The 57,755-nt window shown below is 38.8% G+C and overlaps 2 protein-coding genes and 1 pseudogene across 2 annotated transcripts; all 3 read left to right on the forward strand.

Annotated features, from left to right (window-relative positions):
- The first annotated feature begins 9,429 nt into the window (after positions 1 to 9,429).
- LOC121742410 (60S ribosomal protein L12-like) lies at positions 9,430 to 10,164 on the forward strand. The gene has a single exon (XM_042135538.1). The coding sequence runs from the start codon at positions 9,504 to 9,506 to the stop codon at positions 10,002 to 10,004; it is 501 nt and encodes a 166-aa protein (XP_041991472.1). The 5' UTR covers positions 9,430 to 9,503; the 3' UTR covers positions 10,005 to 10,164.
- Positions 10,165 to 34,715: 24,551 nt separating this feature from the next.
- On the forward strand, positions 34,716 to 38,891 carry LOC121810981 (annotated as a pseudogene).
- A 9,227-nt stretch (positions 38,892 to 48,118) lies between these two features.
- On the forward strand, positions 48,119 to 51,913 carry LOC121741443 (protein disulfide isomerase-like 1-4). Its single transcript, XM_042134201.1, has 12 exons — positions 48,119 to 48,719; positions 49,304 to 49,433; positions 49,785 to 49,950; positions 50,037 to 50,155; positions 50,287 to 50,367; positions 50,453 to 50,539; positions 50,631 to 50,705; positions 50,840 to 50,908; positions 50,991 to 51,071; positions 51,159 to 51,293; positions 51,380 to 51,436; positions 51,518 to 51,913. Exons 1-12 carry the CDS (start codon positions 48,163 to 48,165, stop codon positions 51,689 to 51,691), a joined length of 1,731 nt encoding a protein of 576 aa, XP_041990135.1. The 5' UTR covers positions 48,119 to 48,162; the 3' UTR covers positions 51,692 to 51,913.
- Positions 51,914 to 57,755: the final 5,842 nt, after the last annotated feature.

Consider the following 57,755-nt stretch of genomic DNA (forward strand, 5'->3'; position numbering starts at 1 on the left):
CCTATTATTTTAAAAATTTCTATTTCTGGGGACCAAGTATTTTCTGATTGTTCTTAATAAAGTGTTATTAAATCGCTCTCATTGATTTTTTCATGAAGAAGTTAAGGATAGAAAGAATAAAAATACAATCAACTTTCTTGTTCAATGATTTATTAAGTTCCCAATAAGGCTAGTCCGAAAACTTTGATATCAAGGATAAAAATATCAATTTTTTTTCTTTTTTTTTTCTTTTAAGAGCCTCTATAATGGGGCGAATGATAGCACACCGATGCATCCTCCGTCATTGCAGGGGCAGAGGATGCTCCCCAATCCTCAGTGCTCTGTGCATCCTCTACGAACGATGAACCATTTTTAGCATCCTCCGCCCTATCCTCCGTCCCAATGCAGGGGTCTAGACGATAGGTCGGACGATTCAACATATTTTCATTTTTAAAAATTTATTCTATATATATCATCACATTTTTACTTCATTTCACACCTTTCAATCCATTCTCTTCGTTATCTCTATTTCCACTCCTCCATTCTTCCTATCATTGTAACTTTTTTTTAATTAAGTAAATGTAGGGTTTGCCTTTAATTTGTGGTGTTTTTATAGTATTTATTTTGCTAATAATTGACATATTTGCAAACAAGAAATTTAAAAAATTAATACAAAATAGTACTAGTTAACACTATAGGGCTGGCTAAAGGGTGCCCCATTGCAGATGGATGGAGCTGTGGATAAAATGCTGATGTGGCGGAGTATAGGTCGCCCCATTGTGGATGCTCTAATTACCTAGGGTATCCACCGGCAGGTCCAATGATTATTCCCCGCGCTGATTTGTAGCCATTTGTAGGCACCTCAAAGGGTGAGGCAGCTGACCCAATGATTTAAAGTTGTTTTGTACCCAAAGATAAGGACCAATCCCCTGACCATTTAATTAAGGATGGACGAGCCCCTACCTACCAACCCTCCGTAGCGGCAGCGTCGCGCTCCGTCCAACACCGCTAGTCACCCTGCCTGGGGCAACTATATGTTCCCTCCCCCACACATCACCCTGCCCGACGACCCTTTTTCCACCCTTCAATAGTGTTGCACTATTGCTAATGACAATCTATAAATATCTAAAAAAAAGTCTTTAAATATTTCTAAAATTTTGCTTTTTAAATTAAAATTTATATAACTTTCTCAATTTAATTATTTTTTCACATGCCATGGATTAAATTAAATGTTTTACTTTATTTTATAAGAATTCTTATGAAATCTCAGTTGCTTATGTTCAGAAGTAGAAATCTACACGAAAATGTTAATACTATTATATTATGGGTTGTGATCAATTGCTAACTCATCTCTTAATTGCTAACTACAACGAATTTAAGTCCATAGGATTTCCAGAGATCTAGCGGTCTGTAAATTGCCATGTGTAATTTTCTTTTATTATTATTTAAATTTAAATAAATTAGAAGAATGATCAAATTAGGGTTTTGGATAAAATGTCAATATAGTATATAAAAAATATCAACGTGATTACTTGAATATGTCAACACAATTTTGTATTGACATTGTATATATAGTATATTGACATATTTTTATACCTACATTTACATTTATATGATACGTAAAAATACAAAAAATTCAAAAAAAAAATCAAATTTTGGCATCGGAACATATGCAAGTGAGATTTCGTTAGAATCCTTATAAAATTATCTTTAATTTGATATATTTTGTGTGAAAAAATAATATAAATTGAGATAGTTATAATCATTTAAAGTTTTAGGATATTTTTTTAAAGTTGGTTATAACTAAATTTACATTAATACCTTTAATTGACATTTTTTGTGAATCGTATTGATATTCATGGATAAATGATCTTGTACCTTGATTTAATGATCTAATGTATATCATTTATTTATAGTTAGAAATTTAAGAGAGAGTTAGCAATATAAAACACCCCATTATACGTCTAGTTTTATGAGGATAAATTGTACGTATAATACTAGTATTTTTAATGGATTACTCTATACATAAGGTGAAAAAATATTAATACAATTATTACGTCATAATCTACCTAAGTCTAGAGCTTTCAAAAAGTTAGTCTACAGGCAACCTGAGAAGTCAAATCTTATACTACAAACCAACTATGTTTTGAAAAAAAAAAAAAAAAAAAAACCAACTATGTTTTGATTGTACTTTAATTTAATATTTCATTTTGCTATTTATAATATATGAAAATATAAAAAAAAATATAATACTAGTCTTCCTACTAGGGCGGATATTGGGGCGCAACCACTACTAAAAGAATGGCCAAACTAAAAAATGCTGATGTGGCAACCACTAGTCGCCTCACTAGGGTGGACACTAGGACGACCATTGTGGATGCTCTAAAAGTTCTTATTGATTTCTTAGTGCATGTTCATCTATGTTTGTAGTTCCAAACATAGATGAATTTAATTGGTCACATAGTTTCAAATATAGATGAGTTATTTTTTTCCTACCAAATATGTCTTAAAGAATAAAAAAATTATATAATTATTGCTCATAAAAATGCGTGGTATAGGTTAGGAATTAATTTATACTACTTTATTTGATGATATGTGAAAATGTAGTAATAATAACAATAATAATAATAATAATAGCCAATATTGTAGTATATTACTGTTATAATGCATGGTACAACTGCAATATATTCTAGAATTGCAATTGTTGATGCTGCTTTAGAGAAACAATTAATTGAATATATTAAACTTTAGTGATTCTACTTAATAATTTAAGTTAATAATCGAGGTGTATCTTATTAAGGGGGACAATGTGGGATTTAGGGGTCCTATTTAAGATTGTGAAGTGTGAACCAAAGGCACTATGATATATCTACATAATATTCCTACATAATTACAAATAAAGTGATTCTTAAAGTCCCAATAGCAAGGTAGTACTCATAATAGTTATAGTGGAGTATTTATATTCTTTACTAGTTAGGTCATATATTTGAAAATAATACAGTATGTACTTTTGATGGGTATTTGTTATAAATTTTGTAAAACATAATTTTGTTCTGAATACAAAAGTTCAGCCCCTCTGATATAGATACATGCTTATGGACAAGCTAGGTCACATATATTTAATTCGTATAGATTTAGTTTCCAAATTTTTGACTCTCTTAGTGTCATGCTACTCACACTTTTCATTTCAGGCCGTTAATTTGAGATTGATTTTTTGTGTAGTTAAATTTGTATATTTTAAGTGTAAAAAGAGAACACTTATTTAACACTAATATATTTGTTAAATACCCTAATTCTTACTTAAAGTATAAATAGTATAAGTAGTTTGGGACGAGTCGAAATAATAAAGTGCGAGTAACATGAGACATATGAAGTTTGTATTAATAACATGACATTTATATATAAGTCACAAGAATTAAAAAAATTATAGGGACCAATGTACATACGAATACATCGTTCTTAGAGAAAAAAATACGTGCAAATCTATCTGGGGACAATAAAAAAATTATTTATGTATATGTCAATTGAGTTAGAAATTTATGAATTTTGTAAATATGGACTGAAGCAATTGCACTATTTGTGCCCATAAACCAAATACAGAAACCTAAATTATTAGATTAAACTTAGATTTGTTGTTGAAATATTGTTTCATAATAGATTGAGAAGTTCAGATATATTGTTGCAACATTGTCCCTTTATTATAGATAAAAAACACCCACATCCATCGGTCACTATTCATTCATTACTCCCTCTCTATATTTGTTACGTCTCTTATTTATTCTTGAATTGATTTTTCTTTCGTTTGGCAAGTGACACGCTCCTTAGAGCATCCGCAGCGGTGAGTTTGGCTCGTCTGTCCGTCCGTGCCAGCGGCACGACACCCGTTGTCCGCCGCTGCGCTCTCGCCTCTGGCACGGCTCTGCTCGATACATAGAGCACGTCCGTGCCGCTGAGCAGGGCGACGCGGCACGTTTCTATTAGCCGTTGGCATTTTCTTTTTTTTTTTTTTAAATAAAAATAATACCAAAAATTAAAAAAATATTTTCGGATTCCCAAAAATATACAGATTTTATTACCATTTTTTGAAAACTTTTTTGGAATTTTTTAAAAAAAAATTAATTCTTAAATTATCTATAAATACACACATTCATCATCTATTTGGGCGAAATACGACCACGAGTAGTGAGTTTTTTTAATTTAATGAATTTAATTATGTAATTTTTAATTTTTAGGATTTAAATTATGTAATTATTAATTTTTAAGATTTTAATTATGAAAATTTTAATTTTTAGGAGTTTAATTATGCAATTTTTAATTTTTTAGTACTTTGTAATATTATTCCGGTTATTTTTAATGCATTTTAATATTGTGGAAATGTTTTTATTTAAATTGAATAATAGAATGGTGAGACCCTTGAGCTTGTCCTTGCGGAAGAGCACGGATGTGAGTGTTGTGCTCTTGCCTAAGAGGAGGGAGTAAAAGTGGTTCCGAGCCCACATCCATGCTCGTTGGCAAGAGTACGGATGTGAATGCTCTTAGTCCTTACATTTGTAGTAGAAAACGAATACAACATATTTGTCATTTCTGTTAAATACAAATAAAATTTAACAAAATTTTAGAACTTATAACAATTCATCGTTTACAATAGAAAATAACCATGATCTTGCTTTATAGTAGTATTCCCTCTGTCTCACTAATCCACTTTCCTTTTTAATTTGTCTCAACCAAAATAACACATTACCAAAAATTGAAAATACTTTTATTTCTATTTTATTACTTATCTCTTACTTTCCTCTTTCCACTAAACACACAAAATAAAGATGCAAAAAATCTCGTGACGCCCATGGAAGGAGTCATCTTCCTTGGGACAGAAGGAGTAATAATATATGTATTTTACGTCACTTATTATTATTTTTCCATTAAATTTGGATTATATTGGGAACCGTATATATTGTTTCCATGTGCTATGATAGGTAACACGAAGATCAGAAGAGGGATTAGCTGTAAATGCTATAATTATGCCAAAATGGCATTTTTATTTCTGTCGCAATTAATGATTCCTTCAAAGCACTAAATGCAAAAGGAAGAAGAGATATCTCCTTTAACACTTTTTAATAATTTCGTGTGATTAATTTAAATACATTAAAACCTTTTATAGTTTCACGTGATTAATTTAAACAGATAGCGTAGGCTAGTACTACTGTACTAGTTGGCTGTAATAGATAAATTGAAATGTTTCAGGACTTTTTAATAATTTCATAATTTGAGTCAATATAAGTTTTTTCATATCATTAAAATTGCGAGATTGAAGCAATTTTGTTGGTACAAATAAAAATAGTATGCTAGTAGTATTTTTTAGGGATATTGGTCTCTAAAATCATGAATTTTAGCCAAAATTTGGTATTTCCCACGAACTTTAAAATTGGTCTAGAATATCACAAACTTTGCATTTTGTTTGATAATTTCCCAAACCGACCCAAATAAGATATTTTCATCGTCAAAATCTTATTATACATGGGTAACCGTGATACGTTTTATGATATTTTAAACTATTTTTTAAGTTCATAAAAAGTATGATAAAAGTCGTGTAGAAAAACACATTGATTTAATTATGTGAAGTATGATAAAAAAACCTCGTAAGTTAGTCAAATAAGGTGATAGACATGCAGTGTGAAATACAGAATAAAATGCAAAGTTTGTGATATTCTAGACTAATTTTAAAGTTCGTGGGAAATAACAAATTTTGGCAAATGTTCATGGTTTTAGGGACCAGTATCCCATTTTTTTGACAAATAAGTGTAGAATTTTAAAGTGTCACGGTGGATTCGTACTTGAGACTATTTGCCTCAAATATTATGTATTCTCATTATGGAAAGTAAATGTCCCCTTATTATATGAGTTAGAAGATCGATATATTGAGCACCATTCATGGACCTCACTATGATTCTTCCGTGCTATTACTATTATTTTATTATTTTTGAATTTTTATCATAAAATAAGATCCATTATAAATATAATTTATATGATATAAGAGAAAGGCATGAAAAAAGAAAAGAAAATTAATCACAATAAATACTCAAAAATGATGTAAAAATTTGATCATCTATTTTGTGATATTTTTTTATCATAAATTTGATCCTCAATTTTGTGATATTTATAGCATAAATAGACGATCTCCGCTTCCATAAAAAATGTGCCATTTTTAATTATCTATATTCCGTTTATTATTTAACCAAGTAAAATAAATATAAGAAATGGAAACTATTTCATTAAATATCTGAAATAAGTCCAAATCGTACAAAAACAAAACACTTTCATAATTGCATTGAAAAATATGTAACAAGCTTTGCGGTTCACAAAAATTGTCACTTTCCACAAAAAGTAGTCCTCAACTCGAGACTAATCTTAATTGGCCTTACAAAAAAATTCAAAATTATTGCAATGAAACCTCAATGAAGTGAAGATTATAAACTTTAATCAAGTGTAATGTCTATGTTTGAGGAACATTAACGCTAATTGTTCATGGAAAGTGGCAAGTCATGCCATGATGTATCGCATAGAGTTTATTCAAGTTGCATATTTTTTAGGGATTTTCATTTTTTATATTTGTTAATATACAATTATTATTATTTTATATCTTAAAGCCAAAAGCATGTTTTCCTTTAATTAAATAATCAATTATGAAGTCAAGAGCCTTTGTTGTAGCGTCAAAGAGCTCAGACATTATTGTATTGTATGAGGTGCCGAGTTCGAGCCCTATTGCCATCAATTGTAATAATTTTCTACATTCTACGGGAGTTTATTTAAAATAAATAAATAGTCAATTATGAAATGAAACAATTAATGCACCTATTTTTTCTGATATTAATAAGAGGGGCTATTATGCTTTTCCATACGTATTTATTTTGTTATATGCATTTAGTAGTGTACTTTTATATTTTTTTATATTTTAAAAATATAACCAATAATGTCTTATCAATTAAATACCATTTGATCATACATGTATCATATCTGCATATAGTAGTAGTACATATATTTTGTGATGGGTTACTCAATGAGTATTATCAATGTTACAATATAAACTATTAATTATGAAATAAATACGAATATTATCATGTCATTTTCGAGTCATTGGGCAATGGAGAATAAGAAAGCACCTTGTTTATTACAGACAAAAATTGTAGTATTATTGTCAGCAAGCTGCTATCTTCTAAACTTCTACTAAAACACTCATTCATTCTTATTGGCTAAATATGAATTAGTATAACTTCTACACACCAAGTACACGATATTATTTTAAGAGCAATTTATTGGAAAAATCATAAAACTTTGGCAAATTCAGGTAAATTTTGGAACTTTTTAAATGTAGATAAAAGTTTTTTATGCATTAATTATTCTTAACTCCGTATTCACTTTAACTATTTATTATCATTATTTCAAAACGAGTGCAGAAAATGAAATGATTCTACTACTATGTACTAGATGGAGTATATCACTTACAAAAATCACTGATTTTATTAGTATAAAACATAATATTATAAGTTTAGACTAAACTAGTTTTTCTTCCAAAAATCATACTACTACATAATTTTTCCCTAAATCTAGATTAATGAGACAATTAAGAAAAAAATCAATATTATAATACAATTAATTATTTTCAAAATTGTGAGATTGATCTAAATTTAACCAAAAATTATGATTTTTTGGTAATTTGCTTTTAATTTTATTCATGTACTTATATAACATTTCTATTTCACTAGGGTTGCTTTATTTCCTCCGATTTTATTTGTACAAGTGGCGCATTTCAAGTTTTCAACCTTGATTCGTGTTCAATTTGTTAGGCTTTCTTCGTATATTTTAGATATGATGAGTATGTGATTCTAGAGATGTCAATTGGTCAATCCATTAAATTTTGGACTATTTATGTATAGATTGCAGGATTAATTGGGTGTGTGCTAATCGGACTAAAATTACCAAGTTAAATTAGGGCTGGGGAAAAATACCGAAAATACCGAATTTTCGGTATACCGTGATTTTCGGTACGGTATGATACCTTACCGAAATATTTCGGTAAGGTAAAGGTATGAATATATACCGCGGTATACCGAAATTCGGTATATACCGTAATTTAAGATATATACCGTAAAATATGAATATAATAATATATAAAGTATTTTATCAATTTTAAATTATAAATTTTATTGTGAAATATAATATAATATGAATAAAATACTAGTATTTAATACCCGTATATTATTTAAATTATTATAAACTATAAATAGTATTATAAAAACTCAAATATTCAATTTTCATTGATATTGAAAGTAAGGTATACCGCAAAAGTATGGTATACCGAACTTTGGTACGGCATACCAAAAATGAGGTACGATATCGGTATGAAAATTCTCCATACCGAAAATAAAGTATACCGAAGTTCGGTATACCGAAAATTTTGGTAAGATAAATGTATGATTTTTTCGCATACCGAATTTAAGGTAAGGTATACAGTATGATGGTTTCGGTAAGGTTTACCGTGCCTACCCACCCCTATTTAAATACTTATAATCATAACCGTAAATGTTTGAATTTTGGTTTAGCTAATGAGTTACTATTAATTAAAATTATATTATTCATTTATTAATATAAAAATTCTATATTTATAAATAATAAATACACATTTAGATCATTAACAAAATAAACTATAAATAAAAATATACTCCGTATTACATAGCACAAATTAAAATTAAAAAAATAAAATATAAAGTAGTTACAATAGAAAGATTCAAATTCATAATAAAATAAGAAAATATAATAATTTCTTAAGCACTTTTTATATATAAAATATAAAGTAGATATAGTAATTTTTTTTACAGCCCAGCGGGCCAGCCCACCAACCTGTCAGACTGACAAGCTTAACCCAGCAGCCCGTATGGGCTAGCCCGATTTCTATTTAGTATAATTATCAGTTCTAACCATTTTTAGGGGCTAATTGGGCCAACCATTGAATTCGGGCTAATGACAATAATTGCATTTGCATTACATTACTCAAATGATGAATTGATTGGGCCCAAACTATAAATATACAGGACTCAAATTCCGATATCGGATAAGGAATAATAGATAGTACTTCGTATTTTAATTCTAATTTACCAATAAATGAGTGGACCAACATATATGTTGAAATTCAAAGTTTAAAAATTGGTAAAATATGATCAATTTAACTTGTCCTCTTATTTGGAAAATAAATATTTTCAGTATATTCGACCTAATAAAGTCAATATTACGTTGTATCGCAATTTAAGTCAAACGACGTCGGTTGTGTATATTGCTTAAGGCAATTTAAAATAATAAATTGCAGAATCCAAAACTGAAGGCTGAGCCCTGTAAAGAGCCCAGAGTTAAATACTGGGCTTTTCAGCCTTTCAACAGCTCTATAAAACAGTAAAACCCTACATCACTTCCTTTGCCCTCTCCACATCTCCTCTCTCTCAAACCCTAGCAGCAGCAGCCACCACCAACCAAAAATGGCGCCCAAGATGGATCCAACGCAGATCGTCGACGTTTACGTCCGCGTCACTGGAGGAGAGGTCGGTGCCGCCAGTTCTCTCGCCCCTAAGATCGGTCCTCTCGGTCTTTCCCCGAAGAAAATCGGTGAGGACATCGCCAAGGAAACTGCCAAGGACTGGAAGGGCCTCCGCGTCACCGTCAAACTCACGGTCCAGAATCGTCAGGCGAAGGTCACGGTTGTCCCCTCCGCCGCTGCCTTGGTCATCAAGGCGCTCAAGGAGCCCGAGCGAGACAGGAAGAAGACGAAGAACATCAAGCACAACGGCAATATTTCCCTCGATGACGTCTTCGAGATCGCGAAGGTGATGAGCCCGCGCTCCATGGCCAAGGATTTCGCTGGCACCGTGAAGGAAATCCTAGGTACTTGTGTTTCAGTCGGTTGTACCGTCGATGGGAAGGATCCCAAGGATTTGCAGCAGGAGATTACCGATGGCGATGTGGAAGTCCCTCTGGATTGAGCTCAAGGTTTTACTTGGAATATGAATTCCTGTTATATTTTATTTTAGCTACTTATTTTCCTTTGGTTTGACGATGGATTTATTTATCCGACTTTATCTTGTGATGCAAAACAGCGACGTTTAGATGAAATATGCTGATGCTATTGTTTTTGCTATATTACCATAACGTGTTTTGCATCTGTATTATGTTTTTTGATTTGTTGCTTAAGCCTCTGTTTTAAAATTGTTTATTTGTATTAGTTAATTGCTGTTAGTTGCGATTACTCATGTGAGTATTGGAATATTGATAATTCTTGTTTATGTGCAATCTTAATTTCGAAATGAGTCCAGGATTGTACGTTCTATAAAATGCTTGCTTTGTGGTATAACTATTTAGTAGTCTGCATCATATTAAACTATATAGGTTGCTTAATATGTGCTCAAAGCTTGATGGAGTTGGTTTGTAATATGAAAAAACTGATCATCTGATGAACGCACATTTTTTGCAATCAATGCTATGTTTCTCTTGATTTATGTTTAGTTTGTGTAAGATAATGTGGTATTAGTCTAGTTTTGCCATTTCTTCCTGATACCTGTTGTTGTTACTAGAGATAATGGGTACCTGTATGAAATCTCCTTGTTATTCACAAGCCCTTATTTTTAGGTCAAAAAATTCTATTTGTGCTTTGCATACTTAGCAAACACTGCACCTTTGCATTACTAGAATTTGTTTGCCTATGTTCCAGACTTCCTGTTTAATCACTGTGATCACTGATCTATGTGCCATTGATGCATCTCTGTTTTGATATTATTGTTGACATTCTATTTATGTTTATCTCTTTCATATTACCTCAGCACGTTTGTCGTTGTGAATGCAAATAGGTTTGTTTGTATATTGTTCAGACACCTCTTAGTTCCCCCCTCATTACTCCCTTGACCCTGGGAATATTGTTCAGACACCTCTTATATTGTTTTGTGAGATTATAGTTGTGATGATACTTGTTTCTGTGCATGGTTATATTTTGTTTTGGTACATTTAAGATTATACTTTTGATGCATTTACGCCTTGCATAGAAATGGTAGATATTTAACTATTCACCAGTTTTTTTATCCTTTTTTTGGTTTTTACTAATAAATACTCTATTTTTCGGTTTATACCACAACATACCCAAATCACCTTTTGAGGTTTTACGACTATGAAAATTGAGTTGTTCGAAAATACTGTATTACTTAAAGTTTGAGTTTAATTTAAGATTAAATTACCCTATTAGTCTCTGATTTTATTGAAAAAAGCATTAATGGTCTCTAGAAAATTTTTATATCTTTTTTAGTATGCTAAGACTAATGTAACCCTAGGCATCAATAATTTGAATGTAATGTTTGATTTTTGAGGTCATTTTGAACCTTTGGTTTAAAAAATACTACTGCAATTTATTTTGAATTGTAGAAAATCTTAGTAGTCTTAGGATTCCTTCTCTCCTACCATCACTGAAACTCCATAGATTTATTATATGTTTCTTTCTTTGTTTTGAGATGTTCAAAGAAAATGGTGAACCCAACTCTAGGACTCACGGTTCATTATGTGGAGGATATGAACAAGGTGAATTTAATTTTGTAAATGGATGTGTACGTCGTCGTTTCCAAGACTAAAACACCATTTGATCACGGCGGCGACGCCAACCCCACCTGGACTTTTCCGATGAAGTTCGCCGGCCATCGAGGAGGCGGCGCTGCTGCAAAACCGCCTCGTGCTGGTCTTCAATACCAAGTGCTGTCGCGCCTTAGGCAACAAACTCATCGGCTAAGTTCACGTCCCCGTTAAGGAGCTTCTTGATTTTTCGGCTAAGGCCAGCGCCGCCGCCGGCAAGAATTTCGTCAATCAAATGAGTTTTTATCAATCAAATATTCTCCCCATCATTGGGTGCTTCACCAAAAGTATTCCTACAAACTTGTTGAATTACATGAACACTAACAAGGTTGACATTGGGGAGACAGAGCGGTGATGGAAGAGAGGGAGTCAGGGAAATACTATACAAAAAACTAAATAAAATGCCCAAAAAATTGCACAACTGAAGAGGTACAAAACAAAATGTTATTTTCAGAGACCGAAATACCCTCCATGGCATTTAGGAGATTTTTCGAATGCAGAGAGGCATAAAAGAACGACAGGTACAAAAAATGTGATTTTTAGGGATAAAAAAGGCTATAAAATATTTTAGGAACCTTTGGTGTAGTTTTCGACAAAATCAGAGAATATTATGTTAGTTCAGTCTTAATTTAAATTTTTGAGTAAAATTTACTAGATCATTTTTTATTTGGCAGGGAATTTTTTATAGTGTTGTTTAGAGAGTATAGTTGAGAGAAGAAATTAGGGATAAAGTAGAAAAAATAATAGTTCTATATTTAGATATATATTGTTCGGTGCATGTTTAGTAGGATATATAACTCATTTATAATAGAATTCTATTAACAACCGCTCTCAATAAAGCGGAGGTTTCTGTAAAGATGGATATTATTCTGAACCGTCAGAATTTAAGAATTTTCCGTTGAACTTGTTTATATTGTTTCCAATTTCACACGTCAGAATTTCCTTTTGACACGTGTATATTGGCCGACGCGTGCTGCTTTAGTTGGCACATCAATAGCACCGTGTTTCACAATTTAGACATTCATTTTAAATTTCAATTTTATATTTACAGTTTTAACAGATAATTATAAACAACACTAGTATTTCTTTTCTTTTCTATTTTGGATATCATAGATCCCTCACGTTTTTACAACATCTTATTTTAATGACCAATAATTATGCTTCTTGAACAATTGTGGTACATTTCAAAGAAGTATTACTCCCTCCGTCTCAAGATAAACTAGTCATATTCAATTTTTTTTGATGTCCTACTATAAATTAGTTATTTTCCTATTTAGCAAAAAAATTTCCCTCTTACTTTGTTCTCCAACTACTTTATTCTCTCTTTACTTTTCTACTTTTCTCTTTCTCATACTATAATCTATCTCCTTTGACTTTTTAAATATAAATTCCTTAAATCTCTGTGCCCAATAGAAATGTTTCACTTATATTGGGACAAATAGAGTATTATAAATTCAAAGATAGTTAGTAAATGCATTAAATATTTTGCTAGTATTAAAGATTAAAGATAGACACATTTTTTTTGAAAAAGATGATCTTATTTTTGTCTTTAAAATGATCAAAGATTAACCTATGTTGCTAAAAATATCTCTGAAACCACACAAATACTAATTGAACATCCATTAAATAATGGTCAAAATAACCATCTATTAGAATAATTCATAGAGACTTCTAGAGCCATCCAAGACCATTTTTTCGAAGAGTTTAAGGTTAGTCAGGCCAATAACCCTCGGTCTGATTGAAGCTAAACTAGCTGTCATAATAATCTTCACTAGAAGCCAAAAACTTCACATTCATTGGGTGGCATCATTTCTTCCAATTGCAATTTAGCAACGACGCGTGTAGCTTGTGATTACCGTTGGTCACTCTAATGATTTTTTCATTGTCCGTTGCAGATATTTTTTCGTCTTTCCATATCGCCTATTTAAGGCCCTCCAACATGTAATGATTTCAATAAAGTAGAAGGAAATGAACAAAGATATGGGTCGGGTCGGGCAATGCATGGAGACAGCGCCGGAGCTGCTTGTGTCGCCGCAGAAACCTAGCCATCCCCCGAAGCTTGAGACGATACGAGAAGACGAAGAAGAGGAAGAAGAAGAGAAGAGAGAGGTGAATGTGGAGAGATTCCGCCGTTTCTTGTGTATGTTGCTAAACAGTTCACCGACGAAAGAGATATGTAGTGTAATGCAGCTTGCCAAACTCTCCCCCTCTTTTTTGCCAGCTTCTTTGTGTACTAATTAGGAGAAGAGGCCGAGGCCGAGGCTTAGGCTGAGTTCGTATATCTGTTTGTGTTTGTGTTTCTGTTTGTAGCCATAGTTTTATTAGGCTGGCAGATGTACGTAACAAGGTTTCTCGGATCTAGTTAATTAGTTAGCGTAGTATGGAATTGGTGGAAATGGTTTGAAATATTAATGGAATTTCGTTTATAAGAGTACTTAAATGTGGTAAGAGTGCAGCATCTACAATCAGCTGACAAATCATAACACACAGGCATATGAGTATTTACCAGAAAAAGTGGGTTTATTTCCATGCCTACGAAAATACTACTAATACTCAAAGAATATGGTATATACAAATTAAATTTTGCATATAAGTATGGTAAAACAACTTTTTAGAAGCTATTAAAACCTTGAATACGTTTGATTACTATTCTACTTACTGTATAAAGGAGATAGTGAACATTAGTTTGCTTTTTTATAGAAGCTGAATAATTATCCCACATTTACTCTCATAGTGAACTGAATCTCTTGGGTGTAGGAGATGCGTCTAATTAATTAAGTTGCGCTTCATAAAGAACATTTAGTTTAACAGTAGATTGTATATACACATGCACTATATTATACTTTTATGCTTGCATTTATATAAGAATACATATGATCTTTACGGATCTAGCCATAAGTATTTCACAGAATAAATCAAGATCTGCAAAAGAAACACACATCACATAAGACAAATGTATCAAATGTTGTGGTTCAGTGTCACACACGCGGTACATACGACCATGCGAAGCCCACACCAAAACCTAGATCCTCCAAATACCACCTAACCATCGTCGCTACAATACACGAACGGAACCACAAAGGAAACTCTTACATAACACTCAGAGACGTTCTGATTCCAATTTCCAAATAGAAACGCTAGAATCTTCTTTGACTTAATAAACCAGAACTGATGATTCCTATCCAGTGATGTGTTGGTTTCTGGGATTACAAGATAACAAAACCGGGCGTAATACAACCCAAAAGAAGGAATACAAAAAAGAACTGAAGTTACAACGAAAATGAAACAACTAAACCAGTATGCTATGACAGCCGAGTCGAGGAGGCCTCTTCCCGCAAGACGAGATACGCCCCGGTAGTGCTCTCGGTTTGGCGTGTCGTCCCCAAAGGTAAAACGGCTACGTCTCTTCTGATGCAGCACCGCAATCAGCAGAGCTCCGGCGAACGGGATGGAGGAGAGGGCAGAGCTTCGACAGAAAGACAATGCAGGGAGAGGGAGAGAGCTTATGCAGAGAATGCTTGTAGGTGTGTGTCCTAATGCAGTGGTATGGCTAGCCTATTTATAGGCCAACCACCATGCGGGGTCAACCAGCCATTGAAGGCTCATCATGGCAAAAACGTAACCGACGTCGGTTACAGGCGTGTGGCTGTAATGTGCCACCCGTGTGTGGAGCGTGTGGATTTCTCACGTGGCAACCGTGACTGTGCCTCGCTTGACGACGTGTCAAGCCACTTGGATTGCTGACTCGGCGGTGGTCCAAAAAGAATAGTTTGGGCCAAGCACCAAGCCCAAAGACCACCCAAAGACCAATTGCCAAGATCCAAGTCCAAGTCCGCGAGCGCGAGCGCGAGCACGAGCACGAGCACGAGCACGAGCACGTGCACGGGCACGGGCTCGGGCTCGGGCGGGCGGGCGGCGGCGGCGGCGCGCGCGTGTGGGCTCTTTCACCCATCTTGGTCCACTATAATTATTAAGTAACATAAAGTCACTTAATTTATACACATTAAAGATGTGTTAATCCTCCAATGTGGGATAATTAACACTAGTTAATTATTCCCTAAGCTCCATCTCCAAGCTTTAATTAAAAGCTAATTATGCCCAACTTTAATCCACTATTTCTCACTCACCGGAAATCGGATATGAGAAAGTGAATATACTACATTTACCTACGTAAAATGTAGAACGACGCTATGTCATTTAATTTCACAAAATTAAATGTCTCGTCACATTTATTATTTGGTCAAAATCCATTGACCGGGCATATTTAATCCATGATTTTTACAATCCCCCACATGAGTGGAAATAGCCGAATGCATATGCATGCAGACACAAGCTCAACCCTCGCGAGGTATATAAGCATAAGGATAGGTAGTTGTTGACTTTGAACCCTCCATAGTCGACACCATCGGATACACAGGCGGCTTAGTAGCGCGATGCTTTGAACTAATCCCCCACGGCGTGCACCGAGACAATGGTGTTAACACTTAAACACCTCAACCTCATCCGTTCTCACGTTTTGTGTCCATTGCGGTCTTGGACACCACTTTGGATTCATAAGTGCGTTTTTTATGAAGCGACCACACTTCGCACTTACGTAGGTGATTCTTAGTCAAGTACCTTGCCATACTTGGTCTCTTTGAGAATTCCATCTCTTTGAGATCCTTAAGAACCATTAAAAGTCATAGACTTAGCCTTTACCACGAGGCAAGTTCTCCAACACTCTATTGCTCTCTAGGGAATAGATATAGTTTGAGTGTTTTTCCATGAACTCTCATAGCTTAGTTGTCCCTTTGAACCAAGTTCTTGGGATCTCCAGTCATCATGGTTGGGTTACCACTATGACAATTCTTTAGTTTGTGGATTTCAAACCCATTCCCTCTAGCAACTTATTCATTTGATCACGGTTTAACCCTTTGGTTAGCGGATCCGCTAGATTATCTATTGACTTCACATAGTCAATTGTAATCACCCCTGTTGTGATCAAATGTCTCACGGTGTTATGTCGTCGACGTATATGTCGAGACTTACCGTTATAGAAACCATTGTTTGCCCTTCCAATAGCCGCTTGGCTATCGCAGTGAATCAGCACTGGTGGCACTGGCTTAGACCAACATGGAATGTCTTCAAGGAAGTTCTTAAGCCACTCGGCTTCCTCACCAGCCTTATCCAAGGCAATGAACTCCGATTCCATTGTTGATCGGGCTATACAGGTCTGTTTTGTGGATTTCCACGATACAGCACCACCCCCAATAGTAAAGACATATCCACTTGTTGAAAGTGAGTCTCTATTATCGGATATCCAATTGGCATCACAGTACCCTTCAAGCACCGGGGGGTATCTCGAGAAGTGTAGCCCAAGATTTTGAGTGTGTTTTAAATATCTCAAAACCCTCACAAGAGCTCTCCAATGCTCTTTGCTTGGATTGCTCGTGTAACGACTTAACTTGTTCACGGCACAAGCAATGTCAGGTCGAGTGCAATTAGTCAAGTACATAATGCACCCGATGACCCGTGCATACTCTTCTTGTGCAACGGGCTCGCCTTTGTTTTTGCTCAAGTGAACGTCGAGTTCAATTGGAGTCTTAACCGGCGCGCCATCATAGGCTTTGAATTTATTCAATATCTTCTCAACATAATGTGATTGTGTTAAGATGATTCCATCATTTGTTCTTAGAATCTTCATTCCAAGAATTACATCGGCTAGACCCATGTCTTTCATGTCAAAGTTTCTCTTTAACATGGCCTTTGTATCGTTAATTACTTGAGTGTTGCTACCCAAGATTAACATATCGTCAACGTAGAGACACACTATAACATGACCGTTATTAGTGCTCTTGATGTAGACACATTTGTCGCACTCGTTGATTTTAAACCCATTTGATAACATCACATTATCAAACTTCAAGTGCCATTGCAATGGCGCTTGTTTCAATCCATATAGGGATTTCACGAGCTTGCATACCTTTTTCTCTTGTCCAGGTACTACAAACCCTTCGGGTTGTTCCATGTAGATTTCGTCTTCTAGTTCACCATTCAGAAACGCGGTCTTTACATCCATTTGATGAATCTCGAGATTGTGCAATGCAGCAATAGCGAGAAGCACCCGGATAGATGTAATCCTTGTTACAGGTGAATAGGTATCGAAGAAGTCATGTCCTTCTTTTTGTTTAAAACCCTTTACTACTAATCGGGCTTTATACTTATCAACTGTTCCATCGGCCTTAAACTTTCTTTTAAGAACCCATTTGCATCCTAAAGGTTTAGCACCTTCGGGCAAATCAACCAACACCCATGTGTGGTTCAGCAAAATTGAATCAATTTCGCTTTGAACAGCTTCTCTCCAATGCAGCCCGTCTGGGCCAGCAAAGGCTACTTTTATCGATGTTGGTTCTTCATCCAACATGAAAGCAATGTAGTCAGGACCAAAAGTTTTTGGTGTTCTGACTCTATTACCACGTCTTAGTACTGTATCTTTTGGATCGGGCCTTGCACGCTTGCGCGATTCAGGTTCCGCATCTGTTGATTTAGAACTAGTGGCTTCTTCTTCCACTTGTTTAGAACTAGTGGCTTCTTCAATTCTTGTCTCAGAATTGGTTGATACTTTTTCCTTATCTTTGCAAGGAAAGGTATTTTCGAGAAATACAGCATTCCTCGACTCAATTGTTGTTCCTACTGTGATAGTCGATATTTCAGACTTGTGAACAACAAATCGATATGCACTACTGTTAAGTGCATATCCAATGAAGATGCAATCAACCGTCTTAGGTCCGATTGTAACTTCTTTGGGCGGAGGAACCATCACCTTTGCCAAACACCCCCACACTTTGAGGTATTTGTAGGATGGCTTCCTTCCCTTCCACAACTCATAAGGAGTAACATCTTTTCCTTTGAGAGGGATTTTATTCAAGATATAGTTTGCTGTCAAAACAGCTTCCCCCCCACATGTTATGTGGTAATCCTGAACTGAGTAGCAGTGCATTCATCATCTCTTTTAGAGTTCGATTCTTGCGTTCTGCAACACCATTAGATTGTGGTGAATATGGAGCAGTTGTTTGATGAATTATACCACTTGCGTTGCATAACTCCTCAAACGGGGCTACATATTCGCCTCCTCTATCGCTTCGAATCATTTTGATTTTACAACCAAGTTGATTCTCAACTTCGTTCTTATAATTTTTGAACGCCTCTATTGCTTCATCTTTGCTTCTTAAAAGATAAATGTAGCAATATCTTGTGCAATCATCTATGAAAGTGATAAAGTACTTTTTACCACCTCTAGTTTGCAACATCTTTAAATCACATACATCTGTGTGAATTAATTCAAGGGGTTTTGTGCTTCGTTCAACCGAGTGAAACGGCAACTTAGTCATTTTTGCTTCAAGACAAATTTCACATTTATCTTGGATATCCAATTCATTAGCCTTTAGTAAATCTAAATTTACTAATCTTTTAATGGCTTTTGAATTTACATGTCCTAATCTACAATGCCACAAATTTGAAGACTCAATCAAATAAGAGGAAGTAGATGCTTTATTCTTATTGGCCAATGGCTTCGCAACACTTCGAGTTGCTACACTAAGCTTGAAAAGCCCATCGGTTACATAACCTTTTCCGATGGATTTTCCAAACTTATACAAGACAAACCTATCGGACTCAAATACAAGTTTAAACCCTTTATTAACTAGTATTGATCCTGACACTAGGTTCTTGCGGATGTCCGGGACATGCAGCACATCCTTCAAAGTGATAGTTAGGCCAGACGTCATCATGAGAATCACGTTGCCAACGCCGAGGACTTCTGACGATGCTTGATTCCCCATGTTGATCTTCCTCCCTTCAACAGCAGTGTAGGAGGTAAACTTGCTCCTGTCGGAGCAAACATGAGCAGTAGCGCCGGTGTCGATGTACCAGCCTCCCTTGTTATCAACAAGGTTAACCTCTTCAGTGACCACTGCAATGAGGTCGTTCTCATCCCAGTCCTTGAACTCCTTCTCAACGACGTGGGCTGCCGGCTTCTTCTTCTTGCTGCGGCAGTCTTTGGCAAAGTGGCCCGGTTTGCCACATTTGTAGCAGTCGCCTTCAAACTTCCTTGAAGGCTGCTTTCCCTTCCCTTTGTCATTTGGACGGTTTGGGCGAGGGCGTTTGTTGGAGGGACCGCCCCGTTCCAACAGGTTGGCTTTGGCTTCATTTGGGGTGAAGCCTTTAGCCTTCTGATCACTTTTGCGCACGTCGGCCTCAATGCGCAACTTCACGATCAAGTCTTCAAGGGTCATCTGCTTTCGCTTGTGCTTGAGATAACTCTTGAAGTCCTTCCAACTTAGAGGGAGCTTGTCAATGATCGTGCACCTTAGGAATTTATCGGGCAAGGTCATCCCTTCAGCCACTAATGAGTGGATGATCATTTGGAGCTCTTGGACTTGCTCCATGACGGGTCGAGAGTCGACCATTTTGTAGTCCATAAACTTGGATGCTACAACTTGTTCCGTCCCTGCAGCATTATCTATGCTATACTTCTTTTCTAGGTTTTCCCACATTTGTTTAGATGTGGTTACATTGGAGTATACATTGTACAAACTATCATCTAAAGCACTTAGAATGAAATTTTTACAAAGGTAATCTCCTTTCCTCCAAGCTTCATAATCTGCCATGACTTCGAGCCTAGTCTCTTGGTCGCTTGGTGCGGGCGGCTCGTTCTCCGTGAGGAAGTTGGCGACGCCCAATGTTGTCAAGTAGAACAACATCTTCTGGTACCACCGCTTGAAGTCAGATCCTCCAAACTTTGGTGGCTTCTCGGCAGGTGGCATCATTCTTGGTGCCAAAGGTGCCGCAGTTGGTCCTTGGAAGGAACCAATTCCGTTGCCCCCGAAGGAGCCAACAACTTGGTTGGGCATAGAGCCCCCACCATTCATGTTGGGCATAGAGCCCGCCATGGTCGTACCAGCCCCGAAGGGACTAGCACCCGCATGAGACCCGAAGGCCCCAGCATTCGTGTTGATCCCGAAAGATCCACCAAAGGTGGAACCAGTGGACGCCCCGAAGGGGTTTCCCAAACCCAAGGGACGGTGGGTAAAACGGCTACGTCTCTTCTGATGCAGCACCGCAATCAGCAGAGCTCCGGCGAACGGGATGGAGGAGAGGGCAGAGCTTCGACAGAAAGACAATGCAGGGAGAGGGAGAGAGCTTATGCAGAGAATGCTTGTAGGTGTGTGTCCTAATGCAGTGGTATGGCTAGCCTATTTATAGGCCAACCACCATGCGGGGTCAACCAGCCATTGAAGGCTCATCATGGCAAAAACGTAACCGACGTCGGTTACAGGCGTGTGCCTCAAGCCACTTGGATTGCTGACTCGGCGGTGGTCCAAAAAGAATAGTTTGGCCCAAGCACCAAGCACCAAGCCCAAAGACCAATTGCCAAGATCCAAGTCCAAGTCCAAGTCCAAGTCCACGTCCAAGATCGAGATCGAGATCGGGCCCGGGCCCGGGCCCGGGCCCGGGCCCGCGACCGCGAGCACGAGCACGGGCTCGGGCTCGGGCGGGCGGGCGGCGGCGGCGGCGCGCGCGTGTGGGCTCTTTCACCCATCTTGGTCCACTATAATTATTAAGTAACATAAAGTCACTTAATTTATACACATTAAAGATGTGTTAATCCTCCAATGTGGGATAATTAACACTAGTTAATTATTCCCTAAGCTCCATCTCCAAGCTTTAATTAAAAGCTAATTATGCCCAACTTTAATCCACTATTTCTCACTCACCGGAAATCGGATTTGAGAAAGTGAATATACTACATTTACCTACGTAAAATGTAGAACGACGCTATGTCATTTAATTTCACAAAATTAAATGTCTCGTCACATTTATTATTTGGTCAAAATCCATTGACCGGGCATATTTAATCCATGATTTTTACATGATGACACTCACTCTGATGGTGAAGGAGATGACCGGAGAGAGCCCAAGAGATAAAGAGAGAGAATTCTAGAGAAGGGAGAGCGTTCTCAGATGAGAAAGAGGAAGCACAAATATATGAGAGCATATGAGTGTGCATGTGAAAGGGGGTGGGGTGATGGTATATCACCCAAGATGATTCCTCAGTAACCACCTCACCCCAGTGGTGGCAATTCAATAGGGTTCTTACTAGAAATGAGCCACTCACTCCCTTAAAATGCCTCATAAGGGGAGGATTATCCACATTTATATAAATTAAGTGAGATCTTTACTAAGTCAATGTGGAACAAGATTTAGACATTTAATTTAACACGCCCCTGCACATGTGGGCCGGAATGACACATCGGACTCCATCACGTGGATAGGCAAGACAAGAGATAAGAATCATCATCGATGTAGGCCGGAATGAACGTTGGACTTCCACTCGTGAGGTAGATAAGAGATAAAGAAAAATCTCGACTACCATATTAGAAATGGACCACTCACCCCCTTAACAAAACCTCATAAGGGGGAAGGATTATCCACACTTATATAGATTACATGAGATCATCACCAAATGAATGTGGAACCAGAGTTACACATTTAACAATTCCATGTTTATCCTGGTTAAATAAAGATGTGCCGATAGTAATGACCACAATATTACACTTGTTGTTTGAAAAATATCGTACTCATATGTATGTAGGAAAGCACGTCACTAAGGTTTTAGAGAAAAACACGTGGTGAGAAAAGTACTTATGCTTGAAAAGGATGAATAGATATTTATATTAAGTGAGCATTCATCGAATAGTTCATTTGGCTAGAGCTTCGATTCTTACTACTTCGATGGAGTTCAACTTATATCAAAAGATGTGAGCTTTGATTCCAAAACACGAACCACCGTTTAATCTGTAGTTATTAAGAATACACATGATAATTATACACATTTTAATTAGATCATTTGTAGTCATAAAATACCAAAACAGATAAATTATCTATCCTATCAAACTGTTCTTAATATAAGTTAATACTCCCTCCGTCAGTGAATAGGAGTTCTGTTTTTCCATTTTTATCCGTCAGTGAATAGGAGTTCTGTTTTTCCATTTTTATCCGTCCGTGAATAAGAGTCTCGGTTCATTATTATTTTAAATGGTAAAAAAACCCCACATTCTATTAACTCAGTCTACTCACACGAGTATCATTTAAAATTATATACAAGTGATATCTTCAAAGGTATAGGCTTCATGAGAATAAGGGATAGAGAGAAACGTGATAGATTGTTGTTATGTGCATTAACTTCTTGTTTATTTCACTATGAGTCTCTCTTTAAATAGAGTATTAGAGGTCTGCTATACATGGTAAGACTTGGGGAGGGGAATAGAATCAATTTACAATTAATACAAAAATAATCTATCTTGGACTTGGTGGTGATTTGATCTTGAGTTCTGATTTGATTTTCCTTTTCTAACATGATACTCATATACCACTAATTTTTTTCCACTAATTTTTCTTAACTTTTCTTAAAACTTGTGTTATAAAGAGATGAGACTCCTATTCGCAGATGGAGAGAGTATATACCTATTGTTTTTCAATGAAGTTGATCATTATTTAATTACTAAGTACAACAATTGAATTAAAGTAATGCTTTCAGAAAACAGAAAAAAAATATGGAGTACTACTAATTAAAGGTTTGTCATGTAAAAATAGAAATGATTTTTCAAATGAAAAGAAATTAAACTACAAAAATAGTGCTAGTATTATACTCCTCATTTGTTGGTTCTATTGTACTATATGCTCGAACGCCCTTAATTACAAGAAAAAGTGAAGGAAATATGTGCATTAATAGTACTCCCTTCGTCTCAAGACCAGTGAGGCAAAATTTTTCAGCACGAGATATAAGAAAATGAAATTTTATTAGTAAAGTGGAAAGTGAATAAAGTAAGAGAGTTAATAAAGTAGAGAGAAAAAATAAGAGAGAGAATGCCAAAAAAAATTACTCATTTATCTTAGGACGTCCCAAAAAGGAACGTGAGTCGCTTGGACAGAGTGGGTACTAATCAAAGATGTGGAATTAATCGTGGACAGATGGTGGAGTTATAGCCATGAATATGAAAAGAAATTGAAAAGAAATGATGTACTCGTATTACAGAAAAACGAAAATAGGTTACTGTTTTCATGACTAAACAAGAAGTAATTAGTGAGCCTCATCATGATAAGAGAAGATCATAAATATGGTTGGTCGTGTCCGGTTGTTAGTGGGTAGTGATAATTTGTTAAGGACAGGGCGGCTCCATGGTCGGTCGTCCTACATGGGCAAAATTTATCGTCATTTTACATCTTTGCACCATGAGGGATCGTTAGTTATGTAGTACTCCTTACTAATTAGTTAGTCACTTATTAAGCTAATTAAGTTATTTGGGCTCCAATAAAACTAAATCAAACTTATAAATTGAACATAAATTGAACCAAAGTTAGGGAGGCAATCTCAGAACATATAACTCACAACAAAGGCTAAAAACTCAATTAAATTCAGATTTGAAACAAGTACAACCAATTAAAAATTGACCAAGAATTAAATGTTGTTAATTGCGTATGACGGCTTGCAACGACCGACCAAAAACCAACCATAAGGATATGGCGGATCGACATAAGACGACATTAATCAAATAGTAGATTTTTAAAAATTAAGAGTAGAGTTTTCAAATTAAATTTACTATGGAGCAATATTATAATATGATATTTACACATTTAAGGTTATCAAAATTCATAATAACTTATTCATTAATTATTTAAATATTTATTTTTAAAGATAGTAAAAATGAACTAGCACAAAATTAGAAGTACGCATGCCAGATCCATAGCCGGTAGTCAGCGACGGCCTCGAGTATAACGTTGGGGTGGGTGCCTTTGTGGCCGTTCGTGTACGACCCCCTCCATGCCACCGGGCAATTCTTCTGTTGTCAGTGCATGTAGTCGACGCTGCCAAGCATCCCGGGGAAGCCATGCACTTGTTCGTGAAGGTGGAGCAGGAACTGGCAATCTGTAGTGCTTGGATTCCGGAGAAATTCGTCGGTGAAGGCTGTCCGGACGCCTTTGTAGAATTGGAGCAAGCACATTCTCCCAATGCTGTCTCCAATGTGGAGGTATTCGTCGAACACATCCGCCCTTTGGCCAGTCGCAAGCTGACGGATTGCTGCAGTACATTTCTGCAACGTCGTGTGGCTGGGACGGCCGACGGCGTCGAACCTTTCTTGGAAGAAATCTTCCCGGCCCGCCAATGTATTTGCGATGCGGAGAAATAGCGGTCGCCACATGCGGAAACGGCGACGGAAGTAGGTATCTCCCCACACCGGATTATCGCAGAAGTAGTCGCAGACTAACCTTGCGGCGGCTTCCTCCTGGTTACGATGGATGTAAGTCCAGGAGCGTCTTTGGAGCGGCGCGGCTTCCTCCGCTTCCCAACGTCGATCTTCTTCAAGTGATTCTTCCATTATTTGACGCATTTGCTCATATGGATCCATGAGATCGATTAAATTTGGGGGAAGAATAAAAGAGAGATGATTTGAGATGAAAATTGGAGAGGAAATGAAGACGATTTGGGAAGAATAGATGTATAGTTGTGTGTGAAATGAGGATGAATTAGGAGTATTTATAGGGTAAAAAAATAAAAAAAATTTGGAAAGGGCTATAAAAAATGGTAACATTACCGTTTTCACAATTAAAATTTTTTTATTTCGATTTAAAAAAAAATGAATTATTGCGTCAGCGAGACGAATCCCACTCGCGGGCAGGCGAGTGGGCGTCACGCATCACCTGGGAGCTCGCCACGTCGCCTCGACGCGTGGCGAGACGTCATGATACGAGCATATTCCTAAATTATCTCCATATCTATTATTCATTTAGCATTGATTTATCTTATCTTTTCCATAGTTAGTTATTGATTCTCCATATCTTTTGCTTAGGATATTATTATATTTGATTTACTAGATTTTGGTAGGATATTATTGTATCCCCACATATTATAAATATGTGTAGGAGACCTTCATATTATTCATTCGAGAAATATCGAATCAATATATCTTTTATCGTTCTTTTATCTTTTTGTACTTTATTTTTCCGCAAGTTCATCTCGTCAAACCCTAATTGACCGAGAACCCTAGGCTGCTCGACGGGAGGATCCCGCGAACGAACCTAACTCTTCTTCGGTGACTTCGCGCTGCCGGAACCGATACGAGTACACGACCTCCACCAGACCCTACAACCAGTGTCATGTACACGGAGCCGGTATTGTGTCCCCTGTTGGGATTTACGCACACAAGGCTTTCACACACTCAATAAGATCACACACACACTCACTGTTGTATGAGATCACACAATGCAGAAAACACACACACTCACACTTTGAGTATTGAAGATGATAATCTTGGAGAGAAAACTGGAAAACTCTTTATTGATTAAACTCTACTCTAAACTACATACACGGTGAGCTATTTAAAGCTCCATAATCACGTAGCAACTGCTACTAACTAACTACAAGAAGAATCAAAAAAGCAAGAAGAATAACCGCTACATCTCAGCTAACTAACTGCTGCTCCAACGGCTAGTTCGGCTAGGTTGCTTCTACCTTCTCGGTTCAAGACCGAACTCCTTCTTCGGCTCAATACCGAACTCCTTCTCGGCTTACAACCGAACTCTTCCTTCTCGGCTCATTCCAGCTCAACGCCGAGCTTCCTTACCGAGCTTCCATACCGAGCTTCCATACCGAGCTTCTTTACCGCTGAGCTTACCGACTTCTGCCTTCTTCTTCTTCTCGGCTAGTTCCAGGCTAGTTCCAGCTCGGTAAGCCGAGCTTACCGAACTCCTTTCTAGCCGAGCTTCTTCCAACTGAAATGAGCACTCCATTATTACAATTCTCCACCTGAGGGCTCATCTCAGTTCTTGCACAAACATTGATCCATTTCTTGCAATGATCAAACTTGTCTCTACCTAGAGACTTTGTTAGCATGTCAGCCGGATTGTGCAAGGTGTTAATCTTAATCACCTTCACTCTCCCCTTTTCAATCTCATCTCTAATGAAATGCAACTTTATGTCTATGTGCTTGCTCCTTTCATGAAAACCCGGATGTTTAGCCAAGCACATAGCTGAGCTGCTGTCACAATGAATCACCATTGTCTTTTGGTCAAAACCAAAGTCAGAAATCACTCCCTGAATCCAAAAACTCTCCTGTACAGCTGCAGTGAGAGCTATATACTCTGATTCTGTTGTTGAGAGAGCAACAACACTTTGCAACCCTGACTTCCAGCTGATTACAGTTCCAAACATGGTGAAAAGATAACCTGTTTGGGACTTTCTGTTGTCCAGGTTTGCAGCATAGTCTGCATCATAATAGCCCTGCACAACCTCCTCAGATTCACCTTCCCAGCCATTGAACACAATCCCCCAGTCCTTAGTTGACTTCATGTACCTCAATATCCACTTAAGAGCATTCCAATGCTCCTTCCCCGGGTCTGCCATGTATCTGCTAGTCACTGAGATAGCATGAGCCAAATCTGGTCTTGTACAAATCATAGTGTACATAACACTTCCAACCACACTAGCATAAGGGATAGCCTCCATCTCACCAGCCTCTTGCTTAGTTTTAGGGGCTTGTTCCTTTGATAGCTTAAAACTCTGGGACAGAGGAGTTGATGCAGCTTTTGCATTTTCCATTTTGAATCTCTGCAAAACTTTCTCAATATAGTCAGCTTGCAGCATCCACAGCTTCTTGCAGCCTCTATCTCTCTGAATATGTATGCCTAGGATCTTCCTTGACTCTCCTAGATCCTTCATTTCAAAGCTTGACTTCAGATCTTGTTTAACTTTCTGAATTTCTGTCATAGAAGGCCCTGCAAGTAGCATATCATCCACATAGAGTAATAGGTAGGCAATGGGAGTCTTGCCTGCCTTCTTGATGTAGATGCAATCATCATATTCTGACTTGGAGAAGCCAATCTTCTTCATCTGTGCATCAAACTTCTTATTCCACTGTCTAGGACTTTGCTTAAGTCCATAAAGACTTTTCTGTAACAGGCACACCTTGCCTTCTTCTCCAATCTTCACATAGCCCTCTGGCTGTTCCATGAAGATAGTTTCCTCTAGATCTCCATTGAGGAAGGCTGTCTTCACATCAAGCTGTTGTAGCTCCCAGTCAAGCTGATTCACCACAGCCAATAGAATCCTAATCGAAGTGTGCTTCACAACAGGTGCAAACACTTCATTGAAATCGATTCCCTCCTGCTGTGTGAAGCCTCTAGCCACCAGCCTTGCCTTGAACCTGATTCTGTCTTTATCAGTGGTTTCTACCTTCTTTTTAAACAACCACTTGCAACTGATCAGCTTCCTCTCCTTTCCATCTGTATTCAGCTTGGATTTGTCCACCAAAATCCATGTTTTGTTCTTGAGTAAAGACTCTATTTCCTCATTCATGGCTTCAATCCATCTTTCTCTATCTTTACTCTGCATAGCTTCTTTATATGTGAGTGGATCTGCACCATCAATACCTTCAGCTGCACACAGAGCATAATACACAACATCAGAGAACTTTGTTGGTGGCCTTGTTTCTCTTCTAACTCTGTCCCTTGCAAGCTGATAGTCCCTGATAGAGTCTGATATAGACTCACCAGCCTGGTTGCCCTGAGTTGGAGCCTCTTCTTTATCTGAATCAGACTCACTCCCCGAGTCAATGACTCCACCTGCTCCTAGGCCAACCCCCACAGGCTCCACCTTGAAGAAATCACCCTCATCTTCATTGGAGTCCGGCTTATCTTTCAGGAATGGCATCTGATCCTCCAAGAACACCACATCCCTACTCACCAAGACCTTCTGCTTACCGGGCTCAATACACCAGAGCCTATACCCCTTAACACCTCTCTGATACCCCAGCAAGATACATTTCAGAGCCCTAGCTTCAAGCTTACTTTGCCTAGCATGAGCATAGGCTGCACACCCAAACACCTTGTATTTTGAGTAGTCACTGTGAGCTCCATACCACATGTAATCAGGAGTTTCAGATTTCAGGGCAGTAGATGGGCATTTATTGATGAGATAGGCTGCTGTATACACAGCCTCACCCCAGAATCTGCTGCTCAAACCAGACCCAAGAAGTAGGCACCTCACCCTCTCTAGGATTGTCCTATTCATCCTCTCCACAACACCATTTTGCTGAGGATTACCAGGAACAGTCCGGTGCCTCTTCATACCCTTCTCTTTACAAAACAGATCAAACTCAGCAGACAAGAACTCTAGGCCATTGTCTGTCCTTAAGCATTTAACACTTCTACCCTTCTCTAGCTCAACCTCCTTACACCATATCTTGAACTTTGTGAGTGTTTCAGATTTTTCTTTAAGAATATATACCCACAACTTCCTTGTATAGTCATCAATGATAGCTAGATAATACTTTCCTCCACCAATTGAACACACCGGTGAAGGCCCCCAAAGATCACTATGTATGTAGTCTAAAGGGGCTGTAGAAGAGTGAATACCTGTAGGATAGGGTGCCTTCTTAGCCTTTCCAAGTATACATTGCTCACAGGGGTCCATCTTGTTGAAATCTCCAGAGATCAGACCCTTCTTGATGAGTTCTTTCAAGCTTCCTTCGGCTGGGTGGCCCAATCTCTTGTGCCATAGCATTATGGAATCATCTGACACTGCATTGCTTTCTCCATCAACAGCCCTAGCCTTCAGATAATAGAGAATATGCTCTCTGTCAGCCTCCATCATCACTGCATCTCCAGATTTCACAAACAATTTTCCTTGACTCATCAATATGGTGAACCCTTTCTGTTCCAGCATTCCCAATGAGATGAGGTTCCTCTTTACTTCTGGAATATACCTCACCCCAGTTAGGATCTTTATAGAGCCATCTTGTAGGCTTAGCTTTACCTTCCCTATTCCTTTGATCTGACAAATGTGGTTATTACCAAGAACAACCGTACCCGATGCTTCTTGAAGATCATGAAACCAGCTTCTATTGGGGCACATATGGAAGCTGCACCCCGAATCCATAATCCACCTATGACTGACCCCACTATCACTGATATTCATGAGTTGAGCCGGGGGATCAGCACTCTCCACACAATCAGATTGATTGTGTCCCTCTGAGGCCATCTTTCTCTTCCATGCATGACAATCTTTCTTCAAATGTCCAGGTTTCTTGCACCAATAGCAAGCTCTGGTTTCCTTCTGAGCATCTGAACTTGAGGGTTTAGGGCCCTCAAACTTCTTCTTGAAGTTCTGCTTCTTGAACTTCTTCACATTCAAGGCCTCTGCAGCTTGAACATTGGAGCTTGCAGAGCCTCTGTTGGCTGTCTTCTGGAGTTCTTTGGCCATCAAGGCTGAATAGACTTCTGCATAGGTGATAGGTTTATCTCTTCCATAGATAATTGCATCACTTAGCTGGTCATACGAGCTAGGTAAGGCATTCAATGTGAGAATGGCCTTATCCTCATCTGAGATCTTGACATCAACAGATCCCAGGTCATCAATGATCTTGTTGAACTCCTCTAGCTGCTCAATGATGGACCTATCTCCAGAAAAACTATAGGCATACAGCCTCTTCTTGAGATACAGCCGGTTAGCCAAGGATTTGGCCAAGTAAACTTCATCTAACTTGTCCAAGATCTCCACCGCAGTCTTGGCTTCTTGAACTTCCCTCAAGACCTTATCTCCAAGGCACAGAATCACTGCAGAATGTGCCTTGAGCTGCATCTCCTCCATCTTTGCCTGAGCTTTTTCATCAAGCACTGGAGCCTTTCCTTTCTCATCTGGTTTTGCAAGAACTGCCGCCAAGCCTTGTTGAATTAAAACCGCCTTCATCTTCATCTTCCACAGGCCATAATCATTCTTGCCTGTGAACTTCTCTGCATCAAGCCTTGCTGCCATCTCTGAAACCGTTTGATCCTCTGCAAATCAGCTTCAATATCCCTTTCCCACAGACGGCGCCACTTGTTGGGATTTACGCACACAAGGCTTTCACACACTCAATAAGATCACACACACACTCACTGTTGTATGAGATCACACAATGCAGAAAACACACACACTCACACTTTGAGTATTGAAGATGATAATCTTGGAGAGAAAACTGGAAAACTCTTTATTGATTAAACTCTACTCTAAACTACATACACGGTGAGCTATTTAAAGCTCCATAATCACGTAGCAACTGCTACTAACTAACTACAAGAAGAATCAAAAAAGCAAGAAGAATAACCGCTACATCTCAGCTAACTAACTGCTGCTCCAACGGCTAGTTCGGCTAGGTTGCTTCTACCTTCTCGGTTCAAGACCGAACTCCTTCTTCGGCTCAATACCGAACTCCTTCTCGGCTTACAACCGAACTCTTCCTTCTCGGCTCATTCCAGCTCAACGCCGAGCTTCCTTACCGAGCTTCCATACCGAGCTTCCATACCGAGCTTCTTTACCGCTGAGCTTACCGACTTCTGCCTTCTTCTTCTTCTCGGCTAGTTCCAGGCTAGTTCCAGCTCGGTAAGCCGAGCTTACCGAACTCCTTTCTAGCCGAGCTTCTTCCAACTGAAATGAGCACTCCATTATTACATCCCCTACCACAGATGACCGCCGCCGCCCCAGCTGATCTCCATCACGATCCATCTAGAAGCTCACTGCCTGTTGTCGTTGCTATCCCGCCTCCACCAGCCACAATATCTCTGTCGTGCGACTCCAATTTCGGGTATGGCTCGATGGAATTAATTGTCGTTGATAATGATGAAGAGGAAAAAAATGTTATTCATTCTAGTGTTGATGTTAGTGGACCAATTTATGGTAGTAAAGATGGCATAGATGATCCATGTAATGTTGTTTTTACTTGCCGAGAAGCTATACATGTGGTGGAGCATAACAGGTTGGATATTACAATGTTGAGCAACAAGATTGATTCTTTTTTGTTGAAAGAGGACGAAGATGGTTCCATTGAGGATATGAAGAAGGTAATTGCCTGTGTATACGCGGTTTAGCATGTTGGTAATGTTACAAGTATTAATCATCGATCAACTTTCCTCGACGCTGATGCACGGTTGATTCCTCCGTGCAATGACGTGCAATGTTTGGGCATGCATGGATGCGTTGACAAGCTCCCTAGTCACACGCACTATCTTTGGGCGAGGCATAAATCCAGTCAGCTAATGGATGACTTCTCAAATCTCGGCGGTACAAGAAGCATGAGAATAATATTGAAGACGGCAAGAGTACTTGTATCCCTTCTTACAAATGTTGCTCACCAACGAATTCATGGAGGATGTTCTCATGAGGGGAATGCATGAGAGAAGTATTTTGTTGATATTTTGCTTGATGTGCCGGGAAATGAGAGAGTTCGTGGGCGTATGTATACATTTGATCCAGGTGGGGATACCTCGCCAAAGCTTTTGTTCGCCACACTCTTCGTTTTGTCGTGGTTTCCACCTTGAGGACAAGGTGAATTTTAACCGTGGGGGAGTTGATACGAGTATATCTACAAGATATTCTCATATCTCTATTATTTTATATATTATTGATTTAGCATATATTTCCTATTTCTTGATCACTAAGTTAGGTTATTAGGGAGTACTATAAATAGGAGCATTTGTTATCTTTTGAATCATTCATTGAAGAAATACAATTTATCTTTTTTATTCGTCTTTTACTTTTAGTTATTTACTTTCACTGCAAATTCATCTCGTCAAACCCTAATTGGCCGAGAAATCTAGGCTGCTCAACGGGGAGACCCCGCGAACGAACCTAACCCTTCTCCGGCGACTTCGCGCTGCCGGAACTGATACGAGTACCCTCGTATCACGTCACGCGATTGGTTACTGCGGGACGGGTTGCGGGACGTGCTGGGGACGGGCTGGTGACGGGACGAGACGCTGCAACGCGTCCCGTCCCGGTTCCGTCACTGCGGAACGAAACACGGGCCCACCGCGTAACGCGTTGCGGGTGGCCTAACCATCTCATTTAAGTGATTAGATAACTGGTACAGCCAAGCTAATAATTAAATTAAATTATTTTATTAATCATGTCTCATCAGTATATAACCCAAAATTGATCACAGGCCATTAATTGAATATATATTTATAAAATTCGTGTATCTTTAAAAATTCATATTTTAAAGAAATATACAGAGTAATTAATAAAATTAATAATATCGTGGCCCAAGACACAATAATAACGAAAAATCATAGTAATATACGACTACATGCATGAAGTTGTAGGAAAACCTTTTTTTTAAACATGACTATCTTCTGGCAAAAATCAGTCACACACACGGTACATTACTCCTAATTAAGCTGAGATCATGACACAACATTACCATTTTAAATTATAAGAGCATGCGCAGCGGTGGCGTCCGTCGCCACCGCCGTCCGCGCCGTTGGCACGGACGCCATCCACCGCCGCTGGCACGGCGCTGCTCGATGTATCGAGCACGTCCGTGCCAGCGGACGCACACGTGGCGGCATGGGATTGGGCAACGGCGCGGCCGTTGCATTCAATTTTTTTTAAAAAAAAATCGGTATTTAATTATAAATAATGCTAAAAAATAAAAAAAATATTTTCCAAATCCCAAAAATATGACCGTTTTTTTCCTGTTTTTTTGCTGATTTTTTTTATTTTTTTTATTTTTTTTCTCAAAATCATCTATAAATACACACATTCATCACTCATTTATCACATCAATTCATCTCTCATTCATCTCTCATTCATAATTCTTATACAAACTATCAACACACAATGCGCGATACTCGAATCCACAATCAACTACAAGAAGACCTAATCAACCACATGTGGGCGAAATTCGGCAACGAGTAGTGGTTTTTTTAATTTTTAGGATTTTAATTATGTAATTTTTAATTTTTAGGATTTTAATTATGTAATTTTTCATTTTTAGGATTTTAATTATGTAATGTTTAATTTTATTTGTCATTTGTAATATTTATTGTGGTTTTTAAATGAATTTTAATATTATGGAAATGTTATTGTTTAATTGAATTTTAAATTAATTGTGCTCGTCCTTGCGGAAGAGCACAGTTGTGGGTGTTGTGCTCTTGCCAGAGAGCAGGCATGAATAGTACCGCCCGGGCCCACAACCGTGCCGCTGGCAAGAGCACGGTTGTGGATGCTCTAATAGCTGATTATACATATACTTCCAGCTATGACTATCAATATAAAATCTATTTGTACACATATATATAATTCAACGAATTCAACTGCGAAATTATTTATTAGGCGAATTTGTGTCATATAATTGATAATTTGATAATGTGCTCACTATTTTTTTTTCTCTTATATTTATTTACTTTGTGCAACCATTATTTGATTATAATAGAGCATAAATTTTGATCAAATCGACATTTCACACATAATCACATATTAAGTATGATTTCCTTTTTCATTTAGAAAACGTTAGCAACGTTATACATTAATTTCATTTATATCAATAGTTGTTTCTTGGAAGACCTAGATAACCGTTGACACAATTTTAAAATTTCGATACTTTATCTTCCACGGAAAATACGTGTATATTAATTATTTTTATATATATTAAAGCAAATTATAACAGCATACAGAGGCTTTGATGACGAAGAATGTGGGCCGGAAAAGCAAAGAAATATTGATGCCGATTCTTGTGGGCCGTGCAAGCGAAGAAAAACCCACAATTTACCTGTAATTGTCGCCTTCTAATTTCTCCTTAATCATACCCCCTCCCTGTCCCCCAAAGATTGTCTCACTTTGACCGGACGCAGATTTTAAGAAATGTAATGAAAAGTGAATTGAAAAAGTTAATGGAATATTAGTCCTACTTTTATTATATTAGTTTTATAATAAAATGTGAGTAGAAATGAGTTAGTGGAATATGGAGTCCACTATAAAAAATGTTAAAAAGTGAAATGTGACAAACTATTTGGCACGGATGAAAATGGAAGAATGAGACAATCTTTGTGGGATGGGTGGAGTATTTAATTACTCAAATGAGACAATATTTGTGGGATGGATGGAATATTTAATTACTCAAATAATTTCTCGAGGAAAGCTAATTAATCAAATTATAAATTACTTATAAAACTATCCCTCCATAAATACTCACTTCACACCACCACCTTCTCCATCTTCATTCTCATTTTCATTTTCATTTTCATTTTTCTCACACACACACTCAACAGTCAACAGCCATGACCAAGAACGTTGAACACGCGGCGCCGGAGTTCTCCGCCAAGGACTGCCACGATCCGCCGCCGGCGCCGCTCGTCGACTTCAACGAGCTCACCAAATGGTCCTTCTACAGAGCGGTGATCGCCGAGTTCATCGCCACACTCCTCTTCCTCTACGTCACCATTCTCACCGTTATCTGCTCAGACCGACACCCTGGCCAGCGGCGACCAATGCAGCGGCGTCGGGATCCTCGGAATCGCCTGGGCGTTCGGCGGCATGATCTTCATCCTCGTCTACTGCACCGCCGGCATCTCCGGTAAGTCCAATTGCAAAATTAAAACCTCGAATCGACTCATCGGATTTGCAATTGACGCAATTGGCGGATTGTATTTGTAGGAGGGCACATTAATCCGGCGGTGACGTTGGGGCTGTTTTTGGCGCGGAAGGTGTCGCTGGTTAGGGCGGTTATGTACATGGTGGCGCAGAGTTTGGGGGCGATCTGCGGCGTAGGGTTGGTGAAGGCCTTCCAGAAATCCTACTTCAACAGATACGGCGGCGGCGCAAACCAGCTCGCCGAAGGCTACAACACGGGCGTCGGCTTAAGCGCTGAGATTATCGGCACCTTCGTTTTGGTCTACACTGTTTTCTCAGCCACTGATCCCAAGAGAAGTGCACGAGACTCCCATGTTCCCGTAAGCATACAATAATTTGCCATGCACTCACACCACTCTACAAAAGAGATACTAAGAGTGTCCACTATAAGGCCGACGTCCCCAATAGCCCCGCCCCTTTTTTGTTCATAACCCTAAATTTTTTGTTCGCGCAAAAAAAAAATTCGACACTATAGGCGGACACTTCCAATAGCCCCGAAATTTTATAACCAATTTTCATTTTAATTTTTTCCTTTAGTTTTAAATCATCGAAATTTAAATAATTATAAAACGAGGCAATTGAGATCGGATATTCGTTGTATTTGAAACGGTAAAATTATACAACGAACATTTAAAACAAAATACAAATAAAAACGCCGCCACCGTCTAATCGGTGGCGGAGTCTGATTCCTCCTCTTCTTCTCCGTCTCCCTCGCTGCCGCCGGCCGCCCCTGCCCCAAGAGCCTCATCAGCCAAGCGTAGACGGCGCTGCATCCGACGTATGAGTATCAAGTATATATCCTTGATGAACGGGTCGGTTGCGGCCTCGTATTTGCTGCACACTTCAAGCAGTTGCTGCATCAACTGCACATCTAGGTTCTCCCTCAAGAGCTCGCTGGCAACAGCGACCCTGGGCGGCGGTATAGGGGCGGGCTGCGGGGTGCGCGATCCAGACGTGGCCGACGATCGGCGGGAGGAAATTCTAGCTTCTCCAGCGCGTCGGATAGAGACCTGTTGTCCCGGAGGGCGTGCGCGCCTAGAGTGTGTAGCGGAGGGCTCTTCCGCTTGCTCGTCGTTCAGGTCGAATGATTGCGAGCCGTTGCCGCTGCTGTAGTCCCCAGCAATGTTGTGTCTAGTACGCTTCGGCCCAGGAGCTCCAGCCTGCTCTTGCGCACAGATGGCCTTGAATTTCGGACAGTGCTCGAGAACTTGATACTCATCCCACATTGTGAACTTGGGCCAACCATCCTTGTTGTATTGGCCCATGGACAATGCCTTCACGTTGGCTTCGCTTCGGCCACTCTCAGCATTGAGCAGGTTGTTCTGGTATATGCCCGCGAACCGCTTGGTGGCCGGCAGAATCCTAGACCACTTTTTGCGGAGCTGTTCTCCGTCACGCGGTCTGGCTCCTGGGGGTTTGAACTCGTTGTATGCCAACCGGACGCGCTTCCAAAAGCTACCCTTGATCTGATCGATGCCCACTATGGGGTTCGATATGACGGCATCCCACGCCCTCGCCACAGAAATGGACTCCGCTTTGGTGTAGTGGACACCCCGTTTGTAGCTGGCATCTGGCGCCGCTGCCTCGCTGCCCTCGCCGCCACCACTGCCGACGCGGCTGACCGAGCCGCCGCCGCCGCCGCCGCTGCCCAAGCCGCCTCCGCTGCCACCGCGACTGCCTTTTCCACCGCCGCCATGGTATCCAGTGCGTCTTGATCTGCTTCGGTGAAAGGAGATTGACTGGATTGGAAAGGGGTCTCCGGACGCGGCTGGTTAAGCGCGTCGAGGTTGGGTCTATAATCTCCAAACGCAGAGCGACTCAGATTCCGCTGAAAAGGTTGGGGCGTGGGAAAAGACCTCCACGGCTGAGATGGAGGAGGAGTTGGACTCGTTGCCCACGGCGGGGGAGATTGAATCCAACTTCATGGCTGGGACGGAGAGCCGCCATATCTTGACGGTTGAGAATGATAGCCGCCATATCCCGACGGCTGTGAAGGATAGCCACCATATCCCGACAGCTATGAAGGATTGCCGCCATATCACGATTCGTGCGAGCCGGGTGATTCGTCGTCTCCACCGTGCATTTTTAGAGAGTGAAAATGTAGATAGTGAATGAATGAGGAGTGTATGAAAAGGTTGTAAAATGAGTAGTGGAGGAGTGATATTTATAGGGTTAATTTTAGAAAATAATAAAAAATCTCAAGGGGGCGCCCGGCACGCCTATAGGCACGGCGATGGCCGACCGGCGCGTCCTCGCACATTTCTCGCCGAATGCCCATCCGCCTCGTTTTTTTCGTCCGCCGCGGGGCGGACGTCCCACGCACTTTAGGCCACCCCGCCGGGGCTATAGCCGCGCTGGTATTATAGTGGACACTCTAAGAGTGTCTACTATAAGGCGGACAACTCCAATAGCCCCGCCCCCTTTTTTGTCCACAGCCCCAGTTTTTTTGTCCGCGCCCAAAAAGAAGGTTTCCGCCACTATAGGCGGACAATTCCAATAGCCCCAATTTTTTTTCGTTTATTTTAATTCAATTATAATTAAAATTATCGGACTATACGTAATTACAAAAAACGGCTATAAGTGAAGAAATTAAAATTAAACACTACATTTTCGTCGTATTAAAGTACTGGAAAAATTATACAACAAAATATTAATCTATTGAACATCACGATGGTGTTCACACTGCGCCGTCACCTCCCCTACGTGCCCAAACTTCTTCAATCAAATCGGCCTGGAGTGCGGTATGTGCTGTGCTCCTGCGCATATCAGTGAAACGTTGGATCAAATATTCATTGCTATGTGGTACGCCCATCTGGATCGGCCTCCGCGATCTCCGCCGCGGGCCGCATCCTTCGCGTCGGCGTCATTCTGCACCTCTTGAATCAGAGAATTCCACGCCTCGTTCCACAAATCGTCCATTTTAAATACCAATTGAATCGACAAATTTTAGTGAGAGAAAGTATGAGTGAAGAATTGGAATGGTGTAAAAATAATGAGTGAAATGAGGTGTATTTATAGGTAAATTAAATTGAATTTAAAAAATAAATAAAAAATAAAAATTCGTCTGCCCAAACCACCCCACTATAGACCGCCCCGCCTTCGCCCCCGTCGGGACGGCCGGCGCGCCTATACTATAGTGGACACTCTAAGTGGATTGCAAAATTGAATAATCTTGAGAAAAAATTGAAATTTTATGATTTAATATTTCAATTTCAAAGTTATACAAGACTTGGCGAGAATTTGACCAAAATTTATGATTTAAATGATTATTATCTTAAATTTATTAAAACTGAATTTAGGTGTTGGCGCCACTTCCGATTGGATTTGCGGTGTTCATGGTTCACCTGGCCACCATCCCCATCACCAGAACTGGCATCAACCCTGCCCGGAGTTTTGGTGCTGCCGTCATCTACAACCAAGAAAAAGTCTGGGATGACCAGGTAATTAATTCATTTCACATTTATTTAAAATGAGTGCATATATACTAGAGTAACTAATTTTACTAAGAGTATAGGTCAAGTACAAACATATGTAGTTTGCAATTTTGTATAATAATTTTTCTAAATACAGTGGATTTTCTGGTTGGACCATTCATCGGAGCCGCCATTGCTGCGTTCTACCACCAATTCATATTGAGGGCAGGAGCCATTAAAGCTCTGGGATCTTTCAGAAGCAATGCCTGAGAAATATATTGATTGGAGTATAATTATCTGTGGAGAAAATTACAGTCACATTGTAAATATCCATTTCTGCTGTCCTTTTTTAATACACATTTGATCCATTGTAATTTCTTTGGCTTCCTTGTATCAAAGATTTGTTGTTGTATTTTCTCCTTTTGATCACTAATAAATATCTCTGTTATCTTTAAACAAGAAATTCCTTTTAAAGTTATTGTCTAATTGTCTTGCCATCTTTCAATCTTCAGTTTCCCATTTCCTTTGGTGTAAATCTTTAATTTCCAAGAAATGCAAATAATGATAAACCAATTCGCGCGGTTGACATACATATATGCTTAATTTGATAATTTGGAAAGATTATAATCATCATTAATTAAATACGGAGCTTTATAAGATGCTCACCAATTACCCAAGTTACTATATCCAATAATTACACATTTAAATATATATAAATGACCACATTGATATTTCTAGATAAAGAGTGACACATTTTTCGTACAATGTAAGGCGCTGTAACCAAATTAAAGTAAGATCTACTGTGAAGATATGTTTTGTGTCATTGTATGATTAAGAGTATCCATTCTCGGCGCTGGCCGGTCCGCTCGCCGAACCATTGCAGCAGGCGAGCGCCAAATTGGCGAGAAAAACGGCGAGCACACGCCGATTCTCGCGCGCTGGCCGATGCGCTCGCCTATCGGCTGGCCGCCATTGCAGGCTCCCGATCGGCGAGCGATCGCCCAGCCAATTTTTTATTTTTTTATTTAATTTCGAAACACTATATATACGCGATTTGCACGTCATTTTCATTCGCACCACTTGTTTTAACGAGTTTTCTCTCTATCTTAATTTCTGTACAAGAGCAACAACGCGAAATGGGGCACAACAACGAGTCTACTCCAGTGACGAGCGGATCTCAAACTCCCACGGTACCCGTGGGAAGTGGATGGGATCCGATGGCCGGGTACTACAACACTACAACATGTACCCTTGGCAGCAGATGATGCTCGGGATGGCATCCGAGGGTAGTATGCCGGGATGGCAGGGGATGCAGGGCGGACCGGCGATGCCGGGCGGGCAGGGGGTACCCGGGATGCAGATGATGCCGGGGTGGCAGCCGGGGACGCTAGGGGGGGGGACAATGTCTATCGCCCCAGTTTTGATTTTTTTGACTGCTTCTTCGCACACATCGACCTCATCGGAGACGCAGTTCACTGGGTGTGATACTTTCTCCTTAGAGGAGTTGGGGATAGATCTCGGGGATGCGGACACTCCCGTTCAAATTGGGGGAGTAGGGCGGGGTGGTCGGCGAGTCGTCGCAGCCGGCTGATGACGAGAGCCCGACACGAAGGAAGTGGACGAATACGGAGAATGTCGCGCTGTCCAAGGCGTGGGTGAGTGTTTGTGATGATCCCCTCGCCTCGAACAATCAGAGGATCGTCAACTTGTAGGCTAAAGTAGCAGCAACCTACAAGACATTTTACCCGGAGGGGAGGCCACGCAGCGGGGAGGAGTGCCGGAAGGGGTGGGACCGAATCGGGGCTGCGGTCAGGGACGAAGCCACACTGGGGCCTGGAGGGCCACTGAGCCCCCCAGCTATCGTAACCATTATTAGATATTATGCTTTAACAATACACTAAAAAGTGTTCCAGCTCAGTTGGTTAATATACTCCCCTTTCATCTGTGAGGAACTGTGTTCGACTCCCATGAAACACAGTTGATGTTTTCTTTTTGCAAAACACTAGATATACTTTCTTCATTTCGTTTTTTTTTTATGGACACCACTTAAGCTAATTCTAATGACTTTTTCACTTTATATTCTATTTTATTTCAAAATTTTCCATTTATATATTCTGTTCATTTTATAAATTTTCATGTTGGCCACTTTGAAAAATCTTTTTACTTATAATTTTTATCATTCATAAGATTCTTACTTTTTACACATCCACATCTACTAATTTATTTAATTTTAATGTTTATTATTTGTGTCACTTTGCAACATTTGATTATTTTAAACACTAATTGCATAGTTGATACTACCTCCGTCCCAGATAATTCGTCCCAGTATTCCATTTTAGTCCGTCCCACATAATTTGTCCCACTTCACTTTTACCATTTTTGGTAGTGGGCCCCATATTCCACTAACTCATTTCTACTCACATTTTATTATAAAACTAATATATAAAAGTAGGGCCCACATTCCACTAACTTTTTCAACCCACTTTCCATTACATTTCTTAAAACCCGTGCCGGGTCAAAGTGACCCGAATTATCTGGGACGGAGGGAGTATATTAAATATTTTTAGACTTCAATATACTCTTTAAATATGAAAATATTTTACTCCATATAATATTAATAAATTTCAGTCTAAGAATATACTCCATAATCTTTATTCATTTCTCTATAATCATCATTCAATTTCATCTCAAACTTCTCTTATTAAAGATTCATAGAAAATGAATCAAAGTTCTCTAATTAAAGATTCATAGAAAATTAACAAGTAAATATCGTAAGATTTAATCATTAAATAAATGAAAAAAATTATATTTTTTTCTTATGATATTTAGTCATCAATAAAAGTATTTGGACCCCCCAATAAAAAATTTCTGGCTTCGTCACTGGGCCTGCGGTCTCTCGATTTTCGGGCTTGTACACCAAAGCCCTCCGCATGCAGACCAGTGGCCAAACTGACGAGTACTGCAGGAGGATAGCGGAGAAAGCCTTCCCCGTGCCCGTGCTTTATAAGGACTTCACCTACTGGAACTGCTATGAGGTGTTGATGGACTCCGAGAAGTTTCGGGCAGGTGTCGATGCTGGCTGGCCGAAGAAGCAGCGACTGAACTATACCGGTGATTACAGCGGCGGCAACAGCGGCGGTTCCCACGACCTCCCCGAGGATGTTCAGGAGTTCCCGTCCCCTCCCGCGTTTACTCACCGCACTCGCCCTGTTGGTCAAAGGCGGGCGCAACGGGCTCGCCAGGGGTCCCAGGAGGTCCAGTCGGCATCCCCCCTGTTGGTAGGTCGACATCCGAGCTCGCCTTCTTCGTGCGTCAACAAACGCGGGCTCAGATGTACAAGATCTTAGCTGACTCGAAGACGGCAACTGACCCCGAGGAGAAGAGTTTTCTTCACTCAATGCTCGTGAGTATGCGGGCCGATTTGAATGCCGCCGCGGCACAGTTGGGGGGCTCAGACGCGGGCTCAGATGCCTCAGATTTGGGGGGTCCCGGATAGCGGTGACGACGGCGGCGGAGACGGCAACGACGGCGAGGTGTGAGGCGGAGGCGGGGGGGCTCGTGTGTGGAGGAGGAGTTTTTTTTAAAATTAATGTATTTTTTTAATTAATGTACTTTTTAAATTTTAATATTATTATTGATTTTTTCCGTATCCGTGTCGTAAATTTAATTCCGTATTTTGTGTTATTGTTAATTATTTATTTTTTTATAATTTTGGTTATTGTGGCTAGGCTATGACTAACCTATTGCTTGTCCAGTTGTTTATCTTGATGATGTGGCAGAAGGAGTTTTTACCTAGGCTATGACTGACCTACGACGAGTCTATTTCTATTGGAGATGCTCTAATAACCACAAATGAATTAATTTTTAAATCCACTATTAGTTCTTTTTTCTTTTTTGGTCGATCGAACTAGCTAGAGAAGTGACAGATTGCAATTTTGAACCATCAAAATAAACAAAAAGAAATTTTGTTGTCTGCCCCGAATTTAAAAAACCAAAGTTCAGTCCCCAATAAATACTCCACATAATAGAAATGGATTGTGGAAGAAACTTCAAGAACCGTCATTACTCATCATATTATATAGTGTAAAACAAGGGACTTAATTATATAATATCTTTATCTAGAAACGATGTTTTGATGATTTTTATTGCTTATTTGTTACTGTATTTAACAAATTTATTTCAATGTATAACTTTAACAAGAAATGATTCCAGTATATCTTGTTGCATATGCAGGATTTCGAGGTTGTTGATATGATGTGATATAGTCTAATTACCATCATAAAACACACGTCACTACAGAAATTTTGTGGTGGAGAATGAAGATAACTTTGATTTAAGTAAGAAATGTGGACATTAATTAAAGTGTGTGATGATATGGTTGGTCCTAATTTACCAGTTAGATAAATAATTCATGTCATTTTTATTTACGAGTATTTTCATATTAAACCATGGAAAATGATTTAAAAAAATGCGATTACCTCTATGTCCGAGCAGGGCGGAGCCAGGAGGGGCAAAAATATATTTATAATCAAATTTTGTTATAATGAGAAGGGGCATTTAAAAGAGAATTTAAAATAAATTTTTAAATCTGAAAAAAAATATCATGGGTATAAATTTTTGAGTAGGGGCAAATGCCCCATCAATCCTCCAAGTAGATCTGCCCATGTGTCTGAGGCTTATTGGTACCAATAAATTTCACTATGATACTATGCAAACCCAATTATAGAGAGTCATTTTTTATAGTTCACTTATACTATCACAAAAGACTAGAACAATGGTAATGACTAATGAAGCTAGAACTTCATATGCATTGGTACAAGAGTTTGATGATAAACTTTCACTAGAATTATGAGGAACAAATTGTTTTTGGAAGGGTTTGGTTTTTCAGAGACTTAATTGCTTTTCACATTAAATGTAATACGTAGACGGCCTCAAAGAAAACTTCTTCATCAAAACTTATTTTGAAGTAAAAAATTGAGTAATTTAATTTTGGTTGGTAGTATGTTAATATTTAATCATATTTAATCCAAATTTTAACCCACATCACAAATATTAACTCATGAGACGATCTCAAACACATGATTCTTATCATTAATATTTCATTTTATTAGAACAGTTTTTTTCAAATTGTGTGCTAAAGAAAGGCCCGGAAAACAGTCCAAGTTTGTCTCCAGTGTAGTTCTGGGCCTTCATCAATAACAAGAATACCTGCTAATTGAATTATTTGAATCTATTAAGTTTTCTTAAAAAATAGCCCTGGGCCTAGAAAAATCATATTTAAATTATTTCTTCCCACTTTTAATAATTAGGAGCAAATTTCTTCCCAGCTTTTTAAAAACATGTACTCCTCAAATACAATGTTAAATAATCATCTACACACACTATATTGAAACCATATGAAATAATCAAAAGATGAAAGCTGGATGCATATGACATGCAAAACATAACTGCATCACTGATCTCAAAGATTATGCAATCAAGACTATTGATTTTTAGTACTCTATTAGTTACAATTGTCGTAAAGAAGCATTTGGGAAGCCTATTCATAGAAGCATCAATGTATATATAAAAAAAACATTCATATAAACATAATTTTTAATTTCTACCGGGGAAAAAGTAACGTATGAGATCTATGAATCTAGATTGTGATACAAATGGTATAACCATCATAACCTATAAACATATATTCATAAAAGCAATGTTTTAAAAACCGGACCGGCAAGCGAACCGGCGACGTTACTGGTTCACGGTCCAACCGGTCCAACCGGTCGAACCATTGGTCTAACCGTTTTACTGTTGCAAATGTATATAAAAATATATTAATTTTAGTAAATGATTTACAATTAATAATATATCACAAAACATTAAACCTTATAGATAATTAGTGATGTATAAATATAAATAATATTAAAATTTAGTAAATATATTCAGATATATATATATATTTAATATTAGTTAGTCTAGATAAAAAATTTAATATTTCATGTATTAAAATAGATAATGTTTATATTAATTTAAGAAAATTTATTTCGTAAAATAATATATAATTAAATACGAATTAAGTACTTATTAATTAGTTTAGATAAGATTATTCATTAATGTCAATAGCTAGGGTATATAAATTAAGTATGTAAGGCCATCCACAACGCTGTTCCTATACCGTTCCTAAACCGTTCCTTAAACTACTATTTGCGGGCCCCACTGTACTTTTTTACTCCATTCCTTAACTAAGGAACGGAACCTGCAACCCTCCGTTCCTTAACCGTTCCTTAAATTACTATTCATTCAATTTCATTTTTTATTTTTATTTCCAACTCAATTCAATTAAAACAAACACACTTTAATAAAATTAAAATAACATTACAACTTAAAATTCAAAAAAATAGAAAAAGACATAATTAAAATCCTAAAAAAATAAAAATTGACATAATTTAAAATACAATTTTATAGAGACAACCAAGAATAAGTTTGTCCCACATCGAAAGTGGAACATAAAACATTCAAGGATGTCTCTATAAAATAGAGACAACCAAGAATGAGTTTGTCCCACATCGAAAGTGGAACATAAAACATTCAAGGTTGTCTCTATAAAATAGAGATAACCAAGAATGAGTTTGTCCCACATCGAAAGTGGAACATGAAACATTCAAGGATGTCTCTATAAAAGAGAGACAACCAAGAATGAGTTTTTCCCACATCGAAAGTGGAACATAAAACATTCAAGGATGTCTCTATAAAATAGAGATAATCAAGAATGAGTTTGTCCCACATCGAAAGTGGAACATAAAATATTCAAGGATGTCTCTATAAAATAGAGACAACCAAGATGAGTTTGTCCCACATTGAAAGTGAAACAAAAAACATTCAAGGATGTCTCTATAAAATAGAGATAACCAAGAATGAGTTTGTCCCACATCGAAAGTGGAACATGAAACATTCAAGGATGTCTCTATAAAAGAGAGACAACCAAGAATAAGTTTTTCCCACATCGAAAGTGGAACATAAAACATTCATGGATGTCTCTATAAAATAGAGATAATCAAGAATGAGTTTGTCCCACATCGAAAGTGGAACATAAAATATTCAAGGATGTCTCTATAAAATAGAGACAACCAAGATGAGTTTGTCCCACATCGAAAGTGGAACAAAAAACATTCAAGGATGTCTCTATAAAAGAGAGACAACCAAGAATGAGTTTCATAAATTCGCAAGCCCATCAAATATATATGGGCTAATACGAATTTCTAGTATTCATTTATTTGTAAAAATTGTTTTTAAATATAAAAAACAATTTTTATAAATAAAAATATTTTTTTTATTAAATTCGATTTTTAAAAAAAAAAATCGAATTATTGCGTCACCGTGACGACGCTCACTCGCGGGGCAGCGAGTGGGCGTCACGCGTCGAATGGGAGGCCGCCACGTCGCCTCGGCGTGTGGCGGAACGTGTCGTGCCGCGTCTCGCGGGAACGGCACCCGGCACGGCACCGGCACGGAATGGCGACGACACGGGCGGCTGCAACGCGTGCCGCCGCGGTTCCGTTCCTCCGGAACGAAATAAGGCACCGCAACGGCACGCGTTGCGGATGCTCTAATATAAAAAATTTATTTATAGTAAATAATGAATCTTATATGGTACTAATAATAATATAGGTGGTAAGTAGAGCATCATTAAATATAAAGGATGATAATTATATATATTATAATTAATAATTATATTAAAGAATAATAAAATTAAAATGAATTATTAGTTTTTTTAGATAAAATTAATGGTTAATGTATAAAAATATTTAATGTTCAAATTGTTCAATGAGCCCATATGATGGAGTGGTAGAGGTCTTCTTAACTAGAAGAGAGGTCATGAGTTCAACTTCTACCAACAACAAATTTTAAAAAATTTTGAAAAAAAAATAGAAAACCGGTTTCCGGTTCACGGCGGTTCAATGCAGTGGTGGTTTAAAGGGGTGAACCGGACCGGACTACCTACCGGTTCGTGGTCCGACCGGTCGAACCGGCCGGTCTGGTCCGATTTTTAAAACATTGCATAAAAGTGAATGAGTCTGGGTTCGAATCTCAATGCTGTCGTGTAGTTGCTTCCATCTCTCAGGTACAAGTGTGAGGCCTTGAGAGATGGGCTTCTGGTAGCCAGTGGGATAAGGTCTCCCCCTTAACGGGCTACTGCGTACCCTAATTGAACCCCCTCACATGATGTCGGGCCGGAGTGTGGGAGCAACCTAATTGAACCCCCTCACATGATGTCGGGCCGGAGTGTGGGAGCAACCAAGGCGACGTAATCGCCTTTTTTGTTGTAATATATTCATAAAAGTGAAAATTTAATTAGAACAAAGTGCAAAAGTGTTAGGACACATATACCTTAATTGGGGTTAGTGGATAATGGATTGGCTATACCTATACTACATTTGGTAATAATTTTGTGGACAGGTGACGATGCAAGGGAATTCCAATTACAGTGCACCCAATTAATCCTTTCCATTATTATCAACCTTTACTGCTTCTCAAGCTAACTTTTTCATATTAATTCATTTGATGCTGCACATTTTGTTACATCTATACAACAATATGGCCTAAAATCCAGTTAATGAAATATCATAAAAATATGTAGATTATATCATGATTATAAATAATGAAGGATGACTAAGGTAAGTAGGAACATGATTTTAATTCCCATATCGCTTGAGCCAACTCCAAGACTAGATTGGATTACAAGCAACAATTTCCTCTATAAAGCACAACTCCATATTCAAACATATCTAACCTGATCACATCATATGGCCTCTTCTCTCGTCTTTGTCGCTCTTTTCATCCTCTCAGTTTCCACTGCTGAACTTCGAGCTCATGGCCTCGACTCGAGGACCACAATAGCCCGATCGTGCTATCCCCTGAAATGTACGCGTACTTTCACCCAAAAGCACAACAGCCAAACACAAACCTGTGTAATTTACCAGACTGCTCTTTTGTAGCTGCAACGAGGCACGAGAGATCCAGAGCTCGGAGAAAGCATAAAAATAAGTTTAAAGTCAGTATTATCAGAATTCAGAGGCTATAAAAATTTGAAACTAAAGTAGGCTGGACTGCTACTGAGACAGACAGATAGAGATAGTACTCCAAAGCAAGGAAGTTTATACAACAGTAGCATGCATATTCAAAGTTCAACACTGGATTTTTCAAAATATTAGCAATTCCATGGATTGTTCATCAACATGCCACAATGTTAGATTAATAAATCATAGTATTTGTGATGATGTATGGCAATGCGTACCTAAAAGGCCATCCACAACCTTTCCCTTAAATTCCATCATTTTGATTAATTATTTATGGACCTCTCACACCACAATCTGTTAGTGTGGTAGAAGATGTTTTAAGAAAATTGTCCATTTCTCATTTGTGTAAATAGAAAATGTATTAGGAGATATGTTAGATTACCATTGGCAATCAGTATTACATTAGGAACAAGGCTAATAATGCCGATTTACATTTATTCTTGATCGGGTTGTTTTTTTTTAATTCCGAATTCCTCATTCCTTTCTTTCTAAATTACAAAACGACGCAGTTTTAGACGCTCCACCGCGGGCATAAATCTGACCCGACATCTATCAAGATCCAAACTCATCAGCGATGGCGACGACTAGCCTCACTCTCTCACTCCTACTCGCCTCTCTCCTCCTCTTCTCCCTCCTTTCCACCCCCGTTTTCGCCTCTTCCACCGCCGACGAAGACGACGAAGACCTCAGTTTCCTCGAGGAACCGGAATCCGCCGTGCCCGGCGACCATCCTCTCTCCGACGACGAATACTCCGACGACGGAGAAGATGAGGACTTCGAGAACTCCGACGACTTCGATGTGCCTTCCGATTTCGGCCACGGCGACGAAGGGGGTGGTGCAATTGATGAGAAGGATGTTCTGGTTTTGACGGACCGCAATTTGAGCAGCTTCGTTGATGAGAATAAGTATGTGATGGTGGAGTTCTACGCGCCCTGGTGCGGCCACTGCAAGGAGCTGGCGCCGGAGTACGCCGCCGCCGCTACCGAGCTTAAGGATGCGGATGTGAAGCTTGCTAAGGTCGACGCAACGGTGGAGAATGCGCTCGCGGAGAATTATGAAGTTCAGGGGTTTCCGACTGTTTTGTTTTTTGTGGATGGGGAGCACCAAACCTACTCCGGTCAACGGACAAAGTGAGTCTTTTTAATTTGATTTCTCACTTTGGTTTGCCATTGACAGAGGGAGTTCGAACTGGATTTCTCACTTAATTCTTGTGTACTTTGATGATTACATTTCCGAATTACAGAACTATTATGCTATCTATGGCTATGTTATTGAAGAATTGGAATATAGGAGTAGTTTATTTCCCTACTTTTTCAGGCATCCAATTTAGGTCTTTCAATATAGTTCTATAAACATGAATCCACTTCAAATTAGCATTTTTAGCACCAAATACTGCATCAGATTCTTAGCTAAACTGTTTCCGATGAAATCAAATTCAAGGTCTCAGTTCATAATTGTGAGCTAATAATTGTAGTTCAATTTCTGTTGTCTTTCTTACATACCTCATTGCTTGCTATAAAATAGTAGTACATCTTATCATGCATTGTTTCTTTTGTCATGTCTGACATGTGAATACTGGTCAGACTATAAATTACTGTCCAAGCACTTCTGCATTTGATTGTATGCTGGATGATGATTCAAGGTTGACATTTAATTGTTTTGTGATTCTTCTTCTTCTCAAAAGTTTTAAAATAAAAGGTTGATCTTGGTGCAGGGATGCTATTGTTACCTGGATCAAGAAGAAAACTGGACCTGGTGTATCTAACATAACTACAACAGAGGATGCCGAGCGTATATTGACGTCTGAGGAGAAGGTTGTTCTGGCCTTCCTCGACTCATTGGTGGTAAGCTACTACTTACCTAAGCCTTTTTTCTTATAAATGTATTCATTGATTATATGCGGGATTGTGCACTACTTTTCCGCTCATGTTTGTATTGTTGATTTTCTATGACATATTGATGATAGTAGTATCTGCGCATCTGCTTATATCTTTAAACTTCCCTGTTCAAACAATGCCTTCTTAATATGGCCAAGTTTTTCTTTTGTCTATACCCTTTGTGATAAGCTGTAATTTGTCTATAACTATTTGCAAACTGATAATATTCCCATGAGCAAGTAAATTATCAGGTGTAGGATAGAGGATCCCCTATGAGACAAAAGCATTCTAAACATGATTTCTTATTGATTGCAACAGGGTCCTGACAGTGAAGAGTTTGCAGCTGCGTCAAAGCTTGATGATGATGTTAACTTTTACCAAACTGCAAATCCTAATGTTGCAAAGCTGTTTAACTTGGAAGCTGACGTTAAGCGCCCTGCAATAGTCCTATTGAAGAAAGAGGCGGAGAAAGTGACACATTTTGGTTGGTAACCGATATACACCTGTTTTTTCTCAGCTTTATGCTAGCCGGTGTTCTGATTGAATTAATCCACTTGATACTCTGTGTAGATGGTCAATTCAAAAAGTCTGCAATAGCTAAATTCGTCTCTGCCAACAAACTTCCTATTGTGATCACTTTTAGCAGAGAAAGTGCCTCAATGATATTTGAGAGTCCAATAAAAAAGCAGGTCAGTTACAAGGTTGTATTTTTATAGTAAAACCTCCGCACAACTGTCGTTTGGCATTCTCTGTGATCTTTCATTTGTATGGATTTATGTTGTCACTGTTACTAAACTGAGCTCCTACATTACAAACTCAGGTTTTGCTTTTTGCCACGTCTAATAACTCACAAGAGGCCTTTCAAGCATTTCAAGAAGCTGCAAATCTCTTCAAGGGAAAGGTATCGTAATGTTTGCCTTTTACTAATATTACCAAATTTATGGATTATATCTATTTTTTCATAACCTGTTCAAAATTTACTGCAGCTGATATTTGTATATGTGGATGTTGGCAATGAAGAAGTAGGGAGACCTGTGGCAGATTATTTTGGAATCACTGGAGACGATCCAAAAGTAACTTTGATTTTGAACTTCTCTTTTTCTTTATGTGTGCCTTACCTATTGGGAAACTTCGAATAGTCAATTGTTCTTAATCTTCCTGCAGATTTTGGGCTATGTTGCAAGTGAGGAGACTAAGAAATTTGTCTTTGACGGGGAAGTTACTCTAGAGACAATCAAGGTAGAAATACTCTTATTTGCATTTTTATCTGTTGGTTCTGTTTCATGTTGTGTGTTGTTATATATGCGAGTCTACTATCATCACCTTTTGAAATGTCATTTGTCTTGATGATGCCACTCTATTCACTTCATCAGACATTCGGGGAGGCTTTTGTTGAAGACAAGCTCAAACCATTCTACAAATCAGACCCAATTCCTGTGAATGTTAGTTCTGGCTGCTTCTTTTAATCTGATTATTTTCATTTTAATTTTCTGATCAACTTTTCTCCAATGTTTCATGTTGCAGAATGATGGTGACGTAAAAATTGTTGTTGGGGACAATTTCGATGATATTGTTTTGGATGAGTCTAAAGATGTTCTTCTTGAGGTAGCAATAATGACATTGATCGTAGCACGATAGTTTCTCTGATGATTGGTTTTCTAGTTCACTAACATATTTTCCTGTACTATGTAGATTTATGCACCGTGGTGTGGTCATTGCCAATCTCTCGAACCAACATACAACAAACTCGCCAACCACTTGCGTGGTATTGAATCTCTAGTCGTGGCGAAAATGGATGGAACCACGAATGAACACCCCAGAGCCAAGGTATTTTGACTAGCCTCCTTCCTGGATTCGAAAGTCATATTTTAGTATCGCTGTCAAGTCTTTGAGGTTTCATACATTTTTTGCAGGCTGAGGGGTACCCCACAATTGTCTTCTTCCCAGCAGGAAAGAAGAGTGCCGATCCTGTAAGCCATATAACCAAAACCTTGCCTCGTTTTTTTTTGCTGTGGTACGAGCTACAACTGTGTTTGCTTCGACTTTTGCAGATTCCAGTTGAGTCCGAGCGAACAGTGGTGGCGTTCTACAAGTTCATCAAGAAGCATGCTTCTATCCCGTTTAAGCTACCTAAACCTAGCTCGTCTCCGGCATCGTCATCTGACAATGCTCACGCCAAGGAAGACGCGACGACCTCCTCCAGTGATGTCAAAGATGAGCTATAGCCTATAGACACTATTTACTCAATTTCGACAAAGTCTCTCTAGTCTGATTGTGCTAATAGGAAGCTGAATAATTAGTTACCAGTTTTGGTTATATATGATCAAGTTTTTAGACCAAGGGTACATTGCTAAGTTTATTTTAGATAACTTATAAGATCCAACAAGTTATGAAATGTTTCTAGAGATTAAAAGATATAATATCTCAAGGGTTTATACATTCTTCAAGTGTTTGGCTAATTCAGTTTTACAAATTAGATAGAGAATTGTGACAAAATATATTGGATTAAGGAGCTTATAAGTTGTTAGATTTGATTTGTCAAATAGTAATGGGGTATCTATAAGATTACAGATTTAGAGTGCGACTTAGAGTATCAAAGTCCAATTGATCTTTTTTTCTTCATTTATATGAGTGTTCTAATTAAGAATATAATTGTAGATATTTTGCTAGCTATAAATATCTATGAAAATAGTTTGGAAGTCCAACTTTTGGAACATAAATTTGAGCAATTTTCAATTGTCATAAATAGAGTAAACTAAAAAAAAAAGATCTCCCTATATGCACGATAACTCCTATAGTTATTGAAAAATTGAGTGAATTTATTACTGTGAAGGAGTAACATTTTTTTACATATGAGTTACTTAAACTGGATTGTAATGTTGCACTAGAAAAACGAGAGTATTTGACAAAGGTGCCAAGGAAAACTCATTTTCAAGAAAACCTCATGTGATAGACTTAACATTTGTACGTTTAGAAGTTGACTAAACATTTGTTTATTTATGAAAAATAAGTGATGGATCGGTCTTGATCTTTGTAAGGCCATCCACACTGGGCGCCCTGTGATGGCGCGCCACGTCATCAGTTTTATCCTCCTACCCCCACCTGAAGTGGGGCGCCCTAAGGCACGCCCTATGCATTTTTTTTAATTGAATATTTAAATAACTACAAAAATTGAGAAAAAACTTCATTTCATTTATAAAATTAATACATTACAATACGAATTTAAAAAATACGCAAACTCAGCGACGGCGGTTACGGGCCCACACTTCTTCAATCATGTCGTTCATGAGCTAAGCATGGTCTTGTTGGCAGCGCCGCCTCCGCCGCCTCCTCGCGCTGTATTTCGATTAAGCATTCCGCCATAGCCTCTTCAACGGCTGCATCTAAGGCTTCCGAGGTCGAACTACCTGACTCCGAGGAACTAGAACTAGTGGTGTCGTCGTCGTGGTTCATTTTGGTATGCGAGAGAGGTAGAAATGTGAGAGATGAGTGAAATGAGAGAGGCGAGATGTTCGTATGAACAAGTGAATGAGAAACGAAGTTTAAATAGACAAAATTTGAAAAAAAAAATGCGTGCCATCGTCTGCCTAGTCCACAATGGGGCGTCCGATGGCGCGGACGATAGGCCATCGTCCGCGCTTCTTCCGCGGACGATGCATCGGGAGTGGGCGTAGGGCGCGGACGATGGCTGGCACCCACAATGGAGGCATCGTCCGCGCCCGAGGACGATGACCGCCATCGGACGCCCCATTGTGGGTGCCCTAAACGTTATATTACATTATTAAAATTCAACGGTTTAAGAAACTATTAAGATTCAAGCCACAGTCGGTTTCCTTAATTACAAACTTTATTCGGAGGGTAAGCAAAGTTCATCACATAATATGGTGGGTGCTACTGCTATTTTCAATTTTCTCGCTATTATTTCATTATTAACTATCTCAAATTTCTTATATAATGTTCATTTCATTAAAATGCAGTAATGGTAGCATTACATATTTTTCATATAAAATTAATACGTTTAATAAATTATTATGAAACTAATTAAGATAATAACTATAACAAGTCAACATTTGGACAACTCAGTTGGCTCTTTTCCATATATCTAAAGCTAGCCCCTCTCACAATTTTTTTTCTACATAATAAAGGTAAATATAAGGAAAGGTAAATGAAACAAGTATATTATCTATTTACCTTCTCAAAAAATGCAATATACCCTTTCAAAAAATAAAACATTCCAAAGAAAAAATGTATATAAAAAGGTAAATCAATAAAATAATAGAACAAAATGCATTAAAAAATATAAAGTGTGATACCTTCCCAAATACCTTCCCTCTTGGAGAATGTTTTTTCATGAAAAGAAGGCAAATATAGTAGTTATGAGATTTTACCTCTCCATTGATGGAGAGGTAAAGATACATCTTCAAAATGGAAAAAAGTATAATAACTTCTCAAATACTCTCCCTTTGAGAATAATTTTTCAAATAAAAAAAGTAAATATAGTAGTTGTATGACTTTACCCCTCTATTTACATCTCCCCTTGGAGATGCTCTTATATGCATATGAACATAAATTTTAAGACTTCATCACAATGGACAGAAATCTGAAACTTTTTATCCTCAGCCATTACTACTTTACTACTATGTCAACCGCACTGTGCTTAAAGTTATGCATTTTTTTAAAAATTTTAAATAGGAGTATTTTTTGTATCTAATAAAGTGAGATTATATTTTTTTATGTAGACAAGAAGTTTACGTATATATATGGTAAGACATTATGCAGAAGAAACCGCTCTCCATCTCTCATCCAACTTGTGTAATCACAATCTCTGTATAACCAACTCCAACCTTTTTTCTTCAAATCTCTCTCCAAATTAAATATGGTGTGAAAGTGTGTCCATGCAAACTACTGGAGCTCGGCTTCTGAGCTCGGAAATGAAGCTCGGCTTTGAGTCCGGTTGTGATCGAGTGGTGGAGCCTCGGCAGCTCCGAGAAGAGATCAAGAAATAAAGCTCGGCTTTGAGCTAGCCGAGAAAGGCAGTTCGGTTGATAGCCGAGAAAGGCAGTTCGGTTGATAGCCGAGAAATGCAGTTCGGTTGATAACCAAGAATGGCAGTTCGGTTTTAGCCGAGCAGCGGTTATAACTAACTTTGGGAAATAGAGTTAGTTGGATTTTATTTCTTGATTGCATCTTGTATAAATAGCTCGATAGAGCTCAGTAGTGAGAGAGCAGAATTACACCATATACACACACTCAGAGAGATTAAATCTCAAGATAGCAAGCAGTTGTGAGCGGTAGAGTGTGAGTGTGAGTTCGTTGTAATTGTAAAGAGTTCGTCAATAAGATTCCGGTCATCTTCTCCGTGGACGTAGGTGGATTATCACCGAACCACGTTATATCGTTTGCGTGCTTTATTTCCTCGTTCGTGCGTGTGTGAGATCGGTGGTATCACGACCCAACAAGTGGCGCCGTCTGTGGGAAACGTTGAAACGTTTTCTTGATTGGTTTTCTGGGCGAGTTGAAGTCCGGGAGCTCTGTTGTCTGAGCCGATCTTGGCGATTGCCCACCGTTTGTTCGAGAAATGTCCACGGCCAGGTTTGAGGTGGAGAAGTTCACCGGCAGAAACGATTTTGGGCTGTGGAGGCTGAAGATGAAGGCCATCTTGATGCAGCAAGGCCTATGGGATGTCTTGAAGGGAAATAGTGATCCTAAAGAGAATCCGGAGGCCGACGAGAAGGAGAAAGGGAGGCTTCAAGACATGCAATACAAGGCCTATAGCACCCTGATCTTAAACTTGACAGATAGGGTGCTTAGAGAGGTTTCCAAGGAGGAGACAGCCGCAGGGGTGTGGACAAAACTTGAGTCATTATATATGACCAAGTCCCTTGCAAATCGATTGCATTTGAAGCAGAAACTTCTTGCCTTCAAGTTCTCGGATGGAAGAAGCATTGCTGAGCAGCTTGAGGAGTTCGGAAAATATATTGATGATCTTGAAAACATCGATGAGGTAATCAAGGATGAGGACAAAGCCTTGATGTTGCTGAATTCCCTTCCTAAAAGTTTCGAACATTTCAAGGATGCGGTGCTACTTGGAAGAGAGTCCAAGGTTACCTATGAGGAGATTCATTCTGCCCTAAAATTGAAAGAATCACAGAGGATTGATCATCCAACTTCTTCAAGGAAAAATGATCCAGTAGCTGAAAGTTTGTATCTGAAGAAAAGTCAGAACAAGAAAGGCTTCAAGAAAAAGAAACCAAAGAAGGAGAGGGCTGAGGGAGAGAAGGAGACCAGGAGCTGCTATTATTGCAAGAAACCGGGCCATTTAAAGAAATCTTGCAATGCTTGGAGAAGGAAGCAAGGGCAAGAGATGGCTGGCAACCTGGAGACTGCTGATCTAGCTCAAGAGGTGGAGGCCAACGAGGCCTTGAATATACACTCAGGAGCAAAGATTGAAGAGTGCTGGATTATGGACTCGGGCTGCTCCTTCCATATATGCTCTCACAAATCCTGGTTTCAAGAATTGTCAGCATGGAGAGGATCAGTGATGCTGGGGAATGATCAGACGTGTGATGTCAAGGGCATTGGGGAGATCAAGCTCAGAATGAAGGGTGGAAGTGTCAAGACTCTCACAGAGGTCAGGTTTATACCACAGATCAAGAGAAACTTGATCTCTCTTGGATTGTTAGAATCAAAGGGGTACAAGTTTGATTCCAGTAATGGGATTCTCAGAGTAACAAAGGGTTCCAGAATCATTATGGAGGCCCAAAGAAAGAATAGCTTGTACTACTTGCTGGGAGAGACAGTGGTTGATGCAGTGAATGTTGCTCAGTCAGAGAATCTTAATATTTGGCATGCTAGGCTGGGACATGTGGGTGAAAAGGGCATCAGGCAGCTGGCAAAACGTGGTGTGATGAAGTTAGGTACATCAGAGAAACTGAGTAAGTGTGAATCTTGCATTCTTGGAAAGGCGAAGAAGCTGCCATTCACTGGTGGGAAGCACACTTCAACCGCACCCTTTGTGTATGCCCACAGTGACCTTTGGGGGCCATCTCCAACTGAATCCATAGGTGGAGGTAAGTATTTCATCTCCATCATAGATGATTATTCAAGAAAAGTATGGATATATATCCTGAAAGAGAAGTCCCAAGCATTTGAGAAGTTTAGAGAATGGCATGCTAGATATGAGAATGAGAAAGGGTCAGTGCTGAAATATCTTAGGACTGATAATGGCATGGAGTTTCTGTCTACTGAATTTGATAGCTTCTGTAAGGAGAAGGGAATAAGGAGACATAGGACAGTGCCAAGAAACCCCCAACAAAACGGGTTGGCAGAGAGAATGAATAGGACATTGCTAGAGAAAGTGAGATGTATGCTATTTTATTCTGGAATGCCAAAGAAGTTTTGGGCAGAGGCCGTTTCTACTGCAGCTGCTCTCATCAATAAGTGTCCTTCTTCAGCAATCTCTGATGAGACCCCAGATCAGAGATGGTATGGGAGCTTGGGAGATTATTCTGCATTGAAGATTTTTGGATGTGCAGCTTATGCACATATAAGGCAGAATAAATTAGAACCAAGAGCCAAGAAATGTGCAATGTTAGGATACCAAGATGGTGTGAAGGGATACAGATTGTGGAACTTGGATGGAGAAGGTCAGAATGTTATAGTGAGCAGAGATGTGATATTCAATGAAGAAGAAATGCCATTCAAGAAAAATGGAAGAGCCTCTGATGGTGGCAGCAGCTCTAGTATGCAGAGCTTTGAGTTTGGTGAAGGATCTGGTGGGACAGGTACAGATGAGGATGCTGATATTACAGAAAATCAAGAAGAAGGTGGAGTACTTAATCCTCAACCAGCTCAGGATGTGAGTGATCATGATCCACCAATGGAGCAAGCTGCTGCAAGTCAGGAAATTAGAAGGAATCCGAGGAGGAATGCAGGCTTGCCTAGTAGGTTTTCAGATTATGATATGAGCTTCTTTGCTCTATGTGTAGCAGAAGTACTCATGTTTTCAGAGCCCTCGACCTATGAAGAAGCCATGAGTTGCAAGGAAAGTCAGAAATGGATCAAGGCCATGGAAGAAGAAATTGAGTCCCTATTGAAAAATGGAACTTGGGTTTTGGTGATTGATCCAGGGATACAGAAACTGATCAGTTGCAAATGGTTGTTCAAAAAGAAGGTAGAGGTGGGGGAGGTTGAAAGCATACGTTTTAAGGCAAGGCTGGTTGCTAGGGGGTTCACACAAGTGGAGGGAATTGATTACACAGAGGTGTTCTCTCCAGTGGTGAAACATAC

The sequence above is a fragment of the Salvia splendens genome, chromosome 7, assembly GCF_004379255.2.
Source record: "Salvia splendens isolate huo1 chromosome 7, SspV2, whole genome shotgun sequence".
NCBI classification, from domain to species: Eukaryota; Viridiplantae; Streptophyta; class Magnoliopsida; order Lamiales; family Lamiaceae; genus Salvia; species Salvia splendens.

Bases quoted from the DNA above. Each gene is read 5' to 3' on its own strand.
- LOC121742410 (XM_042135538.1), top strand. From the start codon at position 9,504: ATGGCGCCCAAGATGGATCCAACGCAGATCGTCGACGTTTACGTCCGC.
- LOC121741443 (XM_042134201.1), top strand. From the start codon at position 48,163: ATGGCGACGACTAGCCTCACTCTCTCACTCCTACTCGCCTCTCTCCTC. The intron at 49,951-50,036 runs GTTGGTAACCGA...TACTCTGTGTAG, and splicing joins GGAGAAAGTGACACATTTTG to ATGGTCAATTCAAAAAGTCT. The intron at 50,706-50,839 runs GTAGAAATACTC...TCACTTCATCAG, and splicing joins TTACTCTAGAGACAATCAAG to ACATTCGGGGAGGCTTTTGT.